Source organism: Tachysurus fulvidraco, chromosome 4 (assembly GCF_022655615.1).
Source record: "Tachysurus fulvidraco isolate hzauxx_2018 chromosome 4, HZAU_PFXX_2.0, whole genome shotgun sequence".
Taxonomy (NCBI): Eukaryota; Metazoa; Chordata; class Actinopteri; order Siluriformes; family Bagridae; genus Tachysurus; species Tachysurus fulvidraco.
In genome coordinates this window covers 18,202,854-18,258,708 of record NC_062521.1, presented here as the reverse complement: position 1 = coordinate 18,258,708, position 55,855 = coordinate 18,202,854, and the positions used below count along the sequence as shown (strand labels likewise).

General features: G+C 37.2%; 8 protein-coding genes across 10 annotated transcripts in view; 7 read left to right on the top strand and 1 right to left on the bottom strand.

Annotated features, from left to right (window-relative positions):
- Positions 1 to 11,478, top strand: part of chuk (component of inhibitor of nuclear factor kappa B kinase complex) — a 13,637-nt gene extending 2,159 nt beyond the window's left edge. Inside the window, exons 4-22 of the mRNA XM_027136323.2 lie at positions 1 to 112; positions 232 to 301; positions 415 to 503; positions 757 to 846; positions 1,989 to 2,113; positions 4,498 to 4,605; positions 4,714 to 4,849; positions 4,935 to 5,129; positions 5,220 to 5,322; positions 6,411 to 6,534; positions 6,644 to 6,795; positions 6,991 to 7,052; positions 7,161 to 7,270; positions 7,349 to 7,398; positions 7,917 to 8,025; positions 9,245 to 9,392; positions 9,529 to 9,644; positions 9,730 to 9,829; positions 10,411 to 11,478. The exon at positions 1 to 112 is cut by the window's left edge and continues 6 nt beyond it. Of these exons, the coding sequence (XP_026992124.1) occupies positions 1 to 112; positions 232 to 301; positions 415 to 503; positions 757 to 846; positions 1,989 to 2,113; positions 4,498 to 4,605; positions 4,714 to 4,849; positions 4,935 to 5,129; positions 5,220 to 5,322; positions 6,411 to 6,534; positions 6,644 to 6,795; positions 6,991 to 7,052; positions 7,161 to 7,270; positions 7,349 to 7,398; positions 7,917 to 8,025; positions 9,245 to 9,392; positions 9,529 to 9,644; positions 9,730 to 9,829; positions 10,411 to 10,467 (2,056 nt within the window). The 3' untranslated portion in view covers positions 10,468 to 11,478. The remainder of the gene's footprint in view (positions 113 to 231; positions 302 to 414; positions 504 to 756; positions 847 to 1,988; positions 2,114 to 4,497; positions 4,606 to 4,713; positions 4,850 to 4,934; positions 5,130 to 5,219; positions 5,323 to 6,410; positions 6,535 to 6,643; positions 6,796 to 6,990; positions 7,053 to 7,160; positions 7,271 to 7,348; positions 7,399 to 7,916; positions 8,026 to 9,244; positions 9,393 to 9,528; positions 9,645 to 9,729; positions 9,830 to 10,410) is intronic.
- Positions 11,479 to 12,962: 1,484 nt separating this feature from the next.
- On the top strand, positions 12,963 to 15,426 carry LOC113636307 (glutathione S-transferase omega-1-like). Its single transcript, XM_027136337.2, has 6 exons — positions 12,963 to 13,152; positions 13,876 to 13,984; positions 14,095 to 14,317; positions 14,493 to 14,594; positions 14,773 to 14,879; positions 15,144 to 15,426. The coding sequence occupies exons 1-6, from the start codon at positions 13,122 to 13,124 to the stop codon at positions 15,292 to 15,294; spliced, it is 723 nt and encodes a 240-aa protein (XP_026992138.2). The 5' UTR covers positions 12,963 to 13,121; the 3' UTR covers positions 15,295 to 15,426.
- Positions 15,427 to 24,879: 9,453 nt separating this feature from the next.
- On the top strand, positions 24,880 to 27,814 carry LOC113636306 (glutathione S-transferase omega-1-like). 2 transcript variants are annotated; one of them, XM_027136334.2, is made up of 8 exons: positions 24,880 to 24,897; positions 25,152 to 25,254; positions 25,544 to 25,603; positions 26,277 to 26,385; positions 26,496 to 26,718; positions 26,883 to 26,984; positions 27,163 to 27,269; positions 27,532 to 27,814. In XM_027136334.2, the coding sequence occupies exons 3-8, from the start codon at positions 25,573 to 25,575 to the stop codon at positions 27,680 to 27,682; spliced, it is 723 nt and encodes a 240-aa protein (XP_026992135.2). In that variant the 5' UTR covers positions 24,880 to 24,897; positions 25,152 to 25,254; positions 25,544 to 25,572; the 3' UTR covers positions 27,683 to 27,814. The 2 variants fall into 2 exon arrangements, with proteins under 2 accessions (XP_026992135.2, XP_026992136.2); XM_027136335.2 differs by lacking the exon at positions 24,880 to 24,897 and having other exon boundaries at positions 25,146 to 25,254; positions 25,558 to 25,603.
- A 3,705-nt stretch (positions 27,815 to 31,519) lies between these two features.
- Positions 31,520 to 35,389, bottom strand: LOC113636249 (inositol 1,4,5-trisphosphate receptor interacting protein). Its single transcript, XM_027136216.2, has 2 exons — positions 35,232 to 35,389; positions 31,520 to 33,420 (listed from the first exon to the last, which is right to left on the bottom strand). The coding sequence occupies exon 2, from the start codon at positions 33,408 to 33,410 to the stop codon at positions 31,800 to 31,802; it is 1,611 nt and encodes a 536-aa protein (XP_026992017.1). The 5' UTR covers positions 33,411 to 33,420; positions 35,232 to 35,389; the 3' UTR covers positions 31,520 to 31,799.
- Positions 35,390 to 37,047: 1,658 nt separating this feature from the next.
- calhm3 (calcium homeostasis modulator 3) lies at positions 37,048 to 39,953 on the top strand. Its single transcript, XM_027136330.2, has 3 exons — positions 37,048 to 38,334; positions 38,494 to 38,749; positions 39,006 to 39,953. Exons 1-3 carry the CDS (start codon positions 38,048 to 38,050, stop codon positions 39,450 to 39,452), a joined length of 990 nt encoding a protein of 329 aa, XP_026992131.1. The 5' UTR covers positions 37,048 to 38,047; the 3' UTR covers positions 39,453 to 39,953.
- A 306-nt stretch (positions 39,954 to 40,259) lies between these two features.
- On the top strand, positions 40,260 to 44,176 carry calhm1 (calcium homeostasis modulator 1). Its single transcript, XM_027136347.2, has 3 exons — positions 40,260 to 40,386; positions 40,528 to 41,099; positions 42,588 to 44,176. Exons 2-3 carry the CDS (start codon positions 40,551 to 40,553, stop codon positions 43,080 to 43,082), a joined length of 1,044 nt encoding a protein of 347 aa, XP_026992148.1. The 5' UTR covers positions 40,260 to 40,386; positions 40,528 to 40,550; the 3' UTR covers positions 43,083 to 44,176.
- Positions 44,177 to 44,530: 354 nt separating this feature from the next.
- On the top strand, positions 44,531 to 47,057 carry LOC113636314 (calcium homeostasis modulator protein 2). Its single transcript, XM_027136348.2, has 2 exons — positions 44,531 to 45,079; positions 45,698 to 47,057. Exons 1-2 carry the CDS (start codon positions 44,534 to 44,536, stop codon positions 46,106 to 46,108), a joined length of 957 nt encoding a protein of 318 aa, XP_026992149.1. The 5' UTR covers positions 44,531 to 44,533; the 3' UTR covers positions 46,109 to 47,057.
- Positions 47,058 to 48,126: 1,069 nt separating this feature from the next.
- Positions 48,127 to 54,445, top strand: si:dkey-51a16.9 (RING finger protein 122). Of its 2 annotated transcripts, none has more exons than XM_047812870.1 (6): positions 48,127 to 48,509; positions 51,921 to 52,071; positions 52,289 to 52,331; positions 52,415 to 52,456; positions 52,793 to 52,875; positions 53,420 to 54,445. In XM_047812870.1, exons 2-6 carry the CDS (start codon positions 51,962 to 51,964, stop codon positions 53,538 to 53,540), a joined length of 399 nt encoding a protein of 132 aa, XP_047668826.1. In that variant the 5' UTR covers positions 48,127 to 48,509; positions 51,921 to 51,961; the 3' UTR covers positions 53,541 to 54,445. The 2 variants fall into 2 exon arrangements, with proteins under 2 accessions (XP_047668826.1, XP_026992150.1); XM_027136349.2 differs by having other exon boundaries at positions 48,132 to 49,179.
- Positions 54,446 to 55,855: the final 1,410 nt, after the last annotated feature.

Genomic DNA, 55,855 nt, shown 5'->3' with positions numbered 1-55,855 from the left:
CCACTTGAACGTGGTGACAGCAAGAGAAGTACCAGAAGAAATGAAACACATTGCCTTGAATGACTTGCCACTTTTAGCCATGGAGTACTGTTCCAGGGGAGACCTTCGTAAGGTGCCCTAATGCATTATTTTCTTTTACATTTCTTAAATGCAGTGCTTCAGGTTAATACAGTCACTCTTAGAAAAGGTTTCTCTTTTTTCTGTCATATCTATATTGTTGTTTTTTTGTAGTTATTAAGCAAACCTGAGAATTGCTGTGGACTAAAAGAAAGCGAGGTGCTATCCTTACTCAATGATGTCGGTAATGTATTACCTTTCATGAAAACACCTTCCATGTTTTGCAGTATTTTTCTAGTTATTGCTTAAATTTGTGTAAAACAAATTCTAAACTAAAGTCATTTTTGATATTAACAGGTTCAGGAATTCAGTATCTTCATGCAAACAAAATCATTCACAGAGATTTAAAACCAGAGAATATCGTACTTCAGGAAATCAACGGAAAGGTATCTCTTTGTTAAATAAGCATATTTAAAATTCTAATTGAAATTTTCACACATACACAGTACAACATGTAAGGAAATGCTTTTTTATCCTTCATTTAAAAATTGGTAATAGTAAAGAAAAGAACTAAACAATGGAAAACAATAGGAAAATCAGGAATATATTTATATCAGGAAAATATAATCAGAAACAGTGCTTTCTTTCCACTTTTCTCATGACTAGCATGGGCTCACTTTGGGTATTTTGTGTTTTTAGCTGGTCCACAAGATAATAGACCTGGGCTATGCAAAAGATCTGGATCAAGGGAGTCTATGCACATCTTTTGTGGGCACTCTGCAGTATCTGGTGAGTTCTTTGTATTGTATTATGACTAGAAATGTCCTTGAAATCTGGTTTTGAGCTGATTAAGCTATACATTTATAAATTTGGTGTATTAATAAAGGACTGAGTTTCTGCTACTGGCTCTGTAGAATTTTCTTATTATTATCTTAAAGGTAGGGTCTCCGATATTGGAGAAATGCTTCAGAAAACTGCATTGGGCCACCAAACAACACAAAAATCAAAACAAACGTGTAGCCAATGAGCAGAAAGGGGCAGGTCTTGTCAATATGGGCGGAGAGAGTGTTGAGTGTGCATGTGCGCATATTCACAGATTTGAATTTCCAGAGTAAATAACTCCTGAGCTAAACGCTGTTACTACACAAATAACACCTCGTTTCTATCGTAGTAATGTAGAGAGGCAGCTACAAACCGCGTTTTGCTAGTAACAGCGTTTGGCTCAGGAGTTATTGACTCGGGGAAACTCCAATCTGTGAATATGCGGCCAACTTCCCGCTCCTTCAGTTCTTTCCAGTGCTGGAAAGCTGATCCTATATTAACACGGGTCCTACTTCTTGCCTTATCGTAAGCCTTTCTTCGCTTTCTTTCTTTGTTTTTATCCTTCATGTCAATGTTAAAACCGCTTTCTGCTAATGTCACACATGCACACTGAACACTCTCTCCGCCCATATTGACAAGACCTGCCCCTTTCTGCTCATTGGCTACACGTTTGTTTTGATTTTTGTTTTGTTTGGTGGCCCAACGCAGTTTTCTGAAGCGTTTCTCAAATATCGGAGACCCTACCTTTAAGTCCAGGCCCCTTACATTTAGCAGATAGTGACTCACAATGGGCTTTGTGGTCTATCACATTATTTTAGCTAAATAAAATACCAGCAAGTTAAAACTTAATTATTTCCATTATTCGCCTAAAAAACGTAGCGCAAAAGTGCTAATAAATCATTGCTAACAATACTTGGCTAATTCCCAATTGTTAAATATATCTAGCTAATCAGAGGCCACAGGAATGCAAATGAAAAGAGTTTTGTTTTGTTTTCTTAGGAAATAATGAGTAGAGTATCGAACCAGTAAGGAGTTTTATACCAAGCAGATGTATCAGCACAATGTTTTGTAAAAGCATTGGTTTAATGGTCAAATCTGCTTTGTTTTAGGCCCCAGAGTTATTTGAGAGCAAACCCTACACGGTCACTGTGGATTACTGGAGCTTCGGCACAATGGTTTTTGAGTGTATTTGTGGTTTTCGTCCATTTCTACATAACCTGCAACCGGTGCAATGGTATGTGGCAACTTCAGACCATGACTGTTAGATGTTTAAGTGTTAAAGTGTGTGAAGATTTAAGTGTCTTAAACATTCCTCTCTTCTGTAACATTGTCACGTTGCTTACCTCTGTTCTTTCTGGGATGCTGTTATTACTCATATTGCCAGGATGTTATGTAAGGAATAAAACAGGACCTTGCTTTTCATCAACACATCATCACACTGCCGAGGGTATTTCCACATGTTCAATAGAGTCTTAAACAACAGCCGTTTGCCAACAATTATGCAGTTTTATTAAGGAATGACACACATCCACTCAGTCTGGGACGTTTGTGTGGTTATAGGTAAATCCCCAGCTGGTTTATACTTGACGCATGATTTTGAAGTCAGCGTCATTAGCAGCATTCACTAGATGGCATGTCAGAGACTTAACATCCCTGCCCATCAGGTTTCCAAGCCAAAATGTTTAATGATTTATCTACGGCATCATTAAACACACAGATGATGTCAGTGTTTCTTAAAACACTTAAAATCAGTTTCTGATGTCCTTCTGCTGCTGTTATGGGCTGCATCTCAAATCAAAATTTTGACTTTACATTCAGAAGTATTTACTAATCTAAAAAATCCAGAAGACCTACAAAAAGCAGAATTTGAGTTTATTCAGTCTGTACTTTACAGCTCATTTTCAAAAAGTCAACAAAACAATCCAACAGAAACATCTGTCTGTCCTAGATTCAGAGCTTTGCCTTTGTCAAGTTCATGCTCCATGCTGGGTGTGTTTGTTTGTGTGTCTGTATCTCTTTGTTAAAACTGATTAGCAACTACATCCAGTTTAGAGACACAAACCGACCTGAGAAACAAGGTGTTTTTGAAATCAGTTGTTTTATTTCTCTAGAGGCATTGTGAACTACACGTAATGTTCATTGCACCTACATCCTCAAATTTCTTGACACAATACCCTACAACTGGACACTGGCTTTGTGAGAAAACACTGACACTATAGACAACATTGGCCCAAATATTACATTTTAATAGTTTTTATTATTCTGTAGTAACAACATATCAAACTTTCATGTTAATGTAAGATCAATAGATCAGGATTTATAATATAAAGTGTAATTATTAACATGCTATTTTAGTCTTTTCAGTGTCACAGATGTTTTTCATGGCAACATTATTAATATGGTTAGATAGTTTGATGGTAAATTTGGCTGATTAGTCAACTGCATATCTGTTAAAATACATCAAGTCAACACGATGATTATTAACCACATCCCAGTTACATAAAGCTTACTAAGAAACAGTGTATATCTGACTAAACAATCTACTGCCCTGTTTCTCTGGAAACATACTAAACATACCACATACCACTCATCATTACGTTTACTGTAGCTGCATCTTTTTTTTTTTAAACATCACATAGTTAAATCCACTCACTTAAAGGCGCGGTGCAGGATGTTTGAAAGCCAATGTTGACGTTTGAAATCACCAAAACAAACATTCTCCTAACCCAAATGGGCAACACCCCACAATCACCCCACACACAAATACGTAACCCAGGCAACTGTTATGGCGGAACCTGGTGGGGCAGCTGGCCGAGGTGATATCTTTATCAGTAAATGAACTCAATGAGTAATACTATGGTAATACAAATGTGTTTTTGTAGTACTGTGTGTTGTACCATGAAAGGTTTAGCTCCGTTTCACGTGGAAGACGGCGTTCAACACCTGCTTCTTGCCTTATCGTAAGCCTTTTTTCGCTTGTCGTTTTTATCCGCCATGTCAGTGCTTCAGTCGTGTTCTGCTAATGTCAGACATGCGCACTGAACACTCTCTCCGTCACATATTGACAAAACACGCCCCTTTCTGCTTGTTGGCTACACGTTTGTTTTGTTAGTAGGCTCAGTTTTCTGAAGCATTTTTCAAACAACGTGCACCCCATCTTTAATGCAGATTTTCGGAATATATTCTATGCAGTTGTGGACATGTCTGCAAACATCTACACCTGTAAATAAGTAATCACAGATTTAATGTGCTATTATTTAGAAATGGTTCGATGTAATTTCTTTAATGTAATTTATGTTATGGATGTAATTACAAAACGGTTCAGTATTGTGTACACAGTTAAAGTGCATGCTTGCTGAAATGTGACCATGGCAGAGCTAATTAATTATGTTTCATAAAGAGCAGTATAATGTTAATATGAAATTATGGATGTTAGATTAGAATTTACTGATATAAAGCTTTAATTTGCTTCCCAGTTACTGTTTGACACAATTGGTGCAACCGGTGCGTTTTATATAAAGTGTCCTTTTTTCATCTATCAAAATTAGTGCAAACTTAGACTATTAACATTTTTGTACGTGTGTCTTTGTAGTCACATTTGTTGTCAATTTTTTCTAGGACAAGCAAAGTACGTAACAAAGGCCCAAAGGACATCATGGCTGTAGAGGATATGAATGGAGAAGTCAGGTTTTCTACTCATCTTTCTTATCCCAATAATCTCAGCAGGTAACAGTTGGCCAAACTTTCTGTTTGACATTAATACAAAGCCCTAACCATCTTGAGATGTATTCCTAAGAGACAAACTGAGTGATGTTTAATGTTGTCTACTATTAGCACGCTGTTGGAGCCTTTGGAGTGTTTGCTACAGTTAATGCTGAAGTGGGATCCAGTTCAGAGGGGAGGAGTAACACACCCTGATACTAAACAGCCACAGTGCTTCGCACAACTTGATCAAATACTGAACATAAAGGTTGGTTGTCCAGCCTGTGTGACCTTTTGTATTATTAGTAAATGCCAGCAGGTGGATCTATTTAACTCGTATATATTTGCTGTAGGTTGTACACATCTTAAACATGACCACAACCAGGGTACATTCTTTTCGTCTGAGCCCTGAGGAGACCCTTCACTCCCTGCAGCAGAGCATCGAGGATGTGACGAAGATTGAACAAGGGAATCAAGAGCTTCTTCAAGAGACAGGAGTCATGCTGGATCCGAGAAAGCCTGCAGCACAATGTGTTCTAGATGGAGTCGTAAGAGTCTTTTAGGTGTTTTATTTTGTCTTTTTACTTGGCTTGAATCTCTCATCTGATTCATTACTTTTCATTTTCTTTGCATATCAGAGAGGATGGGACAGTTACATAGTGTATCTGTTCGATAAGAGCCTAACCAAGTACACAGGACCGTTTACTGCCAGGCCGCTTCCAGAGAGTGTGAACTTTATTGGTGGGTTTATCCAGAGATTTTCTTTTTCACAGTATCAAATCATTCAATGATTCCCTTTATTCTCTGTGTTATTTGCTATAGACTAGTGTACAATTTAACCCTTCTGCAGACCTCGGGTCAATCTGACCCGGCTGGAAAGTTTAATGTGTCATACCTTTGTTTCCTTCCATGTATTTGCCTGAAATTTTCCGGGATTGTTCCAAATTATGAACTTTGCAAGTAAAATTAATTTTGTCTATTTTCATTGAACAACTTGACCCGGCCACATTTAGTGGGGCAGTAGGTCACATTTTTGCCCTTTTCAGCACAATGAACATACTGTACATACAGACACAAAAATGCACACACAAAATGTCCACTAACACTCACACACCACACACATGCACACACAAAAACACACACACTAATAGGGCATTGCATTTCATTAGGCCTCCAGAAAAAAAAAGCTACATATTTGTAAATATTTCACACTTTCGATATGCCTTTGCCTAGCAGATGGCAAAATATGATCTACTGAAATGATGCTACACACACACACACACACACACACACACACACATACACAAGCATTGGGCATTGCATTTTGATTTATAACCATTCAAGTCATTTTGGCCCTAAAAAAACATTTTTTTTTATTTGCTGACATTAAAAATGGTCAAAATGGTTTCAAAACAATCCACTGGCTTTGAAATATACCAGCCTGTAATTGTGCATTAACTTTTGTGCCTCTATAGTGAAAATAATTCAAAATGTATGTTTTTTACTAGAAAATTAGGTATTTTGCATATTAATGAGGTTTATTATACCAAATATTACAACATTTTTTGCAAAATATATGTTAATATGTTGGAAACAAGTTAGACTAAGAAGGTGGGAAAAAAAGGCTATCATATATACTTCATTTTTTATGAGCAGTCAAAACAGACAAGGTCAAGTTGACTCTGCGCTCCTTATTTGCATAGGAATGCACACGAGGTCTGCAGAAGGGTTAAAATATAATGCTAATGGCAAAATTAAATAATAAAAGGGAAAAATGTAAAAATATTATCAGCTTTGTTTTAGCCCCCATATTTTTTTATTGTTTTTAGTGCGTGAGACCAAGACCCAACTTCCTTTGAATACCCTTAAGAAAGTTTGGGGTGAGGCAGTGAGCTACATCTGTGGCCTCAGAGATGACTACAGTCGCCTTTTCCAGGGCCAAAGAGCTGCCATGTATGTCTAATACAGGAGAACACCCCATAACTGGTTGATTAAAGTTGCTGGTTCTATATCAGGCTTGATCATCTTTTGTCTCTTCATGTTTTTGTGTACTTTTCTATAGGTTGAGTCTTCTTCGGTACAACACCAACCTCACTAGATACAAGAATCTGATGTTTTCATGTTCACAGCAGTTAAAAGCTAAGCTTGATTTCTTTAAGAGTAGTATCCAGTATGACCTGGAAAAGTACAGTGATCAGATGCAGTATGGAATCTGTAAGTCCTGGAATTCATTCTTTTTCAAAGGGCACATTAATTTTTTTTTTTTTTTTTTTTTTTTTTTTTTTTTTTTTTTTTTGCAGTTAAACTCTGGTGCAGTGTATTGTCCAGATAATACAGTATCTGTACAGTGTCCAGATAATTCAGTAAATAAAACAAATGATCTAAAAGGTCTTTATTTATTCCGTGTAGCTTCTGAAAAGATGTTAAAGGCATGGCAGGACAATGAAGAGAAAGCTGCTGCATTTGGACAGGTATATTTATAAGTCCGATCTGAACTTTAGCCTTCAGTTTAAATATAATAAAAGCATTTTCTGTAGATGAAGCAGTCGTAATGACAAATGATTGTGCTTTTATCAAAGGTTGCAGAGATTGGCCATCTAGATGAAGAGATTATGTCCTTACACTCTGAGATTGTGGAGCTTCAGAGAAGTCCTTATGCTCGCCGCCAAGCAGATGTCATGGAGCAGCTGTAAGTATTCATTTGCACTTGTCCTGTTATAAACCTGTCTATTTTTTACCCCTTACCATTGCATTTATTTATTTTTAGTGAGGAGAAAGCCATCGAACTCTACAAACAACTGAAAGCAAAATGCAAAAGTAAGAAGTGTTTAAATAACCTTGTGTATTATCTGTTTACAGAATTAATGAGGAGTGCTAAATAAGCTGCTAGATATATTTTATTCAATAAGTGCTCATGAACTGATTATGTAATTGGAGTCTGCATGTTGGTCCACTTTAAAAACAGGAAATCAGGAAAGGGAGCATTTTAAAATGTCTTACAGGTTGTTACAACAGCCGATAGCGTTCAGGGGTTCAGGGTACCCTACACACCCCACTAAGTTTAAATGTTGTTATAAGGGAAACAACCTCTGGGAAGCTGCATCAGAAATTCACAGATAACAAATGTTTAATAAGAATTAGTTGCTACTGTAATGTTATACCTGCATTATGTTTATAGACGGTTGGATGTTTGCTTTCCAGGTAGCATTTGAATGAACAAATACAGTGTCAATCATCAAAATTATTTTATAGTTCTTGTTAAAGTAAGAATACCTACAAAAGACATTTGACTGGTATGATTTCATGGACAATTGTTTTATTCTTTTTCTTCACAGTGAATGACTCGCAGCATGGTTACAGCGACAGCTCTGAGATGGTGAAAGTAATTGTACAGACTGTACAGAATCAAGACAAAGTGTTGAAGGACCTCTATGCCCATCTCAGGTAAAGAAGCCATCCTCGATATAAAACAAAAATAATCTTATTGCTTTTACAGTTTTTACATCATAGTTAGAGATTGTCCCATCAACCAGGTTGTGTTGAATGAAATGGTTTGGTGTCTAGACTAAATGACTCAATCTTGCAGAGTTTCATTCATCCTACAGGCAACAACAGCTGTACTGAAAAGTAGGCAATTCCCAGTGTTTAAACACTACCTGTGACTCACATGTGTAAGGGGCATACCAGATCTGCATTCGGTTTTGTTATGGATGTCTTCCTGGTCTCATTATTTTTACTTTCTTGTTGTGACATCAACAGTCTCAAAGTTGCCAGCTTTAATCAGCAAACCCGTTCACAACTCTATAACTGTCTTATGATTCCATTTCACTGTTTACTTGCATACCACCTTCAATGTCAATAGAAATTGAAGATGAAAGATGAGATCAGGATGGCATCACATTCAGGTTTTTTTTTTCAGCTATTTTAATCATGAACTATTTTTAATAATAATTATTTATGTATTTAGAAAATAAAAGCACACTGGAATTACTGGTTTAATTTTCCATGCAGAAGAGCATCTTCAACTGAGCAGAATTTTATCAGGGTTTTAAAAAAAAATATTGGAGGTGGAAGCCCAACATGTGAACTCTACATTAAGTGCACACAATAAAGTCACAAAAGTCAACAAACTGGGGTTTTTTGGAGTGTTTTGACATTTTGCCTGAAACCATTGTACATGGAGGAATATTTTCTATATGACTCACATGATTTGTGATCAGAGACCTAAACCACTGAGATTAAAATGGGCCAACTCTGACTGCATAAACAAGAACTGCAAACTGAAATGGCAATCTTTAAAAGCTTGTGGTTATCCAAACTGAGCCACAAACGACTAACAAACTGAGAGTCAGTGTGAACTCTGATGAGTCTCACACTTTTAGATCACTGACAAGATCTCCAAATGATTAGAGACTAAAACATTTACACATCCTGGGAAGAGAAATGTTCTGACAAAGTTTCTCAGACAAATGACAAAACATCTTTTAATAATTAATTACATTACAAGTCTTTATGAAACATTTGACATTGATGGAGATTTGCCTATTCAGCCACAAGAGCATTAATGAGGTTGGACACTGACGTTGAAGGCCTCTATTGAGGATGCTCAAACTCTTCCACTTCACCCTCAAGACTAAAGACTTTGTGTTTCCTTTTTTGCCAGTAAAATTCTGCAGAGCAAACAGAAGATTATTGAATTGTTCCCAAAGATTGAAAAAACTCTGGAGAACATTAAGGAAGCTGATGGAGTTGTGATGCAGATGCAGATGAAGAGACAGAGGGAGTTCTGGCACTTATTAAAGATTGCATGTGTGAGTATTGCATTGATTTGATCTAAATTGAGCCTCTGACAGTGTATGCAAACATTTCATATTGGATCTCTGCAATGTTCAGCTGCATTATAATGGGGCTGTTTTAAGTAAACAGGGAATGTATTTATTCTTGCAGGCACAGAACACCACTCGTAGCCACGTTGCAGAGGTAGCTCTCTCACCTTGGCCTCAACAACCTCAGCAATGTTGCTCTCCACACCTGTCCATGTCCCTGCCAGCTCCACATGACTCGTAACTCCTCATTTTCACACATTTCAGTTAACACAGACCTAGCTGTGTATTGTATTCAATAACATAATTTAAATCTGTTTTCCAGTGAAACGGTTAATCATCTACTGGAGGAGAATCAGAAGTATTTAAGCCAGCTCACGAGCCTGCTACAGGAGGCAACTGAGGAGAAATCAGAGAGTATAATGGTGAGTACAAAAGCGTGAATATGCTTTGTGATCTATATTGTATCATTAAACAGTAAATAGCATTCTAATGCGAACACAATAAAGAAAACATTTTGCAGTGGTATATTTAATGGTGAAGCCAAAAGTTCAGCTAGCTATAATGCAAGTGGCAGAATATTGTTTTTATTAAAATATATTTATTAACTTATTAAGAGTTACATAAAAGATTGAAAATACAAGCTCAATCTGATCACACAGTGTAAGGGAAAAACTTTGTTTGCTATCCAGTAAGACTCAGTTAGAAGTTTTAGGTTGTTCAATGTGCCAGTACTGGGCCCATGAGCAAGACGCTTAACTGCTGACTTCTATAAATGAGAAGCGGTAGTTGCTCTGGATAAGGACGTCTGCCAAATGCCATAAATGTAATTGTTTAGGTAAAGGTAAACATTTGAATATCCAATATTGTGATTGTATCATAAACCATAATAAAATCTTAGGTGGTTATTGTGCTATGAAACTTGACTATTAAATTATTTGTTATGTCTACCTCTATAAACATTTTTGCTGATTCAAATCCATGTTTGTTTTTCTGTTCTATACAGGATCAAGACTGGAGCTGGACTAAATATGAATCGCTGCTTGCAAAACTCCATTTATAATTTTATTTATGTTATGATAATCATCACCTGATTGGATTGCTGTTGGCACATGGGCTTTCATCAGTAGTAGTAATCTGTCGAAATCATGGTTTGTAGTGTCGTAGTAACATAACACACAAAGATGTATTTTTAATTGGAATAATGCCACCTTATACACACAAAACATATACATACACTGTTAAAAAGCTGAACTCATCCCAGGCTTCAGGGCATGTCAGACAGTCCAGATTTTATTGCTCTGTCCCTTACGCAAACACAAAAAATGTGGACTGTCCAGAACACCTTGAGTAGTGGTTTGAGAACCACTGCTTTAATTACACAAGTATTTATTTATTATAAAGCAACGTAATTTAATTTGTACGGGCTAATTGTATGTGGATTTGGTGTCTTTCTATTGCTCAGCATCTGCACTTTAGAGGCTCACTGTGAATGTTGGATTTTTACTGCCGAGAAAGCGCATTGGACTGTAAAATTAAGCCTGTATAGGAGTGATATTTTTGAAAGACATCGACTAAGTCACAGAATTTAAACAACAAAACTGCCTGAATCTTGCCCAGGAAAGCTGGTCATCATATTAAATCCACCTCCTATCCATCAATTCTAGCAGTTGTTCATTACAACAAGCACATAACTGGCAACATGTGTGGCTGTGGAGCAGGAAAACTGAAGGTGCTGATGTTATCATTATTATTATTATTATTTTTTTTTTTTTTGGATAAGTGAAAGAAGTGTCATAGTGTCATCAGTGCAATGCCTGTAGAACGGCCTGTTCAGTGTCAGTTTGGGGATATATGAACGTCACTATATAAATCTTGGTTCTTTGTTGATTTTGAGAATGTAGGATCTTTCTTTTTGATAGCTCTGAACAGAAGGTTGACGGTTTAAGAGTTCATTATGTTATTTCATCAGATAATGTTAGACATATACTAATAAGTTCGATACATTTTCTTAACTGAAATGTTCTTGTTCTCTGGTTTATTGTACATTACAAATAAAAGTCATTAAAATGTTGTTAATGTCTTTTTAGTGCCTGTGTTTTGGTGGGCTTTGACACGAAGGAGTACATTATTAACATTACAGTAGATATGATCAGGGGCGGTTCTAGACCTTTTTTAGGGTGACTTCAGCCCCCCTGTCTGTGATCTCAGCCACCTTAAAACTATGAGTATAATTTTTACTTTCAAAAATAAAAAATAAAAATTACGTTAAAATGTAGGACATGTCGATGGGAAAGAAATTTATTTATCAGTTTGATCCGAGAGCGATTTTTTACTGTGCTTTTACGCGCGTGCGTTGTAGTCTTTCAGCACGCGCAGTCAGAGCTGGAGGCGTTTATAACGTTAATCGGCGGAAAACCACAAAGACGGCAATCAAAAGCAGTGAAATTTCACAATTCTTATTACCAGAGTTGATAGCACAAACAAAATATTAATGCAAACAATCCATTCAATACTAAACAAAAATAACATTTATTGATTTGGTCTTTGTCTTGTGAATTTTTTTATTTTTTATTAATGACTGCATTAATTGGACACACTGTTCATAGAGAATGTACAAATACATGAACTGATCTGATTCAAGACTGGCATCATTACATCATACATAAAATTGTGGTGTCCACTTTTACCATTTTAAATAATACCATAACGTTTGGCTTACTATGTAGTCATATAATATATAATATAAAACTCTTCTTGTTTTAAATTCTCACTGATGGCTAAAAACCCCCTAAAGATGAAATCCTAGAACCGCCCCTGGGTATGATGTCAGGAATAGGTTAGATTATTTGTAGAATTTAAAGGGATATATAATTGCTTTTCTAAAAGCATGTTAAAATGCTAAAGAAAGTGATGTAGCTTTAACACTCTATGTCTTAAAACCTGAGTCAAAATTGGCGCACAAAGCCTAGAAAAGAAATCTTTAAGTAGCTACATTCAACAAATATTCCACTGTATTTTAAAACTTTTTCCTAATGATGATGAAATGCTAATCTTTCTACTGCAAGACATCATCATCATTATTATTCTTATTCTTATTCTTATTATTATTATTATTATTATTATTATTATTATTATTATTATTATTATTATTTAGTATAACATGACAGAAACGTGTTAGAGAGCTGCTGTTACACTATATGGCCAACGTTTTTAGACCCCTGTCCATCACACACACTATAGCATTACTATTTACTGGAACTATAGGGACAAAACCTGTTTCATCTTTGCATTGTCACTGTGCACAACACTTTTTGTTTTGCCAATTTTAGAGTGGCAGAACTCCTGCACAGAGACCTGACCCCAACCCCACTGAACACATTTGGGATGTGGAAGGCAGACTGGACCCCAGACCTCACCTGACAAAGTCACGTGCCAACATCTGGTGAAAAGCCTTTTACATTAAGGGTGAGTTTACTGAAAGGAAATCACTCATGTCATGTCCGGTTTTATCAGCGCCATCAGTTTAAAGCTGCTCCTTAAACCCCATTCACACTTCTGCCTTCTGTCACAACCGAGAGCGCTACCCTTTCCTTTTATTTCTATTTCTTTTCTTCTTTTTAATTGGCAAATACTAAATGATATTTTATTGTAAAGAAGTTGCGTCTTTTTAATGAATCCAGCTACAGTATATTTTTGCAGCTCCAGACGGTGACTATGGCTTCGACCCAGAAATGTGCTGTAAAAGGTAAAATTAATAAGTATAAAAAATTAATAAATATAAATAATTTTATATTAAATTTATATAACTTCTATATAATTGAATTTTATATACGTATATGTATATATGTATATACGCGCGCGCGCGCGTGTGTGTGTGTATATATATATATATATATATATATGTATATATAAACTTTTTTTAACCTTGTGTTTCTGTCAGCTGTACCATGCATAACTCCAATAAGAGATATCGTGTATATTAACTACATGAAATTTAAGCAGATCTGTAAACTTTTTAATGTAAGATCTGAAACGTGCATAATTAAATGTAGCATTTTGGTGATGACTTAGCAAAATAGTCCCAGGTGGAGTTAGGAACCAAAATCAGTGCTGATGAGTGTGTGCTTAGTCACCAGTGATTATTTTACCCGGCACCATGATGCGACTATGTTATTTAATACACAGAGTTGTGACAACAGAAGACAGAACATAGTCCTAAAGTGCCAGCAGAACAGCTCCAATGCCTGAACATGGATAGTAAGACACTACGTATATGGAACTGTGCTGGAGCTATGGACACGTTTTCTTTTAGGACATATTACATACATTTTTTTTATTAGGGTAAAGGTCTAAAATGACAATTAGACATTCACTTGAAATATGATCTGTTGACTGTAAATAGCATAGCTTATGATTTTGATCATTTTCCTACTATTCAAACCAGTCATGGAAGTGATGTATTTTCCAGGAAGCTGTGCTCCTGGAGTTGTACCCAAAGGCAAGATCCGACTCTATAGTATGAGATTCTGTCCATATGCCGAGAGAAACAGTCTGGTGCTTCATGCCAAGGGAATAGAGTAAGTTTTGATGTTGGCATAAGAGTTTGGATTCTGTTTGAAATTAAATTGTAAAACAGAATGTTTGTAAGCATTATAATCTTAAAATTACTCCCATTATCTCATTGTAGGTATGAAACTATCAACATCCATTTGAAAGAGAAACCCGAATGGTACCTGGAGAAGAACCCTCTTGGCGCAGTGCCTGCATTGGAGACACCCTGTGGTCAGGTGGTCTACGAATCAGCGATTATATGTGAATTCCTGGATGAGATATACCCTGAGAAAAAACTATTTCCCTCTGACCCCTTTGCAAAAGCTCAGCAGAAGATGTTGCTGGAGGAATACTCAAAGGTATTTGCTTTGTGCTCATATTGTATTTCAAAAATGTAGGTGTAAACAGTGTGTATTGAAGACAAAACTTCTAGTTGAGAAGGATGTCACTGCTTGTTTTGTTTAAGTGTCAGTTTTAAATACTGTGTGGGGTTTTATATAACTGTTACTTCATAAGGTTTTTTTTTACTTTCAGGTCATTCCTCTGTTCTATAAAATTCCCATGGGCAAAAATAAAGGTGAAGATGTGTCCGCACTAGAAGCAGAGTTGAAGGAAAAGCTCTCTAAACTGAACAAGGTATAGTGCGATTTAAATAGTAAAATATCACATCTTTGTCTGTGTTGAATTAGTTTTAGCCCATGACAATAAATGTAAGCTTTAAACAATGTACATTGACATATATTTGGATGTGATTAATTTCTCAACATTGCATATATAGCTGTATTTATTGAATTATAATTGTATACCTTGGCAGGTTCTTGTTAACAAGAAAACCAAATTCTTTGGAGGTGATACAGTCACTATGATTGATTACCTGATCTGGCCATGGTTTGAGAGGGTGGATGCCTGGCAGCTCAAAAAGTATGACTTCTTATTTATACAAAAGTAAAATAAGTGACAAAGAGCACAATAAAAATAGAAAACATAAAAGAGCAATATGTGTAATTGAGCCAAAGTAGATTATTTTTGTATTCACTTGATGGTTGAAATTCTACAGCTCTTTATTAATTAATAGTGCACAATAAATTACTTATTGGTAATGCACAATATCTCTACATTTGGAGAGTGAATATGTTTCTGTTTTCTGAAAGTTGTGCAAATGAAAACACTCTTATTCTTTCTTAGCTGTCTGGATGCCACTCCAGAGCTGAACAACTGGATTTTGCAGATGAAGGAGGATCCATCCGTGAAAGCGCTTATGTTCAGCTTAGATACCCACAAAGCCTTTTTTACCTCATTTATGAATGGGAATCCCAATTATGACTATGGCTTATAAATGCATACTGTACTCTGTATGTAACTGAAATGTTTTTCAGTACAGATATTTTAACAAGTATAATGCTTTGTCACAGACTGTGTCATAAAATTGCATTAAAGTACCTTTAATAAATTCCAGTTTTTTACGTTACATCTCTGACTTACTTGTGTCTTATGGATTCTAAATACACTTAATGGTTCTAGCTTGGCACTGTTACCCATAACTCCCTTATTTGTGTTCTGGATATGGAATCTCAGGATTTCTTTATCACTGTCTTCTGGATATACCCTGGTCAGGGATCCTGAGCTGTATTGTTTATAATGTATGTTATTCCTACATCTGGAGAGTGAATATGCTTATAAGGAATGCACATTGAATGGGACACCATGCATACATTCATTTACACTCAGGGGCGATTTAGACTAGCCAGTCCACTTCCTGGCATAAACAACATTCAAAGAAACTCCACATAGAAAGGAACCCTAACGTCACCCCGGCAGCTCTGGAACAGTGAGTGAGAGAGATACCTGCTGTGTCACGCTGTCACTGGTTATATCAACATGCTTTGAAAATGTCAATTGCTAAAGAATGTAGGATCTTTCTTTTTGATAATTAGCTCTGAACAGAAGGTTGACGATTTAACAGTTCATTATGTTATTTCATCAGATAATGTTAGACATATACTAATTAGTTGTTACATTTTCTTAACTGAAATGTTCTTGTTCTCTGGTTTATTGTACATTACAAATAAAAGTAATTAAAATGTTGTTAATGTCTTTTTAGTGCCTGTGTTTTGGTGGGCTTTGACACGAAGGAGTACATTATTAACATTACAGTAGATATGATCAGGGGCGGTTCTAGACCTTTTTTAGGGTGACTTCAGCCCCCCTGTCTGTGATCTCAGCCACCTTAAAACTATGAGTATAATTTTTACTTTCAAAAATAAAAAATAAAAATTACGTTAAAATGTAGGACATGTCGTCGATGGGAAAGAAATTTATTTATCAGTTTGATCCAAGAGCGTTTTTTTTTACTGTGCTTTTACGCGCGTGCGTTGTAGTCTTTCAAAAGTGCGGCATCAGCTGTCTGCTTTATCTGACCGGACTGCGGTGTACGCGCAGTCAGAGCTGGAGGCGTTTATCTATAACGTTAATCGGCGGAAAACCACAAAGACGGCAATCAAAAGCAGTGAAATTTCACAATTCTTATTACCAGAGTTGATAGCACAAACAAAATATTAATGCAAACAATCCATTCAATACTAAACAAAAATAACATTTATTGATTTGGTCTTTGTCTTGTGAATTTTTTTTTTTATTATTAATGACTGCATTAATTGGACACACTGTTCATAGAGAATGTACAAATACATGAACTGATCTGATTCAAGACTGGCATCATTACATCATACATAAAATTGTGGTGTCCACTTTTGCCATTTTAAATAATACCATAACGTTTGGCTTACTATGTAGTCATATAATATATAATATAAAACAATATGTTACTTTCGTAACCCCGGTTCTCTGAAACATCGTGTGGAGAGATCCACCTATGGGAAAGGCATCTGTTCCTGACCTCTACAGACGCATCCAATTGCACCAAGCCTGGCTTGACAGACAGGAGCGTGTGCCAAAGGCAGGTAAGGTAACGTCCCTTACCCAAGTGCATAATGCACCTGCACATGCTGCATTTCCTCTGTGAGCATATTCGCTTCTCGTGCAGCAAGCAGAGCAAACTTGGTGGATCTCTCCACTTGATGTTTCAGAGAACCGGGGTTATGAAAGTAACCTATTGTTCTCTTTCATCATCTCGTGTTCGAGATCCACCTATGGGAGATATAGACAACTGGCTCAAAAGGCTGTTGGGCCAGCACCTCCAGCAACATGGAGAGATCCCAATCCGTACACTTCTGGTGACCGGCAGGGAGCGGCGCACACCCTTCATAAATCTACGGATAAAGGGGTGCAGTCCCACCGTAGTGTCGCCGAAACCAGCGTGACACACAGCGATAGCCACCAAATAGACCTTAGTCGCCGAAAAAGGCAGGTAAGGTAACGTCCCTTACCCAAGTGCATAATGCACCTGCACAGGCTGCATTTCCTCTGTGAGCATATTCGCTTCTCGTGCAGCAAGCAGAGCAAACTTGGTGGATCTCTCCACTTGATGTTTCAGAGAACCGGGGTTATGAAAGTAACCTATTGTTCTCTTTCATCATCTCGTGTTCGAGATCCACCTATGGGAGATATAGACAACTCCCCGGTTGCCCAATACAGTCACAGCAAGGCCCTGTAAGCCAGAGGATGGCCAAAAAGGTGGTAGACATAACATACTGCGTTGGGTAAAAAACCCAGCCAAAGAGAAACACGACATGTGGTAACATGCATGTTAGAACCCCGCTGATGTCCAACAAGCGAGCTGCCTGCAGGAAAAGAACATGTTTATAACATGTGAATGGGCCAACCTGGGTGTCAGGAGAGGGGGAGACTATATGCTTGAAACATGCATAACCAGGCAGGGCAAACAGGGTTGAAAGGAGTGCGGGCCTACACTTAAGAGCCCACACTTAAGACCAAATAAGCCACCGTGGTACGGGTAACATCAAGCCGGTAGTCCCTAACAAAGGTGTGTGGAGAGGACCAGCTCGCAGCAGCACAAATGTCCTGCAAGGGAACTCCCCCAAACAGAGCCCAAGAATCAGCCAAGCCTCTACTGGAGTGAGCCCTGAGGCCACCAGGAGGCTGCACGCCCCTAGATTCATATGCTAAGGAGATGGCTTCTACAAGCCAGCGAGAGAGGTGTTGCTAGAGATGGGTTTCCCCGTGTTCGGCGGGGCCCAAGAGATGAAGAGCTGGTCGCTCCCTCGAAAAGAGTTTGTCCTGTCCATGTACGCCCATAGGGCACACACAGGGCACAAAGCATTCAACCTCTGGTCCTCCGCAGATGAAAAGGGAGGAGGGTGAAAAGCGGAGAGATCAATCACACCAACAGGGAAAGCTGGAAAGCATTTAGGCATGAAGGCCGGGTTAGGCCTAAGCAAAACCTTATCTTCACTGAGTGAGAATTTGGTGCACGAGGAATGAACCGAGAGCACATGCAAATCACTGACACATTTGGCGGAAGCCAAAGCCAGGAGCAGAGCCGTCTTGAAGGACAGCAGCTTGAGGGAGATATCCCCCAGGGGCTCAAAAGGCTGTTGGGCCAGCACCTCCAGCAACATGGAGAGATCCCAATCCGTACACTTCTGGTGACCGGCAGGGAGCGGCGCATGCCCTTCATAAATCTACGGATAAAGGGGTGCAGCCGTAGTGTCGCCGAAACCAGCGTGACACACAGCGATAGCCACAAAATAGACCTTAGTCGTCGTAAAAGTTCTGCCACGATCGATAAGGTCCTGCAAAAAACCCAGAATACCAGCGACTGAGCACAGATATGAAACGAGCTGGTGCTCCTCGCACCACTCCTCAAACACACACCATTTGCAATCATATAGAGAACATGTGGAAGAGGCCCTGGCATTCTGAACTGTGGCAATAACACACGGGGGAAGCCCCAGAGTGCTTAAATTCGCCCTCTCACGGGGCAGGCCCAGAGAGCCACCCTGTCTGGGTGAGGATGAAAGATTTCCCCGAGGGGGGCGTCCTCGTCCCGAAGCGAGAAGGACATAGTACTGTGGCACGCGCTCCTGTCTGTCAAGCCAGACTTAGTGCAATTGGATGCTTCTGTAGAGGTCAGGAACGGATGCCAAAGGCAGGTAAGGTAACGCCCCTTACCCGAATGCATAACGCACGTGCTACCTTTCCTCAGTTAACATTCGCTTCTCGCTTTTTTTGGACTGCACCTTTTGTCTCCAGGAGGACATATCATCGAACACGAGTTGATGAAATAGAACTCTTCTTTTTTTAAATTCTCACTGATGGCTAAAACCTCCTAAAGATGAAATCTTAGAACCGCCCCTGGATATGATGTCAGGAATAGGTTATATTCTGTGAAGACTTTAAAGCTATATATAATAGCTTTTCTAAAAGCGTGTTAAAATGCTAAAGAAAGTGATGTCAAAATTGGGTCAAAATTGGCACACAAAGCCTAGAAAAGAAATCTTTAAAGAGAGAAAGTACATTCAACAAATATTCCACCGTATTTTAAAACTTTTTCCTAATGATGATGAAATGCTACTCTCTCTACTGCAAGACATTATTATTATTATTATTATTATTATTATTATTATTATTATTATTATTTAGTAAAACATGACAGAAAACGTGTTAGAGAGCTGCTGTTAAGGTACACTATATGGCCAAAGTTTTTAGACCCCTGTCCATCAGACTCTATAGCAGAGGTATTCAACTAAAATTTAAAGAGGTCCAGTAAGAGAAAATTTCTTGAAGGAAAGGTCCAGAAGATCATAATGTCTAACTAGTTAGTGTGATATATATTTAAGTAGCCTAGTAATTGTATCAACATCTGCAAGGAATCAATACCTGACTGTCAAATCAAATAAATTCTGTACAATTCAAAAACCTTTTGACAATATTTATTGTCACATAGAACTGAACATATGTATGATTGTAGATATGTATAAAATTCTCTCATTAAATCAATAAAAGTAGGGCCACTGTTGAGTTGTGCTATACCACTGTTGCAGCTAGCGTTGCATTTGGATGACAAATGGATGATAGAGACAAGTTACCTTTAGCCTTTAGGCATATTTATTTTTCTCACTGCCTGCACATCAGTCTCACGGTCAGACAGTTAAAACAACAACATAAAGAGAGAACCGTAACTCCCTTAGGACAAACCAAATAACGCAAACACGTCTATTTAAATAACTTATACTTTTAGTGCCCCCTTGTGACCTACTCTTTACATAACACAGAACTGCACAGCATTACAATAACATACAACTGAGGACATATTTTAACATATTTTAACACCCCCACTTGTACTCAGGTTGTTTTATAAACAAAAACAAAAGATAGAATGAATGTGGACCCCTGTCATACACATATCAATCTCCAAAAAGAGCACCTGCACACCTATCCAGTTTTAACTCATTTACAGGTTTGGTCATTACATCAGCAATCATGTTATCAGTGGAACAGTACATCAAAGTTACCCTTCCCTCATTTACAATAGACCTGATAAAGTGATACTTTACGTCTATGTGTTTACATCTCCGTCTGTTTACAGGGTTTTTGGCAAGAGCAATTGTTCCATGATTGTCCTCATGTACTACAGTTTGTGTGTACTTGTTATCTATACCTCCCAGTAACTGTTCTAGGTATAAACACTCTTGTATGGTTGAAGCAAGTGCCATGTATTCTGCTTCACACGTGTTGAAAGTACCACAGTTGGTTGCTTTCTGGTCTTCCATGATACTAGAGAACTGTTTTGGCTTAAACTTACACAGTATCCGGTAGTACTGCATCTGTCACTGGTATCAGCTGCCCAGTCAGCATCACTGTAGGCTTGTATACCTAATTTTTCAGTCATTTCTTCTAAAACTTAACCCTTTATCTGCTGTACCTTTGATATACCGAAACACATGCTTCACAGTGACCCACTGTTCTTCTGTAGGCTCAGCAAAATACTGTGATAACCTGCTCACTACAAAACTCAAATCTGGTCTGGTACAAACAGTCAGGTATAAAAGACTTCCCACAGCTTCTCTGTACATTTTGACATCTTTCATTTTTACTGCATTTTCAGTATACTCTAACCTTTGTTCACATGGTGTTTCTCTGATCTTACAGTCTTGCATGTTAAAACGCTGTAGTATCTTGTTAGTATATTTTTCTTGTGTCATTTTTACACACCCATCTGATAGATTGAAATCAATACCAAAAAAAGTTTCAGTTTACCCAGGTCTTTCATTTTAAACTTTTCTGCAAGCATCTCTTTCACTTCTTTCAGTCTCTCTTGATTGCTTGCTGCAATAATTAAGTCATCGACTCATGTAATTATGATCACTTTTCCTTCCTTTGACTCTTTGGCATAAACACATTGGTCGGCTGGGTTTTGTGTGAATCCATTTTCAGAAAGACAATCGTGCAAAATCTTATTCCAGTTTCGCCCGGATTGTTGCAAACCGTAATGTGATTTCTCTAGTTTTTTACTATATTAATTCTTTTTTCTCCTTATGTTTAACTTCTGTTCTATGTTTATGTTCTGTAAAGCTGCTTTGAGACGAAGTCCATTGTAAAAAGCGCTATACAAATAAATTTGAATTGAATTGAATAGTTTGTAATCTATACCCTCTTTCTCTTGGTAACCTTCTGGTGGGTTGATGTAGATCGCATAGTCTATGGGGGCATGCAAGTATGCTGTTTTCACGTCCATTTGATGCAGGAGTAGATTTTCCTGTGCTGCTTTCTGTAGCACCACTCTTACACTCGTTAAATCCACAGTGGGTGAAAAAGTCTCCCCATAGTCTATTCCCATTCTCTGGTTGTAACCCTTGGCCAAAAACCGTGCTTTGTATTTGTCTTTTCCATCTGCACCAGTCTTGATGGAGTAAACCCATCTACCCCCACTGTTTCCTTGCCTATTGGCAGTGTTATTGGGGTAAATGTTTTGTTCTCCTTTAGAGACTGTATTTCTTCATCCATGGCTTTTATCCATTCCTTTGAGTTAGTTGACCTCATTGCTCCTTCAAAAGTCTGTGGAATGCCACACACCGCTCTGCAGCAATAATCTACTGTGATATTAACTCCATCATTATTACTGTATTCAGTTACAAAGTCATCTAAGTAACTCTGTGTTTTTCTCTCTCTTGTCGGATACCTCCTACTCTCTAGTTCACCACATTCTGTTGTGTTCGATTGTGGTCATTAGATCTTGTTGCCTCTCCTTGACTATCACTATGTGTACTTCCACTCTGTACACTTGGCTCTGGAGCATTCTCTGTACTCCTACTCTGTGTAGTCTCATCAGTCTTGGGTTTCACTCCGCTATAGCCGTCGCTTAGATCTGGCACACCTGTCTGTTTTTGCTAACAAATTTCACTAGTGTGGCTGACTTTCCACTAAAGTCAGAGGTTAATCGTGTCCTGGGAGTGAGCTATTCACGCGTGTCAATAGAGGCAAATGTTCTTTATATGTTGTTGCATGTCTTTTATTGGAACAAGCATATCATAGTCACCCTAGTTCCATTATTCATTCATCCACAGTTCATAGTCCACACCAATCCTGAACATATCACATAGCTAAACAACTAAACAAAATACCAAAACAATGAAAGTATATGCTCGAACACATTATATCTCACATACTCGTCCTAAAGATCCAATTCACGGTCATATTTCACGGTCAAAAAACTTTGAGCTTCCCCCGTACACAAAAACACTCCCTCTATCCCAGGTGCACTCATTATATTCATTAAAAGAGATTGCCCCCTACTGGCTTAACATGGTATATTCATATAAGGCTCCTACAACTAGTCTGTGCTTTTGTACTTTGTTTACATCTGGGTGATACACCAAGTACGCTGGGTGTTCTTGTCGTAACCTACAAAATAACCCCGGTCACACCTGGAATCAAATTTTCCTTTGTCCTGTTTGTACGTATGACATATAGATCCAAACTTTTGCATTTTTGACACATTAGGCTTCTTGCCTGTTATCAACTCTTAAGGAGTCCGTCCCGTACGCTTATTGAAACACATGTTACGTACCATTGCTGCTGTTTGTACTGCGTAGTGCCATAGTTGTTTTGGTAATGCACTTTCAACTATCATGCACCTACCCATCTCAAAAAGAGTACGCCAACCCCTCTCTGCAGTCCGGTACTGATGTGGGGAATACGGAGCTGACGTTTCGTGTCTGATTTTATTTTTCCTCAATAATGTTTGGAAATCGTTGCATGTAAACTCTGTTCCATTGTCGGATCTTATGCACCTCACCTTCCCATAAGGGGGTATATCCGCCAGGAATTTTTCAGTAGCCTGTACGGTGTCACTTATCTTTAGGAAATATATGAACACTGCTCTCGAGTAGTCGTCAGTGAATGACTGCGCATATTTGTAACCATCTATCGACTCTGTGGCTACTGGACCTGCAAGGTCTGTATGTATCATGAATGGTACCATAATGGAGCCTTTGCTCTGGTGTCCGGATCTCTATTTCTGGTTTGGACAAACTTTCCCTGAACACACCTCACACTCTTGTTCTGGTCTGTTTGTTTTACCTTTGATCTGCATACCTTCAACAACATCCTGTAGCTTAATAACATCATCATCACAGTGGCCTAAAATCTCGTGCCATGTTTGTATGTCATGGCATGCATTACACTTGTCATTAGATTCAGTTCCAGTATGCAAAGTATCCGTATACGTGCATGTTAAATCTGGTACCATTTCTGGTTATCAGGGTGTCTTTATCTTCTTTAAAAACAACTGATGCCTGCACATCAGTCTCACGGTCAGACAGTTAAAACAACAACATAAAGAGAGAACCGTAACTCCCTTAGGACAAACCAATTAACGCAAACGCGTCTACTTAAATAACATACTTTTAGTGCCCTCTTGTGACCTACTCATTTACATAACACAGAACTGCACAGCATTACAATAACATACAACTGAGGACATATTTTAACAGCCACATTTAGATTTGATTATGTTCATTGTAGAGAAAGCTGCCCTGCAGTTGTATGTAGAGCCAAACATGGTCAGGATGTATAGGGCAACTTTCCTCAGACCTGGGAAAGCTGTCTCAGGGACGCTGTCTTCAGATTTGAGTGGATATGTTTGTTCAATACCTGTACGTTTTTTCTCATAATGGCGTTTCACATTGCTACTTTTAATAAGTGCCACAGTTTCTGAACATATGAGACACACTTGTGACGTGCGAAGTGTGAACATAAATGAGTCTGTCCATTCTGGAGTAAATGTTTTCGCTGTCCACTTTTCTTTTTTTTTTGGAGAGCGTCATTTGTTCTTTATTCTTCCTTTCTCCGTCTCACTCGTCTGTTTCTCTCCCTTTCTCCGTCTCACTCGTCTGTTTCTCTCCCTTTGTTTAATACATGTATCTCTATCTTTCTTTCATGTGTAACTTTACTCTAATTCTCTCTCATCTGTCTTGTGCTGTTGAGTCGCAGTGTTTACTTCAGGAATGCACAGATTTGATTGGCCAAGTGGTATCACGTGGGATGACTTAACTCGCATGCAATTGGTCTGTGCGTTTTCACTACCACTATTGGTATTACCACTATCGGACCGCGGTCTGCCTGTTAGTGACCTATGCACTATTTACTGGAACTATAGGGACAAAACCTGTTTCATCTTTGCATTGTCACTGTGCACAACACTTTTTGTTTTGCCAATTTTAGAGTGGCAGAACTCCTGCACAGAGACCTGACCCCAACCCCACTGAACACATTTGGGATGCGGAAGGCAGACTGGACCGCAGACCTCACCTGACAAAGTCACGTGCCAACATCTGGTGAAAAGCCTTCCCAGAAAAGTGAAGGATATTATAACAGCAAAGGGAGACATCTGGAATGGGAAGTTCAACAAGCACATAAGTGTATAATGGTTGAGTTACACAACCAAATAATTCAATGCAAGTTTCTCCATGGGTCATATGTAACGAGGTGTTTCTGATAGGGGAGGGGGACATTAAGGGTGAGTCCCAAAAGTTTATGTTCTACACACTCACTCCTGCATAACTCATAAAAGAAAATGTGTTACTATTCATGCTGTTATTGTATTTAAATGTTTAATTGTTTCTTCCAACACCATATTCATGTACACAGCCTATATATTCAGCTATTAGTGCTTATATAATGGTAGTTCCATGTTGAAAAATAAACATTTTAGCTGTTTACTGAAAGGAGATCACTCATGTCATATCCGGTTTTATTCTCCCTCCCTTGAAGGTGCAGTTTTATCAGCGCCATCAGTTTAAAGCTGCTCCTTATCCACATTCACACTTCCGCATTCTGTACAACCGAGATCGCGCTGTGTTTTCGCTTCTGTTAGGTAGCTTCTTTATTTATTATTAACAATCTGTTTCTTTATTTCACATAAACGCATTTAATATAATCTACGGCAACTATTACTATCTTTAACCTACGTTACGACTAGGAACAAAAACGGAACTTTCCCCTTTTAGTTCCTTTTATTTTCTTTTATTTTCTTTCCTTTCCTTCCTTTCCCTACCCTTTCCTTTTATTTCTATTCCTTTTCTTCTTTTTAATTGGCAAATACTAAATGATATTTTATTGTAAAGAAGTTGCACATTTGAACTTTCCCTATCTTTTTAATCCAGCTATATTTCTGCAGCTCCAGACGGTGACTATGGCTTCGACCCAGAAATGTGCTGTAAAAGGTAAAATTAATCATAAGTAATAATTATATATATATATATATATATATATATATATATATATATATATATATATATATATATATATATATATATATATATAATTTTTAACCTTATGTTACCTTATGTTATGTTTTTAACCTTATGTCAGCTGTACCATGCATAACACCAATAAGAGATATCGTGTATATCAACTACATGACATTTAAGCAGATCTGTAAACTTTTTAATCTGAAACGTGCATAATTAAATGTAGCATTTTTGTGATGACTTAGCAAAATAGTCCCAGGTGGAGTTAGGAACCAAAATCAGTGCTGATGAGTGTGTGCTTAGTCACCAGTGATTATTTTACCCGGCACCATGATGCGACTATGTTATTTAATACACAGAATTGTGACAACAGAAGACAGAACATAGTCCTAAAGTGCCAGCAGAACAGCTCCAATGCCTGAACATGGATAGTAAGACTCTACGTATATGGAACTGTGCTGGAGCTACGGACACGTTTTCTTTTAGGACATATTACATACATTTTTTTTATTAGGGTAAAGGTCTAAAATGACAATTCCATAGACATTCACTTGAAATATGATCTGTTTACTGTAAATAGCATAGCTTATGATTTTGATCATTTTCCTACTCTTCAAACCAGTAATGTAAGTGATGTATTTTCCAGGAAGCTGTGCTCCTGGAGTTGTACCCAAAGGCAAGATCCGAATCTATAGTATGAGATTCTGTCCATATGCCGAGAGAACCAGACTGGTGCTTCATGCCAAGGGAATAGAGTGAGTTTTGATGTTGGCATAAGAGTTTGGATTCTGTTTGCAATTAAATTGTAAAACAGAATGTTTGTAAGCATTATAATCTTAAAATTACTCCCATTATCTCATTGTAGGTATGAAACTATCAACATCCATTTGAAAGAGAAACCCGAATGGTACCTGGAGAAGAACCCTCTTGGCGCAGTGCCTGCATTGGAGACACCCTGTGGTCAGGTGGTCTATGAATCAGCGATTACATGTGAATACCTGGATGAGATATACCCTGAGAAAAAACTATTTCCCTCTGACCCCTTTGCAAAAGCTCAGCAGAAGATGTTGCTGGAGGAATACTCAAAGGTATTTGCTTTGTGCTCATATTGTATTTCAAAAATGTAGGTGTAAACAGTGTGTACTGAAGACAAAACTTCTAGTTGAGAAGGATGTCACTGCTTGTTTTGTCAGTTGTAAATCCTGTGTGGGGTTTTATATAACTGTTACTTCATAAGCTTTTTTACTTTCAGGTCATTCCTCTGTTCTATAAAATTCCCATGGGCAAAAATAAAGGTGAAGATGTGTCCGCAATAGAAGCAGAGTTGAAGGAAAAGCTCTCTAAACTGAACAAGGTATAGTGCGATTTAAATAGTAAAATATCACATCTTTGTCTGTGTTGAATTAGTTTTAGCCCATGACAATAAATGTAAGCTTTAAACAATGTACATTGACATATATTTGGATGTGATTAATTTCTCAACATTGCATATATAGCTGTATTTATTGAATTATAATTTTGTACCTTGGCAGGTTCTTGTTAACAAGAAAACCAAATTCTTTGGAGGTGATACAGTCACTATGATTGATTACCTGATCTGGCCATGGTTTGAGAGGGTGGATGCCTGGCAGCTCAAAAAGTATGACTTCTTATTTATACAAAAGTAAAATAAGTGACAAAGAGCACAATAAAAATAGAAAACATAAAAGAGCAATATGTGTATTTGAGCCAAAGTAGATTCTTTTTGTATTCACTTGATGGTTGAAATTCTACAGCTCTTTATTGATTAATAGTGCACAATAAATTACTTATTGGTAATGCACAATATCTCTACATTTGGAGAGTGAATATGTTTCTGTTTTCTGAAAGTTGTGCAAATGAAAACACTTATTCTTTCTTAGCTGTCTGGATGCCACTCCAGAGCTGAACAACTGGATTTTGCAGATGAAGGAGGATCCATCCGTGAAGGCGCTCATGTTCAGCATAGATACCCACAAAGCCTTTTTTACCTCATTTATGAATGGGAATCCCAATTATGACTATGGCTTATAAATGCATACTGTAATCTGTATGTAACTGAAATGTTTTTCAGTACAGATATTTTAACAAGTATAATGCTTTGTCACAGACTGTGTCATAAAATTGCATTAAAGTACCTTTAATAAATTCCAGTTTTGTACGTTACATCTCTGACTTACTTGTGTCTTATGGATTTTAAATACACTTAATGTTTCTAGCTTGGCACTGTTACCCATAACTCCCTTATTTGTGTTCTGAATAAGGATTTCTTTATCACTGTCTTCTGGATATACCCTGGTCAGGGATCCTGAGCTGTATTGTTTATAATGTATGTTATTCCTACATCTGGAGAGTGAATATGCTTATAGGGAATGCACATTGAATGGGACACCATGCATACATTCATTTACATTTACATTTACATGCTCAGGGGCAATTTAGAGTATCCAGTCCACTTCCTGGCATAAACATGAACATTCACAGAAACTCCATGTAGAAAGGAACCCTAACGTCACCCCGGCAGCTCTGGAACAGTGAGTGAGAAACCTGCTGTGTCACGCTGCCACTGGTTATATCAACATGCTTTGTGAAAATATCAATTGCTATAGTGCTATACAAATATATATGGTTGGTTGCTCGCTGGGTGTGTCAGAGCTAAATCTCTGTAACGCTTCTTTTTAACTGTGTAGCTGAAGGAATGTTTTAACACACCCATTTTTTCCTCATGTCTTTTATGAACTGTACCATGATTCATTTTGAATAAAAAATATTATATGCTTAAAACAGATCCTTAATATAAAAAATGTATGCTTAATATATAAAAGTCATTGTAATTCAGTGCTAAAAATTATATTGCCATAGACAATTTTACAGCTATATTCTGGAAGTCTCCAGGGCTGATGAGTAAACTATTGAACCCCAAATTTCCACTGGTTCAGTTTGTTATTTTAGGACACAGTTGTTGAATTGAGTAGACTATTTGGGGTAAAGGGAAATACTCACTGACCTGCCTACATAACTGACTATTTACTAATTATCTATTAACTTCACGTGGCTTTGGCTTTCATTCAACTGACCTGAAATTTGCATAACGTAACATTTTCATGATGACTTAGCAGAATATACCTAGGTGGAGTTAGGATCTAAAATCAATGCTGATAAGTGTGTGCTAAGTTACCAGTGATGCAAATTCAAAGCATGTTATCTAATACATCTTTGTCTGTGTTGAATTAGTTATAGCCCATGACAATAAATGTAAGCTTTAAACAATGTACATTGACATATATTTGGATGTGATTAATGTCCCAACACTGCATATATAGCTGTATTTATTGAATCATAATTTTATACCTTGGCAGGTTCTTGTTAACAAGAAAACCAAATTCTTTGGAGGTGATACAGTCACTATGATTGATTACCTGATCTGGCCATGGTTTGAGAGGGTGGATGCCTGGCAGCTCAAAAAGTATGACTTCTTATTTATACAAAAGTAAAATAAGTGACAAAGAGCACAATAAAAATAGAAAACATAAAAGAGCAATATGTGTATTTGAGCCAAAGTAGATTCTTTTTGTATTCACTTGATGGTTGAAATTCTACAGCTCTTTATTGATTAATAGTGCACAATAAATTACTTATTGGTAATGCACAATATCTCTACATTTGGAGAGTGAATATGTTTCTGTTTTCTGAAAGTTGTGCAAATGAAAACACTTATTCTTTCTTAGCTGTCTGGATGCCACTCCAGAGCTGAACAACTGGATTTTGCAGATGAAGGAGGATCCATCCGTGAAAGCGCTTATGTTCAGCTTAGATACCCACAAAGCCTTTTTTACCTCATTTATGAATGGGAATCCCAATTATGACTATGGCTTATAAATGCATACTGTAATCTGTATGTAACTGAAATGTTTTTCAGTACAGATATTTGAACAAGTATAATGCTTTGTCACAGACTGTGTCATAAAATTGCATTAAAGTACCTTTAATAAATTCCAGTTTTTTACGTTACATCTCTGACTTACTTGTGTCTTATGGATTTTAAATACACTTAATGGTTCTAGCTTGGCACTGTTACCCATAACTCCCTTATTTGTGTTCTGGATATGGAATCTCAGGATTTCTTTATCACTGTCTTCTGGATATACCCTGGTCAGGGATCTTGAGCTGTATTGTTTATAATGTATGTTATTCCTACATCTGGAAAGTGAATATGCTTATAAGGAATGCACATTGAATGGGACACCATGCATACATTCATTTACACTCAGGGGCAATTTAGAGTATCCAGTCCACTTCCTGGCATAAACATGAACATTCACAGAAACTCCACGTAGAAAGGAACCCTAACGTCACCCCGGCAGCTCTGGAACAGTGAGTGAGAAACCTGCTGTGTCACGCTGCCACTGATTATATCAACATGTTTTGTGAAAATGTCAATTGTTATAGTGCTATACAAATATGTCCAGTACGGTTGGTTGCTCGCTGGGTGTGTCAGAGCTAAATCTCTGTAAAGCTTTTTTTTAACTGTGTAGCTGAAGGAATGTTCTAACGCACCCATTTTTTTCCAAGTCTTTTATGAACTGTACCATGATTCATTTTGAATAAAAATATTATTATATGCTTAAAACAGATCCTTAATATAAAAAAAAGATGCTTAATATATAAAAGTCATTCTAATTCAGTGCTAAAAATTATATTGCCATAGACAATTTTGCAGCTATATTCTGGAAGTCACCAAAGCTGATGAGTGAACTATTGAACCCCAAATTTCCACTGGTTCAGTTTGTTATTTTTTGTTCTTTTTAGGACACTTTAGGACAGTTGTTGAATTGAGTAGACTATTTGGGGTAAAGGGAAATACTCACTGACCTGAATACATAACTGACTATTTACTAATTATCTATTAACTTCACGTGGCTTTGGCCACAACTGACCTGAAATCTGCATAACGTAACATTTTCATGATGACTTAGCAGAATATAACTAGGTGGAGTTAGGATCTAAAATCAATGCTGATAAGTGTGTGCTAAGTTACCAGTGATTATTTTACCAGTGATGCCAATTCAAAGCATGTTATCTAATATAAATAGATGTGGCAATGGGACACAGAATATAGTCCTAGTGTGGGACAAAGAGCCAGCAGAACAGCTCCGAGGCTTTAACATAGACACAAAGACTTTATGAATCTGCAACTGTCCTGAAGATTTAGTCACATTTGTTTTGAGACATATTACCTCAATATATAAGAAATAAATATTCTCAAGAAATATTACCTACAATTCCATAGATTTCAACTGCAATAAGATCTGTTGACTGTGAAGGACATAGCTTATGATTTTCAGAATTTTTGTACTATTCAAACCATTCACGGAACACTTGCTTTTTGATCATCATGGAATTGATCACCTATCAGTACAGAAACTTTTTATCTGAATAACTTTGTATTGATTTGCAGCGAATCTTCCCTTTAACAGGACAAGTGAACGCAAACAAATTCAGCAATAAAAACAACCTCCTACAACCTAAAAAAGCTTTGATTTGAATCAGTATATCTTTAGATGTATTTAAGCTTAGGTTGTTCATTTGGCATCTGATTGACATCTGGTGCTTCATGCCAAGGGAACAGAGTAAGTTCAGATACTGGCATATGTAAGAATTTCTTGCATGTGTATAGAAGTTTGGTTTTTGTTTGCAATTAAATAATTTTTGAAAACAGAACTTTTGTTATTAATATAATATTATTTGACTTCTTGTTATTATATCATTCAAATTTCACTCTAATAATTGCAGAAATAATAATAATCCCACTGTTTTTACACACCCAATGTACAAAAAAACAAGAAAATAGCATTTTATATAATGCCAATGTACTGTAATAAATTTTGTGTTTTTTATTATTATTATTATTAGATGTGTATAAACACTTCAATTACATAAGCATTTATATAAACCATGTATATTAGCCCATAACAGCTGCCTAAATGGAATCACAAATGCTATTAAAATAAGTACAATCTTTCAAAAGTACAAAAGAAATTTCAGTGTGGTAAAAATATTTACATAGACAATTATGCAGTTATAGTCGAAGTGTCCAGGGCTGATGAGTGAGCTATTGAGTCCCAAATTTCCATTGATTCAATTAGTCATTCTAGGACACGTTTGTTGAATTAAGACCACCGTTGGGGAAGTGTGGAGTGTACTCTTGAATAAGCATTGGCGCAAGTCTGAGCATCTCCTCAAAATTTTCAACCATCTTGGCATATACCTGCCTCTGTAACACCAGAGACCTGAAAAGGTTTACTGGTTCTGCAGCCTGAAATATTGCTGGAACTCCAATTTCAAGAGGAACACATGGGTTCCCAATGATAATATGAGCTAGCCTCTTTTCCTGCAAGCTTTTCTGTATAAAAACAAACAAGTCCTGCAATCTCTGGTCCAGATTCTGTGGTTTCCATGCTGAAGGAGATTTACTCAAAAGTAGATGCAAGAATGCAGTCTTCAGATGGTAATTTGTTAGGCCACTTCTGCCTCTTAGGCCTGACTGTTTTTGGTGCAGGAAAGAAACAAGCTGTAGGCATCGAAGGTGACAAGATTTTACTGGAAGTTTCTTTGCCATGTGTTTGAGTAGGTTTCTTTCATAAACAGTGAATGAGAGTTGCCAGTGGATATCTGTGATGTTACTACTGTCTGAAGGAAAATGAGAGATGAAGTATGCATGTGAGTCTTCAAGCTGGATTGCAGGTATAATGTTTAGAACAATAACCTTTCCTGACTTGAACCTGACCTTCAAGGCACCAGGGAAATCCAGGTTGCGAAAAGTGAGCTCAAATTCATATTTGTGAGAGATCCGCCCCCATGCTCTGGTCACTGAAATCTGGAACCATTTCATAACCTGATCTTTAGACAGATAAGCAGTGTTTCTTGAGCAGAGTAGTTCTTCTAAATCATGGTCATCAGCTTTGCTACTGTGGCCTCTGTTGTGAAGTAGGCATAGCATATCCTCATCATCTGTGTTTTTTCCAGAGAGGCAGTCTGAGCAACTCTCACTAACCTTAAATAACTTAATCCTCCCACATCCTTGGAGGTCCAGTGGGAAATCAGTAGATATATCACACCATAGCTCAAACTGAAAATTATAAGATTCTGGAGTTGCAAATGGCACAATGAGATCACACATGACAGGCTTACACACTCTCCAAGACTCAAACATGCTGCCCACTCCAATAAAGTCCTCAAGCTCCATGTCAACCTCACGGTCACAAATGCTCCTCAAAGCTTCCAAAAGGTCATCTGCAAAGCCTTCAACAAATTCCTGCACTCTGCTACTTTCATGGACAAATGGCTTGAAGCTGGTCTCACAGAGGTGGCTTAGGACATCTTTATCCAAGGCCAGATTCTTAGGATTGACAGACCCACTGCTGGTATACCCTTCTTCATCTTCACCATGATCATGTGTTTCGCCAAAGTTCAGATCCTGCCTACAAACCTCAATGGTGAAGAAAATGACAAGAGAAAGTGTGCTCCAGAAATACCAACCATAGAAATCAAGGCTAGAGTTTGTGGATTCTTGATCTGCCTTTGAGATCTCTTGTTCAAAGCGTTCTTGTTCAGCTCGCAGCCTCTCTTCATGCTCCTTCATTCGTGCCAAAACATAATCTTCCTCATCTATGCTTGTAGTGTTCTCCTTAGGGAATAGCAGTGGATGGTTGAGAATGGCAGCTGCCACAATCATGCAAACCCGTGCTATAGACCCCTGCATCCCTGTGTATCTGTGGAAAAGTGACAACGTTATAGCTTAATATAAAGATTGGATTATAACATACTCTAGTATATAATGTATAATGTAATATAATGTGCAGTTTTAAAATTCAGTTAATGAGTCAACTGAGTAGTTAGTTTGCAAACAGCTGTTTAATCACAATGATATAATTTTTCCTATAGCCCACTCTGCTACATATAGACTGCTGTGAAAAGTGTGATGCACAGAGCTTGCACTACATGGACGAAAATCAGATAGCCCTTTTGAACATGTAACACCAAGCCAGCAATTAATATTCACTGATAGCATTGTTTCTACCTTCCATGTCTTAAAATGTTTGACATCATCATAGCCTTAATTTTTTTTTTATTTAATTTCCCAAACTAAGTGATGGAAATAATCAGCTTCTTTTAAAATACAGTCTGATACAGTTTATTAACTGCAAGGTTTGATCAGCAAAGTATAAACAATTTAAACTGTGTGAATTGACTGACTTCTGAAAATGTTAGCAACGAATGTACAGGAAGGAAACAAAAAAACAGGAAACAGTATAATCTGCAGAGATAAATCCTTGAGAAACAAACTCAGTTAGTTGTTAAAAATTCACATACAAAAAAACAAAATAATCATATATAAACCATCTAATTGAACACTTGGTGATAGTGGCAGAGCTAATAAACGCTTCTCAAACAGTTAATAAATTTCAGGTGTTAGGAGTTGTTAATAAGTTGCTGATGTTGCAATGCTGGCTTCAGGATAATAATGTAAAGTAACATTTGACAACTATTCAACAAACTAGTGGTTTTGAGCTAGGCTGCCTGTCTACACTAGTCTAAAAAAGTCTACATTTAGTAGGCAATAATTAATTATTATACCAAAAAATTTATCTATGAATACTACGTGTATGCAGACATATCTTGCAATTTGCCTAGGCCCTGAAAAAAAATCTTTAAAACCACCCATTTTTATTTGGAAAACGCTGTAATACAAAACATGAACGTTTACAATTCAATAATACCTAACATATTGTCAACATTTTTTCTTTTCTATTTTGCGCACCTGAATTATGCACCAGCCAAACAAACATGCACAAACTGAGAAACCCACATCATGAAAATCATGTTCTCTGGAATGCTGTCCATCTTCATGAGAAAATTCTGTTTGTAATTACTTATGTTTTATTGGCTGCAGAAGATTAAAACAATAAAAAAAATTGCAGCATATTGTTTCAGGGTAAATATAAACTCATCTGGTAACACTTTTTCTTTCAAATACAATTATTTCAGTGTTCCTATCCTGCATGTCAGTAGACTACTAAACCCTCCTGACACAGGTTTTGGATGACTTCCAGGTTTGTCCTCAGTGTCAGAGGTTCTGTATGAATGCATAAAAGGATATATTAATATTTAGGAGCTTGCATGACCCTTGTGGCTCTCCATAATGGAGAAGTAATCGCTCTACATGTGTCATGGAACTTAAAATTAAACTTCTCAGTATATTTGTTCACGTTGTCAAGGAGCCTCACTGAGTCATATAAATAAATAAAACCGCTTTGTGTGAATAAAAATTCAACCCAAGAGCCACAAGATAAGTGTAAGATACGCATTAACATAGTTTGGGCTATAGTAAATGTCAGCACATTTATAAATATATAAAAATGTAAATTCGGCGCTTTATTTACGCAGTGACTCAAAGTAACGGTTCTCACCAACTTCCTCATTTTAGTGTCTTTACAAAGCTGCATTAGTGTGTAATATTTCAACATAGAGTCTTATCATCTACATCAAACCCTGCTTTGATAGACAAATACAATAAACAAACCTTTTAGGGTTTTACTCCAAGAGTTTTATCTCCGTGTAGTCCATCGTTTCGGGATAAAAAGAAAAAAGAGTTGTGACGTAGTAATTGTGTTTCCGTCCTGTGGGTTGTGCTGGAGAACATTACTGGTCATTTCCTGGAGCTCAGCCTCCTCCTATTCTACACAAAATAACATCATAACTGAACCAAGCTGAAGCTGACAGAGTTGCCAGGTGCGCGATTTCCACGCGAATTTCAATTCGATTCAATTCGATTTATTTTGTAACAATTTCCCATCGTCTCAAAGCAGCTTTTCAGAAGTATGAAAACAGAAGAGATAGAAAAAAATGAATATGCAACAACAACAACAACAACAATAATAATAATAATAACAATAATAATAATAATAATAATAATAATAATAATAATAATAATAATACAGGAAAAATAAGGAATAAATAAATAAATGTGTACAATTAAAGTTTATAATTCATTTAAAAAAGATTAACTTAAAATTTAAAATACTATATATACCGTATATATCCCTATCCCTAATGAGCAAGCCGGATGTGACGGCAGCAAGGAAAAACTCCCTGAGAGGATATGAGGAAGAAACCTTGAGATTAACCAGGCAGAGAAGGGAACTTATCAGACCTGATTGCTGATAAACACCAGACCATACAGCTGACTGACTCAACAATTTGATTCCTTTGAATGATGTTTGTTTTTCAGGTAACTGAAAGCAGCTAATGCTCTACGCTCAAACCTATACTGGAGTACACAAAAATTACCCAACACTATAAAGCTTTAAGCATGCAGTGGGAATCTACACAAACACAGACATATATTGCTGTGAAAAGGGATTTTGGCTTTTGGAGCCATTCAGAGGTGGACTTGCTGGTGTGCTTTGGATCATTGTCCAAATTGAGGTCATGAACTGATAGCCAGACATGCTCCTTCGGGATTTTCTGGCAAAGCACAGAATTCCTAGTTACATCAATTATGGCAAGTCGTCCAGGTCCCGATGTTGCAAAGCAGCTCCAGGCCATCACACTACCACCAATATGTTTGGTGTTGGTATGATGTTCTTTTTATGAAATGCTGTGTTAGATTCACATCACTTGTAATGGGACACACAACTTCCAAAAAGTATGATCAAGATGCAGTTGTTTTTTTGTTTTTTTTTGTTTGTTTTGTTTTTTTTTTTGGGGTGGGGGGTGGCAAATGTGAGATGAGCCTTTCTGTTATTTTCTATCAACAGTGGCGTTTGCTTTGAAAGTTTATTTTTATTGTTGAATTATGAACACTGGACTTAACTGAGGCCTGAGTTCTGAGTTCTTTAACTGAGTTCTTTAGATGTTGTTCTGGGATCTTTTATGAGCTCCTGGATGAGTCGTCACTGCACTCTTGGAGTAACTTTGAGGCCCAAAGCCTTAGAAATATACTTGTAACCCTTTCCAGACTGATTCATATCAATCACTTTGTCTATCATCTGTTTTTGAATTTCTTTAGATTGTGGCATGATGTGTTGCTTTTTAAGATCTTTTAGCATGCTTCACTTTGTCAGAACGGTTTTTCATGATGGGCAATTTTCACCTTGGGCCAGGTACGTTTGGACAATTTTTTCCCTTATTAAAGCAAAACTGCATTTTGTATTTACTCATGAGTGATAAATATACACAGATTATGATTATGATTATTATTACTATTATTATTATTATTATTATTATTATTATTGTTGTTGTTGTTGTTGTTGTTGTTGTTAGTTTAAACATGGTTTCCTAGTTACAGTGGAACTGAACTAATTTTTATCGAAATTTATATCTCTGTTTGACCAACAGGTGATGTGATTGTCTCAGATTGATAATAGATTATCATAGTGTCCTTTTACCCACTTCATAACCTTCCAAGTAGCATCCATTCTTCGGCTCTAATGCAACCTTCTGCCTTTAAAAGACAGCACGATTTAACACCAACACTTTTCTCTGATAGTGGGTAACCAGAACACATGTCAACAGTCCAACGTTTACAGTAGAATAGTTTTATTGTGTGTGTGTGTGTGTGTGTGTGTGTGTGTGTGTGTGTGTGTGTGTGTGTGTGCGTGTTGGTGGTTAATGGTTGATAAAAACCCTTAGAAATAAACAGTATTTACCACGTCTCAGCTACAACACCCTTTCACCACAAGAGGACACTCATACTACAGTATGTCTAAAGCTCTGTCGCTTTCAAATATAGTGATTTTTTTATTAGAATTTTTGTAAAGCAGTATATTTTTCACACAGTGTGCGTGTTGTGCAAATTTTATATGCGTCGACTGAAATGAAAAAAGAGGTAACAGTAGTAGGGATTTTTTTTGTTCTTTGATTGGTCTAGACGTTTCTCTTCACTAAGGTTATCTATGTCACTTTCTAAGAAATTAGGAATCGTCCTCCATGAAACCGTATTAATTTTAGCCAGTTTTCTGGCTGTGCACTATGCACCTTGTCTCTGTTGTTCTTGCGCTCTGTGTTTGATGGTGTGTGGTCACCTGTGCACCTGTTGGGTGGAGCTGGGGAAGATCCTTAGCTAATGTATACAGATGTGCTGGAAACATTTACTACACATGGTTTAGTTGTTTTTTAACACGAAGGACAAATGGAGTCATGTTGTCTAAACGCGACATTGTTTGTGTATTAATGTTTTTTGAAAAGAAGGAATTCATGAAACCGGATGGTTTGTATTGAGTACTTTGAATACTGCTGATCTGCACACCCTGCCTCTGCAGCTGCCTCTACATCTGCCTCTACAACTCTCTGACACTGCGTCGTTCTTTTCAGGTCGTCGATTTCTAACTTTTTCTAATGGATCGTTTAAAAGTTGTTTTGCAATATTTCCAGTCTAATTCCGAGTCCATTTCCAATGGTATATGCGTGGTGCTGGCGCTTGTGAGCGTAAAACTGTACACGAGCTTTGATTTTAACTGCCCTTGTCTGCCGCAGTACAATAAAATGTACGCACTCGGTGTGATGTTTGTTCCGCCGATTATTCTCTTCTTCCTCGGAATTTTGGTTAATCGACATACCGGAGTGATGATGGAGGAATGGGCCAGACCCACAGGCAAGAGGACCAAAAATCCAGCTGTTGTGAAGTAAGCATTTACTTTGTTAATACATTACCCCAAAAACAATGATTCAGCTTTAATGTAGGTAATGTGTATTTTTATAGGCAATTCTATAAAACTTTTGTTTCAGAACAGTGTTCTTCTTCCATACCTTCCATACCTTCTTCCATACCAACTCTCCTATAGGTATTTGTTTTCAGCTATGATGCAGAGAGCCATGTTAGCTCCCATGGTGTGGATCCTTGTATCTTTACTGGATGGGAAGTGTTTCATTTGTGCCTTCAGCATGAGTGTGGACCCGAAACACTTCAGTGGGTTCCCCAATGACACTGGCATGGATCTGATCAGGATAATGGCTAAGGTGCCCTGCAAGGAAGACAGCATCTTCAAAGACAGCACTTTCCGGAAAGCCGTCTCACGCTATGTGCGCTGTTACTCTCAAGTAAGTGCACTTCATTTAAATTTTACTGGCTACAAAATCTACACAGACCACTACAGAACATGTTCTGCTCATTATTCTTTACAGTAAAGGCTAATGGTTTGATGACATAGTAATCAATTAATCTTAAAACGGTTTATTTATTAAGTGGGATAAAAACTGCTTGGTTTACAAAAATTTGATTTGATATTGATTTGAATCAATATGAATCAACAATATGATCATGTAAATATTGGTTATTGCTTCTGCTTTCTTTCAGGCAATAGGTTGGTCCATCCTTCTTTGCCTCATTTTTCTGGGTGCAGTGGCTCGAGTGATGAAACCATGCTTCAATCATGCTGTCTTCCTTCAAACACGCTACTGGAGTAATTACTTGGACGTTGAAGCTAAGCTTTTTGATGAGACTTGTGTACATCATGCCAGAGAGTTTGCCAAAAAATGTGTAGTACATTTCTTCAAGGATATTGGGGATGATGAGGTTCTCAGAATGCCACTCTCCCCCAACTTCAGCTTTAATAAAAGTGACAAAGAGGCTGAGGGAGATGAGCTTCTCCATGGTGTGACTAGGAAAGATCAGGTGGATCACTTGCTCCAAACTTGGTTCCAGTGCAGACCTGAGCTGGATGTGACCAAGATGGTGTATAGGCCCACGAAATGTATTACTTGGGAAGATCCTTATGGACAAATACTTTACTCAGATGTGTGAAATGACAGTAAAATAATATACTGTTGCATATATTTGATGGCTTAAATGTAAGATATGACGCTTACAAGACTGAAAAGATGTAAATATTACACAACCAGCTGTATTAGATTTTAAATTAATTTAGCTCTTAATTTGTGTTCTTGTTATAAGGGAAATTGTACAGTCATAAAAGACAACCAAGGACCTGTAAAACCTTTATGTTTATTTGAAATAAGTAAAAACATAATATTTATTATAAAGATATTACATACCATTACAGATATGTAATTTTCTGCATCTGACCATTTTCTGACAATTGTGTGTATTGGAAGGTTTGCACCAGACTTTGAAGCGAAGTTAGAAACCTTGCATGGTGAGATTTGAATGTTCCAGGACTGGATTTGTTTAGTTTTGCATGGCTCTCCCACACACATTACTCAGCAGTAAAATGTATATGAATATGATGCAAATGTAGTAGAGATTTATATGTCAGTAAATCCAATAAAGAGATTTTAACTTTTACTGATCTTAACATGATTGCCTTTTGTGCAGCGTTCATCAGATGCGCTATTGTTGGTTGTAGTCATGTGCTTGATCGTGTAATTATCGCATTACTGATTTAAATAAAAAATCTGAGTTGATATCAAAGTAGATAGATCAGTTTTGTCAAATAGTCACTAAATGTTTAAAGAACTCAATAAATCGAACATTTGAAGACGCATTAAGCGAAAAACAGTGGCCAAAGTCGTCTATCAGCATGGCCAGGTCACAAACCACATGCTAGCCTCCTAAATAGCATGTCAAAACTAGAGGCCAGCTGACGTAATGCTCTGACACAAGTCTACAGTTCAATAGTTTAGCCTGTTGTTTGGGACGAAGCCCAAGTGTGCGCTCCTGCGTGTGCAAAGGCGACTCTGCACTTCTACGCGTAAAGACAATCGGCTCATCTGTGTTGGTAAATAATTGATCTTTTTTAAGATAAACTGTACTGATATAGTAGCTACGATAATAGATCATTATTTTATTTTTAGAATTGAAAAAAAGAAAGTTACCGGTTTAAAATAACTGCGTATTTGTGTTACCCCCTCGTCCCCAGTTTCCAAACAAAATTTTCTCAGCATGGATAAGTTTCGGATGATGTTCCAGTTCTTACAAGCTAACCAGGAGTCTTTTATGAATGGTATATGTGGCATCATGGCCCTGGCTAGCGCACAGCTTTACTCCACGTTTGAGTTCACCTGTCCGTGTATGCCGGAGTATAATTACGCGTACGGGGTCGGCATTCTGATCGTTCCTCCGTTTTGGTTCTTCATGCTCGGCTACGTGCTGAATAATAACATCTCGGTGCTGACAGAGGAGTGGAAGAGACCCATAGGTCAGCGGCAGAAGGAAACCACTGTGCTGCGCTACATGCTGTGCTCCATGACCCAGCGCGCACTCATCGCTCCATCCGTATGGATAGCAGTTACCCTCATGGACGGAAAGAGCTTCTTATGCGCCTACAGCGCCAGGATCGACCTGAATTACTTCTTAAATAGTAGCTACGTGCCTATGTCCGATAAAGACCTGGAGAAAATAATGGCGACAATTCCATGTAAAAATATTTTCGACGCAAATTATGTCATCAACAGGGAGGCAGCATCCAGGTATATTCGGGTTATGTCGCAGGTAATGTTTCACACACACACACACACACACACACACACACACACACACACACACACACACACACACACACACACACACACACACACAATTTTCATATACACAGAGTATTGAACCCAAATATTATAGTCACGAGCAAGCACTTATTATTAATTAAAGACTTAATTAGACCCATTCCGGATTCTCACCCAGTTATTTAATTGAACTAGAGTCATCCCCATCTAGTATATTATAAGCCTTTTCGTATAATAATTATATCAGCACAGTAATTCCCATATGAGGAGCTGAATGGAAGGTATGACAGCCTTAATACGATGATGTTCAATCATACACAATCAATCATACACTACCCATAATTGTTAGTCACTGTATTACTTGTCATGCACTTGTCATGCAAAATCATATTGATTAACATTGTTGTGGAGCCTAATGATTGTAATCTACAGTAAAACTGTTGTTAGACCTCGACATTCACAACTTTTGATTCCTCCCTCTCTCTCTCTCTCTCTCTCTCTCTCTCTCTCTCTCTCTCTCTCTCTCTCTCTCTCTCTCTCTCACACACACACACACACACACACACACACACACACACACACACACAAACACACAAGCACACACACAAAAACACACACACACACACACACACACACACACACACACACACACACACACACACACACACACACACACACACACACAGGTTCACAGGAAACTCATATGCATAGGGCATTTGAAAGAGAAAGCAGCCTAATAGATTGTGTTTCAAATCTTTATAAGGAGTCTTTGGTATTACTGACACCTGCTGGTTATTCTCATTTGTGCAATTGCACAAAAACACAAAAAGCTTTAAATAAAACTAAAATTATATTAATATATGATATTTGAAATATATTAATTATACAGAGCAAACACATTCTTGTTATATTAAATAGAAATGAAAAAGTACCTGATTTGTATTGTACCTGAATGGCAACACATCAAGAGATCAGATGGATATCCCCACTGAAAAATCCTGCTTGTTCTGACTACCAGCAACAGACGCAGGCCAAACTGGTCAGACTAGTACACCATTTTTGCCAGTTGGTAAATGCTGGTAGAAAGAATTCCAGATACAAATGTTACATTGCATATTATAATGTAGAAAACAATTCATTTCAAAGTAAATTATACAGTAGTGAGACAAGTAAAAAATCTCAAGCATTAAGTGATTTAATCACTTAAATTGTAGGAAGCTGGAAAGTAACTTACAGATTGCAGAGATGGTCTACTAGCTTGTGTGATTTAGCAGTTAGTAGCTGGTCAAACCAAGCTGGATTTTTATAGCTTGCCAGATAAAGCTAGATACATTTAAGCTACATTTAAAATGATTAACTAAATAGATCACTATTAGACAGCATTTATACACTGCAAAATTAATATTTATTCATCCCTGTTTATTTCTGCACAAGAGTATATTTATTCAAATTAAAACATTTCTGTTTGCTTCCCCAGGCCTGTGGATGGGCATTTCTGATGTTGACAACTTTTGTGGCCTTTCTAATAAGAGCAATCAGACCTTGTTTCACTCAAGCTGTCTTCCTGAAAACCAAATACTGGTCCCATTACATTGATACAGAACGTAGGCTCTTCGATGACACCTGCAAAGAGCATGCCAAAAGTTTTGCCAAAGTCTGCATTCAACAATATTTTGAGAGCATCAGTGGTGAAATGGTATTTCACAAATTGCATGAGAAGGCAAAGGCTGAAAAAGAGAAAGGCAACGAAGAAGAAAAGCCCGTGAGTGAGGAAGAAAAGCTCTTAGGCATTCGTGAAAAGGACGACATGAATAAAGTTCTGTGGAACTGGCATACCTGTAAACCTGCACTTAGAATTCATAAATATGATAAAGATGAAAATAATGAGAACTCAAATAGCCCGGTACAAACTAATGGTTATCACAGGCCAAAGTTCATGAACGAATCTACAGCATATTATTCCAAGGTCTGATTTTAAGGAAAATATAATAATTCATAATTCATGCAAATAATATGCATATTTAGGTATATGCATACATAACCCTAGCCTTAACCCTAGCCTTTTTATTTCAAGCCTTTGTACAATGCATAATAATTTATGTAACAATAAGTCCCAGGCAGCTTGTTTGCTAATTGGGAAAATGAAATTTTCACAGTGTTGTGCTGGGTCACTGTTAATATCACATCACATCCCTCATTTTTAGACATTTTCTTGCAGTATTTACAGGGTGGCTGCTTGTAGTCAGTCTTTCAGTTTCTTTACCTAAAAGTAAAGTGAAAAATAAATCTTTGCCATGTGGGGGTGCTGTTTTATCATGTTAACGGGTTTAAATAATAAACTCAAACATGGCTGGAAAAGCGGATGATGAACAAGGCGTGTCGACTCACATCTGTGTAGTGAACACACGACTCGCTTTGTGCACAATCTGTTCTACAGCAAATAGAAAGTTAATTTTTTGTTCCTTTTACTACCTTTAAACCGGCTGTTTTCGGATTTACACAGACTTTTATGCAAGGTTCTTGCTTTTCTGCACTGATTTATTCTTTGTGTCGTTTTGCCCCGCAGACAGTTTAGTGAGTTTCCTGACCACATGTTTTAAATACTTCTGTTTTCCACTTGGAGATTCAGAAAGTCTGATTCACAGGCTGTTCCTGCTACAGACTTTTCTTACTTTTATTTTTTAACTTTGGGTGTTTTTTTTATTCAAATGAAAATACGAACACTGAGGTTTTCTGTTGTGAATCCAAGTTCGTTATTCTTTTCAAAATCTCTTGGATCTTTGGAAAAAGTTGTGCCTCTTAGCCTTCGGACGTAGGTTTGTATTTTTCCCTGTAATTCTTTGTTTTTCTTTATTTTTCTGCTCATGGCTAAACAAACTCTTATTTGTACATATGTTACCTTGATTTTAGACTGTGTAGGTTGTATTATGTATGGTTAAAGAAGTAATGTCTTATTGAAACCTTAGCTGTGTACAACAGAACTCTGATTAAAGAAATATTGAAATATGCATAGCAAAGTAATACAAATAACATTTATTTATTAAATAAACAACGTTTATTCTTCCATCTCTGTATTCTTATTTCAGTAAAAGATTTATAGCGAAACTAGACGCCTGTTTCTTATCTTAGCTCCATCAGTCTCTACCAGCATTAGACACCCTTTTGTTGTGTTTATTTTCTAAAGGCCCACTATAGGTGTTTTCATATCATCTATGTCCTTGCTTGCCTTGGGGTTTTCATGTTGCTACTTGTTTAGAGAGGTTTGTCTAAACCATTCCAGTTCAAAGAATTCCCACTTTCTTCCATTGCAGGGACTGGTAGAGTTTAGTCCAAAATCAGTTTTAAGGTAATAATCCTTCCAAACCTACATCATCATCAGCACACGGTCAACAAGAGGTAGGACCAAATAAGCAGTAGTATAACATGGCTGCATTTATTTCTGAAAATTTTAAATTTGCTTCTCTTTTCTTTAAGAGTAAGGATGTAATGATCTTCAATGGGCTGATAGCCTTGGGGACAGTGGCTAGTCAAACAGCATACAACATATTTGCCTTTGAATGCCCATGTTCTGCACAGAGAAATTATCTGTATGGGTTAGCAGCTATTGGTGTACCTGCCTTAGCTTTCTTTTTAATTGGAATAATGCTCAATCGTAGCACCTGGGACCTCATTTCAGAATGTCGCATCAGAAAATGCCGGAAGCTCTCTGGTGCTGCTGCCTTTGCTCTGCTGGGCTCAATAGTGGGCCGTGCAGCAGTGGCTCCAGTAACGTGGTCTGTAATCTCACTCCTCAGAGGAGAGGCCTATGTTTGTGCACTTAGTGAATTTGTGGACCCTCAGTCTTTGGAAAACTTTCCTTCCACTACAAAGAGCTCAATAATTATGGCCCAGTTTCCATGTAAGGATGTTCCTGCGGAGCTGTTGCACTTTTGGAAAAACATTGAACGCCAACTCAAGTATGAATCTCAGGTAATAAATCAAAACAACAATAGATCTCCTTCCTTACTGCATGCAACTCTACATTTTTAACAACATGTAAGTTTATGTACATATATACTGTTGGTATTCTGTTAACGGGCTATTGGAAAAAGAATACATTTACTAGGTACATTTTAAAATGATATTTTTTAATTCAATTTCAGTCACAGAGGAATTCATTACAGTAGATTCACCGTCCACTTTATTTGGAACCTGTTCCTACATTCATGCAGTCATCTAATAAACCAATTAACAAACCAGCACAATGCAAAAAAACAAAAAAAAAACTTTAAAAAAGTCAAATTCAAAACATGTAGAGAGCTTCAGTTAATGAATCAGCAGTTTCTCAAATACTAAAATAAGCCATTTTTAAATATATATTATCCAGACCTGTATTGCTTTAGAATCAGAATCAGAAAGATCTTTTATTGCCAGGTATGTTTTCACATACGAGGAATTTGTTTTAGTACAGTTTAATACTTTAATCAGCCAATGTTACATGAACAGCTTTTGTCTTAGCACCATGATCATCACTGACATATTATTAGTAGTATGTGTTGCCACCTATTTATTTATAACATTTATTCTTATTTTGTTGTTTGTCTCAAGTTCTTGGGCTGGATCTTAGTGGCTGTTGTCTCTTTTGCTGTATTCCTGATGATGTGTGGAAAGCGCTGCTGCTCTCCCCTGGGCTACCAGCAGGAGGCGTACTGGTCCACCTATCGAGCCAGTGAGCAAACTCTATTCCAGCGTACTGCTGAGGCTCATGCCAAACTCCGTGCTGCAGAGAACATCAGGACCTTCTTTGGGTTTGTTGCCCTAGAGGAGCAAGAAAAGGGGCTTGTGACATCATGTCAGGGGGCCAGACAGGCAATTTCCAATATGGAGTGGAACCAGATAACAGGAGTTTACTTATACAGAGAGAATGAAGGGATTCCCCTGTACAGTCGTCTCAATAAATGGGCCAGTTTCACAATTGGGAACAACACCGAGGCCATTGAGATGGACATGTTAGGTTAAGATGTGAATGATCATTGTCAGTAATAAATTACTATATGGTCATTTCTAGTGGGTAATAGTTGTGTTCACTAATATGGTATAGTTTTTTTAACTAAAATAAAACATTTGGTTTTATGTGCTCCTGCTGTGCAAATTTGTTTAGTGTTCTTTCTTTCTTTCTTTCTTTCTTTCTTTCTTTCTTTCTTTTCTTCGCTTTAACTTGTCAATATGATAATGTATTACATGGGATGCAAAAACATATTTACAATTTCTTTAGCTTGATGATGGTACGAATTGTGTGTTAGCCCATCAAAAATGTATCTTAATACATAATGCATACTGAAGCAACTTTTCTACATTCCTAAAATATTTATAAGACTTAAGCTTTTTAAAATGTCTGGGCTATTTGTATTTTATAATATGTGTATTATGTATATTGGTTTCATTGGTAATTCTTTATTAATTACAGTTAATAATGCCAGCATTTGATATTATTCCTTATAAGAAGTTTTTGAGAATGTACTGTATGCTATCTCAGGTAGGCTGCATGGTGGTACAATGGCTAGAATTTCTACCTCACAGCTCTAGGGTCCTGGGTTCACAATGGTGTTTTCTGGGTTTGCATTCCAGCTTCTCCAGTTTCTGTCCACTGTCCCAAAAACATGAAGGTAGATGGTTTGGCTCTGCTAAGTTGTCCTTAGATTATGTCCTTAGTGTGTGTGTGTGTGTGTGTGTGTGTGTGTGTGTGTGTGTGTGTGTGTGTGTGTGTGTGTGTGTGTGTGTGTGTGTGTGTGTGTGTGTGTGTGTGTGTTTAAGTAAATTGTGTGAATGGTGCTCTGCAATGGACATCTGCAGTGAGATTTACAGGATTGGCTTCAGATTCATCACAAAGCCAAACCACACTAAAGCGATAACTAAAGATCAACAATCTCTCAGGTAGACCCTATGTTGGGTCATATTGTTGTGCTGTTCATGCAACTATTGTTAAATATTGTACAATACTTATAAAAAAATAATGTACAATATATTAAAATAGTTTTCATTACATTTTATAATGCCTCCATTTTGTTTTTAAACAGTTAATTGGGCTTCAATTAACACTGCTAATACTGTAGCAGCTCCAGATGGTTCTTTTGTTTCCTCTGTCAATGCAGGGGTAAAAGTGTGACAAACACAACATTGGGCTTCTGCTAAAAATAGCAGCCTCACCTTCTCATCTTTAGATGTTACTTTTCAAACATGCTTAGAAATTAAAGGTGTAGGCTTCCTATTTAAAAATGTGTACAGGCTCTACTTTGAATATCTGAAGCAATAACCTATAAATAACTAATGCACAATTACATACACGGACACAGTTTATTAGTATGTAGAAACAACAACGATAATAATAACAACAGTAATTGAAGTAGTAGTATTATTAGAATTAATGATAGTATATTGAATATAATAATGAAAGGTGAGATACATTTTGATTATTCTATAAATCTAGCTGTTCTACAATTTTTCCATACTAAATAGTGATTTCTGCTCTTGAGATCACTTACTACTGATCCTAGCAAGAATAAATCAAGCTTTTTTCTTTTCAGTTGGTGAGTGTTAACCCTTCTAACCATTACAATCATTTATTGATGACATTGTTATAATAAACATTAAATCTACGAGTGGAAGACAATACAAATATTGTGTCCCACATTGTGTCTACCGCCCCACTCTGCCATCCTACTCCCCCTGGGTTCTTTCTGCTTCTTTCACACAGTATCCAAGCTCTGTTTATTTTTCTGTGTAGATCACCAGAGGAGCTAAATGACTCCTATTCCTCTCACAACCTTGCAAAACGCAGTCGCCTGGCTGCTGTCACCTCTTAATAGCCTGCAGCTGCAGAGGGCAGGAGACTAAGAGAGCATGAGTCAGAAAGAAAGAGAGAGAGAGAGAGAGAGAGAGAGAGAGAGAGAGAGAGAGAGAGAGAGAGAGAGAGAGAGAGAATCTGTGCGACACAGAGAAAAAGGAGGGGGCGGGTGTAAGGAGAGCTGTGATGCAGATGGCGAATCACATGAGCAGAGATCTGTTTACAAACTGAGCAGACAAGAAGTGCTCGGCACCATTATGAGCATGCAGAGCTGGAGGAGAAGATCAGGAAAACACTGGATGTGAATACACAGACACACTCGCATATAGGGTGGACACCTTTTCCCAAAACTGTCATCTTTGACGTTCCTCTTCTCGTGAATGCTTATGGAGGGGAGAGAGCAAGACAGATGGTGAAGAGGGGAGCGAGCCATCACCAACACAAAGTCACTCTGAGCTTTCAAAGCAGGTACATTCACCCAAGAAAGCAGTCTGATTACGTCTTCGTCTTTGTGATCAGGACAGGGAGACTGTCCTTGGGAAAAAGGACAAGAAAAGCAGGTGGAGCATGAGAAAGGTGGGAGAAGGCAACAATGGATGAATGAATATTTTGACAGTGTTTTGAAGCTAGACAAGAAGTGCCATAAGTTTATGCCTTGTATATGTGATCACCCAGAAGAACACAGAGAACGTGTTGTTATTGTAGATGCATTGCAATGACAAGAACTATAACAAGCCAACTGTATACGCCTCACACTACAGTCTAACCTGCCTTAAAAATCAGCCTCAAAAAAGGACTGCTTGAGATAATATAAACTGAAGTTTGTGTTTAGAAAATCACATTGGAGAAACAGAAAGTCAAAGCCATAGTATGTATTATCATGTTGTGTGTTTTTTCCTGGAAAAGGAGTGAATATTTGAATCTCAGTGCAAATTTTGAACTGAAAAATTGAGACTTGACTCCAATCAAGAAAACATGCTTATCCTGCCTCCATGCAAATGGGCAAGGGAATGTGGTGGGTGCTTATAATGTGTTAAACAGAGACAGTGAGGATTTCATGAGCTGTGGCTTTATTGTGGAAGTTTTGGCAAGCCAGAGTACAGATTTTTTATCCGATATTTTAAAAAGGATAAATCTCACTTGATGCCTCAATTCAACACTGTCTTTCTGGAACCCATTATTGATTGGCTGGATCGACTGAAACAACCTGGCCTCTTGTTCATGAACCAACTCCTGTGGTATAACAGTAAGTATGAATCATAACAACCTCCACATATTACACACCCTAATTCCTGTAACTTTATGTATTGTGCTAGCCGCTCTGTGCTTTTCATTGCTATCACTGATTTACCTACATCCTCTTTTGTGATTAGAAATAAAAGCTATTTTTTGTATGTCCTGAACTTGGGCACACAGAGACTCCTTGTCACTGTGATTTTTTTTTGTTTGTTTGTTTGTTTTGGTTTTTTGTATTAAATGAATGAACGTTATTTGGCAAACTTTGACCTCTGATGTCAGCGACAGTTGATTCCCAAATGGTGAGTCTTACTCAGGCTGGTCAGTTCTTAAAGTGCACAGCATGCTTTGAAAGTGCCCCCTGTGCTTTTCTCCCCCTTAACCCCCATTAAACAGAGCAGATGGTGGCTTCATGGTGGGGGGGATGTGTCTGGAGCCACTTGTATTTGCTTTTGTGTATGCACAATTGCCCAGGCTTTACCCAAGCTCTGCCAACTGGCCCAACTTTCTCTCCATCTCTCTATTTGTCTCTTTCCAGCTGCACTTTACCTTATATCTTTGAATCAATCTATTATTATTTAAAAAAAAAAAAATCTATTAGATGTGGCACTCTGCCTTTGCAATTCCAGTGCTGCATTATTTAAAAAATGTTGTTGTTTTTTTTGCAAAAGCCCAATGAATTTTGCAGTGAAATTATAATCTATGCTATATCTAAGATTGAGGTGCACTTTTGTTAACAGAATGATATTTTATCTTTTTTCTTATGAAGAGGTTAAAGTTAAAGAAACTTATAACACGTTGGCTTGTAAAATGTTTGTATATCCGTAATACAACTGGCTGCAGAGATTTAGTCAGGAAACAGAAAATACAATGACCCTTGAAGAATGAATCTTGTTAATACAGGAAGAAATAATTATTTTGGTCTATAGTCTTCTAATTGTTAAGGTAATTTGAATACTAACATTGTTTCACATCTTCAAACACAAGAATCTGGTCCATCTTCACAAGATTATGCTACTAGACTGGCCAGGTTAACTTCCAAGGACATATACTGTGCTTACTGAACTGAACCATTCTAAAGTTTTAATGAATTCATATTTGGTATATTGCCGTCTGTGTAAAATTTGCTTCAGTGTAACGTTACTGTGTATAGCAGTCAGTAACTAAGAAAGTTTTAAAGAGCTTTGATTGTAACATAAACTTTCATTGTTTTGGGGACAAATGGCCATGTCTTTGCTTTATCTTTTATGGTCCATTCAGAAGTTAATGTGAAACAGTTTATAACACATATATTGTTTAGTAGGATTCAAGCAGGACTGTAAGGATTTCATTGTGCTCGATCCTTCATGTCTTCCCACAGTGGAGGGTTTCTATTCTGTCTTTGTCCCACCCACATACAGAATGCATGAGAGATAGCCAGGGCTGAAGTTGACTATCACTATATTCTTATTTTGAATTTTGCAATTTTGCAATTTAAACTTCATACAGTGAATGTGCTTTTAACAGTTACAAGCATTTCTTTTTGTCTTTTTAGTCTCCTTGTATAAATCTACTAACTATAATCTCAATGTATTTACTTTTAGATTTAACATGCTTTGTTTAAAACGTAGCTGACATTGAATGAGTATTCAGCGAAAACAGGTATAACAACAACAGGTTTTTCACATGATAAACTAGAATCTGATATGTGTTTAAAATATGATATGTGTCTTGAAGAATTAACTGTAGCTATCTGTATGAAATAATTTAATACTGTTCTTTCTAATAAAAATAAAAGAAAATAAAAACACACAAAAAAAAAAAAAAAACACGAAAGAAAAGCTGTTTTCTGTACAAGTTGTAACACCAAGATTCACTGTGAGGCAGAAATTATTTATTTGAGCACCGAATCACATCTACTCAGATCAATCCATTTATTGAAGTTAATTTATAAATAGTTACTATGACTGTAACAGGATGAGCATCAGAATCAGAAAACATTTCATTGGCCAAGTAAGATTTCACTTAGAAGGAATTTGACTTGGCTGTTGCTCCATCAACATAGACTTTAAAAAAAAGTTAAAAAAATTATAAAATAAAAGTAATAAAAATCTAAAATGCATTTCTGCATGTCTTTGCAATTTGTAGTGAGAGTATGTATATAGAGAATAGACAAATGTCAGTATGTGCAAAGTATTCGGTGTGAAACATTCTCTAAGGAAAAAAGGGCTTATCCTCCATCAGTGTCTAAGGAAAGCTTACTTGTTAAAGCTACTATTTTCTTTAGTGATGTCTATCTCTGTTCATTCACTCATTAGAAACACACTTCTTTTTTCAGAGTGAACGTATTTATTACAGTGAAAAGTTCATGCAACTCACTGAAGTCCATCTGTGAGTTACAGTGTTACAGTGAAATGAGAAACACAAGGACACACCGCTCCTCAGTTTATACAAAATGCATGTTGGGGTTATAGCGAACTGTACACATGAGAGCTTCAGTGCACTGTGTGGTCAGCCAAGGGCCTTGTAAAGGCAAATACATGAGCCACTATCTGGCAAACATGACGTTCCTTGAAATTTAAAGTCTTTAAAGTATCATCACTAGAGCCACCTGAAGATTAGCTTTAAAATAATTAAGAAAAGAGCAAGTTGTGTATCTCTGTTATTAATCTGAATCCTTGTATACATAAGCCCGTACTGAAAGTTAGTGTTAATACTAACATTAGCTTTGAATTAGCAAAAACCTGAATGTGTTTGTTTGTGACCTTGCAGGACGTTTGTGTGACCAAAGCCTACCTATTTGAGACTGAAAAATGAGCACAGACGTAACATACCCCCTCCCCCTGAACGTCTATATCATCATCCTTGGCATTGGCCTCTTCATCTTTATGTTGAGTCTCATCTTCTGTTGCTATCTGTTCAGGTAATCATGTGATGTTTAGTCAGTTTCAACATCCTTGTACTGAAACCTTCTACTTTGAGTATATTGTTCCTTGGCAGAGTTCAGGATAGATCAATAGATTGCTTGCTTGTGTGTTATGGCAGGTATTTAATCTGAGTCTATTCAGACATCTTACTCTATTGTGCTGCGATTTTTAACCTTGGCATGTAATGTGAAAACATATTGTATTATTTCACAGCCTGAGACGACAGGTCACACAGGAGCAGTTTGGATATAATGAGGTAGAATTTATTTTTCTATCTATTTATTTATCTTTTTAACTTGAGTTGTTTCAAGAATTATTTGCTTTTTCTTCATTTCATAGGTTGTTCTAAAGGGATCAGAGAAGAAGCTAAGCCTCCTTGGTGTAAGTAAACACACACAGGAACAAAATAATTACAAACATTCATGGATTTTCAGACAGAAACCACTCCCAAGTTTTGCAGTTATGCAAAACTAAGATGAAACAAGTTAAAAACTTTTATATTAATATTCAAGACTTAGGCAGTTTGCAAAAAAAAATAAAAATAAATGTTTCTCTATCTCTCTCTCTCTCTCTCTCTCTCTCTCTCTCTCTCTCTCTCTCTCTCTCTCTCTCTCTCTGTGTGTGTGTGTGTGTGTGTGTGTGTGTGTGTGTGTGTGTGTGTGTGTGTGTGTGTGTGTGTGTGTGTGTGTGTGTGTGTGTGTGTGTCTCACCCTGCAGCAGACCTGTGCTGTTTGTCTGGAGGAGTTTAGAAGCAGGGAGGAGCTTGGTGTTTGTCCCTGCTCACATGCTTTTCACAAGAAGTAAGAAAATTTCACATGCTGCTGCACAACACAAGCCAATTCACATATCTCTCACATTTCTTAGTTTTGACTACAGCTTTACTTGTGATTCTGATTATATTTTTTTAAGGTTCAGTTAAAATACAGTATCCATATTAACTGTATTAGACGTATCCATATTAACTGTTGTTGTATTTATGCTGTGGTAATAGGAAAATATTGTAAACCTAACATGTCTGCAAAAAAGCCTGCAATATACTTAACTCATCATAACCCTGCTGAACGTTCTGAAAAAGTAGACACTGAAATGCAAATCAATTGCAAAAACAGAACTTGAATGTCAGCAGTCAGTGAATTAACATAGGGAAGATAGTTGTAAACATCAGATCTGATGTGCCATGACACAAAGTAACTTTAGGATGCCTTCTCATGATTATGTTACACAGTGACAGAAATATAACATCTCTCTCTCTCTCTCTCTCTCTCTCTCTCTCTCTCTCTCTCTCTCTCTCTCTCTCTCTCTCTCTCTCTCTCTCTCTCTCTCTCTCTCTCATCCCCTCCCCAGGTGTTTGGTAAAGTGGCTGGAAATCCGAAGTGTCTGTCCCATGTGTAATAAACCCATCTGCCGGCTCCATCCTGATCCTCCGCAGGGGGCAGAGGGCCAACAAAACCCCCTGCAGGTGTGACAGAAGAAGCATAGTGTCAGGGAGATAAAGACAGAAAAGTCTCTCGATCATGTGGAACTCGTTCAGTTTCAATCGAGAATAACATTTAAAAAAACACAGTGTCATGTAGCCCACTCCAATATCAACGACTTTGTTGTCCAACGAGGACTTTTCAACAAAGATGTCTTGAAGGTCTGAAAATATTTAACCATGCAGTTAGCCAAAAAATAATAAAAAATTGAAGTTATATGGATGGATGAAGAGAGAGGGATTAAAATTTGAAAAAAAAGTTGATCAGTGCCACACTACATGGATGCATTGAGAAGACATGGCACAATATAATGTATATATTCATAACTCTGCCAGTAGCAGAGGAAGCTATATTATCATAGACAAATTAGCAATCATTATATGAAGAAATTTGTCAAAAAAAAGCATTTTAGTGTCCCGACCCTGGTCTAATTTTATTCATTTATTCATTCATTCATTCATTCATTCATCCAACTTCAGTAACTTCATCCTAGTCATGATGGATCCAGAATCTATCCTGGGAACACTAGCTATGAGGCTTGAACACACCCTGAATGGGTTGTCAGTCCCATCGTACTGCATCATAGGGCACAATGTATATGCGCACATTAACACATTCACTTGCCAAAATGTATTTGTGAAGAAGAAAAAAACAGTGGTTCACTAAAAACCTGCTGAATATGAATAACATTATTATTATTATTATTATTATTATTATTATTATTATTATTATTATTATTATTATTATTATTATTATTATTAATTGCCTGTCATCATTGTAGTTTCAGCACTCCAGATTCAGGGTTTGGGTGAACGGGAGTTTTGAGTAGACTTTCAGCTATTTTGAAGTAGTTATTTTATATTGTATACACTCTTCAATAAAGTGTTAAATTTCAGTGATGGATTAGAAAAAGTGTTAATTATTTGTTTGTTAAAGTGTGGATTCTTTATAGGAATAAAGGGGAAATAATACATACATGTATGTTTGTAATTCTGTTTGGGTTATAATGATGTCATGTTCAATTTGACTTCCATTAATTTTATAATCAAAGCAAAAAAAAAAAAAAAAAAAGGCTTCTTATGTAACTACTCAACCAGCAAAAACAAATTCCTGGGGTAATTTTCATTATTTTAAATGCAGTGCTTGCTGTTTGTGTTATTAGGTAAACCTTGTGACCCTTGTCAACAGGGCATTCCATACTGTTCATAACAGCGAGGTCTCTGTAAGATTCCCTCAAAGCTGGGCTTCCTGACTAAACACTGATATATTTCTTTCGAAATCAGTAATAGACTTTTGTGAGAGAATCTCACAACAGAGCTGCCAGGGTCATTCTGTGTAGAACATTGTGCAACATTGTGTATTGTGGATGTAAATGCTGCTCTCAACAAGCACTGTGAAAAAGCAGACACACTCTTCTCTTACCAACCCAGACAATAAGTGACTGGAGCAAATAACAAATGCCTATTCAGTGACCTGGCACCATATAAAATAGTATTGTTAGCAGGAATACTAACACCACAGAAATGTTGGATATAAAATATCATTGCTCAGACTGTTTGAAATTTCTAGAATATTCTTTATGAAATACAGATGGTTGACAATTCTGTAGAAGGTATACTGCTGGCATGATTTTAGTCCTTTTGAAAAGTCATTGATCTTTGATCCTAGTATGAATACTCCTATCTCCATAAGTGCTGTGGCCTCTTCCAGGATGACCTGCCCCTCTCTACAGGGCATGAGGGCTTACTGGGTGATTTGATAAACATTAAAATTATAAAACATATGCTAAGGCCTTCAATGTCACCAGATCTCAATCTTATTGCACACCAATGGAACATTATGGACTGTCAAAACACATACTGAGGGAGTATGTTGTTGAAGAACGGTGTTCATTCCTACAGTACAGTTCAAAGACTTGTAGAATCTGGGCCAAGGTGCATTGAAACTGATGTGATGAAGCGGTTTGTGGTTTCTAAGACATGTTATGTTTGCTTTTTGTTCTTTTAAGAAGAATAGACATTTAAAAATCCTGCATAATAAATCTTTGACATTTTGCTCTGTTATGTTAAATTACTGGGTATCAAATGCAGTGTTCATAAACATTTCTAAACGTATATAAAGGATTCTTCTATCAGGATAAGTTTCAATTTTGATATAAGTTGACGGATGATACAGCACCTAATAGAGTAAAAGGATAAAGATTTTAGCCATGTTTTAAATGTGTTGTGTTATGACCTATATCCTGGGTGGATTGGATAAAATGTCATAAAAAGTACATGTGGAGGACAGTGTGTACGTATGATGT

What these genes read in the sequence shown, in the direction of transcription:
- LOC113636314 (XM_027136348.2), top strand. Translation starts at nt 44,534, where the DNA reads ATGGCTGCATTTATTTCTGAAAATTTTAAATTTGCTTCTCTTTTCTTT. An exon ending in AACTCAAGTATGAATCTCAG is followed by an intron (nt 45,080 to 45,697) that starts GTAATAAATCAA and finishes GTTTGTCTCAAG; the next exon opens with TTCTTGGGCTGGATCTTAGT.
- si:dkey-51a16.9 (XM_047812870.1), top strand. Translation starts at nt 51,962, where the DNA reads ATGAGCACAGACGTAACATACCCCCTCCCCCTGAACGTCTATATCATC. An exon ending in TTCTGTTGCTATCTGTTCAG is followed by an intron (nt 52,072 to 52,288) that starts GTAATCATGTGA and finishes ATTATTTCACAG; the next exon opens with CCTGAGACGACAGGTCACAC. An exon ending in AGAAGCTAAGCCTCCTTGGT is followed by an intron (nt 52,457 to 52,792) that starts GTAAGTAAACAC and finishes CTCACCCTGCAG; the next exon opens with CAGACCTGTGCTGTTTGTCT.
- LOC113636306 (XM_027136334.2), top strand. Translation starts at nt 25,573, where the DNA reads ATGGCTTCGACCCAGAAATGTGCTGTAAAAG. An exon ending in CCAGAAATGTGCTGTAAAAG is followed by an intron (nt 25,604 to 26,276) that starts GTAAAATTAATC and finishes TGTATTTTCCAG; the next exon opens with GAAGCTGTGCTCCTGGAGTT. An exon ending in CTTCATGCCAAGGGAATAGA is followed by an intron (nt 26,386 to 26,495) that starts GTGAGTTTTGAT and finishes ATCTCATTGTAG; the next exon opens with GTATGAAACTATCAACATCC.
- LOC113636249 (XM_027136216.2), bottom strand. Translation starts at nt 33,410, where the DNA reads ATGCAGGGGTCTATAGCACGGGTTTGCATGATTGTGGCAGCTGCCATT.
- calhm1 (XM_027136347.2), top strand. Translation starts at nt 40,551, where the DNA reads ATGGATAAGTTTCGGATGATGTTCCAGTTCTTACAAGCTAACCAGGAG. An exon ending in ATATTCGGGTTATGTCGCAG is followed by an intron (nt 41,100 to 42,587) that starts GTAATGTTTCAC and finishes TTGCTTCCCCAG; the next exon opens with GCCTGTGGATGGGCATTTCT.
- calhm3 (XM_027136330.2), top strand. Translation starts at nt 38,048, where the DNA reads ATGGATCGTTTAAAAGTTGTTTTGCAATATTTCCAGTCTAATTCCGAG. An exon ending in AAAAATCCAGCTGTTGTGAA is followed by an intron (nt 38,335 to 38,493) that starts GTAAGCATTTAC and finishes ACTCTCCTATAG; the next exon opens with GTATTTGTTTTCAGCTATGA. An exon ending in ATGTGCGCTGTTACTCTCAA is followed by an intron (nt 38,750 to 39,005) that starts GTAAGTGCACTT and finishes GCTTTCTTTCAG; the next exon opens with GCAATAGGTTGGTCCATCCT.
- LOC113636307 (XM_027136337.2), top strand. Translation starts at nt 13,122, where the DNA reads ATGGCTTCGACCCAGAAATGTGCTGTAAAAG. An exon ending in CTTCATGCCAAGGGAATAGA is followed by an intron (nt 13,985 to 14,094) that starts GTAAGTTTTGAT and finishes ATCTCATTGTAG; the next exon opens with GTATGAAACTATCAACATCC. An exon ending in AGCTCTCTAAACTGAACAAG is followed by an intron (nt 14,595 to 14,772) that starts GTATAGTGCGAT and finishes ATACCTTGGCAG; the next exon opens with GTTCTTGTTAACAAGAAAAC.